Source organism: Monodon monoceros, unplaced genomic scaffold, assembly GCF_005190385.1.
Source record: "Monodon monoceros isolate NGI ecotype Baffin Bay Population unplaced genomic scaffold, NGI_Narwhal_1 Super_Scaffold_11, whole genome shotgun sequence".
Lineage (NCBI taxonomy): Eukaryota > Metazoa > Chordata > Mammalia > Artiodactyla > Monodontidae > Monodon > Monodon monoceros.
The window spans coordinates 17817426-17889514 of NW_021703767.1; the positions used below are offsets into that span (position 1 = coordinate 17817426).

General features: G+C 39.2%; 1 protein-coding gene across 1 annotated transcript; it reads left to right on the forward strand.

Moving 5' to 3' along the window:
- The first annotated feature begins 5578 nt into the window (after positions 1-5578).
- ADAMTS5 (ADAM metallopeptidase with thrombospondin type 1 motif 5) lies at positions 5579-50055 on the forward strand. The gene is made up of 8 exons (XM_029215304.1): positions 5579-7635; positions 18889-19021; positions 30474-30641; positions 39034-39317; positions 40774-40957; positions 41313-41488; positions 43429-43604; positions 49081-50055. Exons 1-8 carry the CDS (start codon positions 6529-6531, stop codon positions 49646-49648), a joined length of 2796 nt encoding a protein of 931 aa, XP_029071137.1. The 5' UTR covers positions 5579-6528; the 3' UTR covers positions 49649-50055.
- The last annotated feature ends 22034 nt before the right edge of the window (positions 50056-72089 follow it).

A 72089-nucleotide genomic window follows, 5' to 3' on the forward strand; every position in this document is an offset into this window, starting at 1 on the left:
TCATGAATGGGCTCCTTCCTGGAACTGAGAATAAAATTTTTATTCAGTAAGTCAATAAGTAAGAGCGGCATTGTTACTTCCTGTTTCCGCCATGATTTGGGGCTTGGGAAGAGGGGTATAGGAAGAGGGACACCTGTGAAGTAAAATAAGGAAACACTGCAAGCTCTTTACCTGCACCCCCATCCTCATGTAGGATCATAACCAGGATAACTGCTCCTTCCACCTGCTAGTACCTGTCTAAGAAAAGTATGTGTTGGACAGGTATGTATTAGTCCATGGATAATCATGAAAAAGGATACTCTGTATTTCTTTCTTAAACCGTCTAAGCAACCAGCAGCATGGGTGGAAGGTAAGCTTATTGATTAGGCAGCCACTGTCTTCCTTACTAGCCAGGGGTGAGTGAGGCAGGAACCAATTGATGTTTATCAGCTTTGTTTGGACTAACTTCCGCTTCTTACTTTACTGGCCAGAATAAGGCAAATACTTTTAATAAGGAGAGATTCACTGGTTTCCAAGGAGACTGTGATATTGCAGAGGTTGAACAAAGTGTTGCTACCATGTAAACTTTACTTAAAAAAAAAAAAAAAACCCTAGTTGTAGGGCTATGGAACAACAATTCTTACCTGCTACAATTACGATGGCAACAACTACTCATTACGCAATTTGAAATCTTTGCTTAAATTTGTCATCATGAAGGAAAAAATAAAAAACTCAAATGTTTTAAATTACTCTAGGCTGGAAATTCCTGATTTTCCATGTGTTTCCAGTAATGTTTGATTTTGAGATGATTTTTGGAAAATAAAGAAAAAAAAAAAGAACTTGAGTAACTCCTAAAAGAAAGTAATATGTGCATATTTGTGTGAGAAAAGCTAAAACAACGTTTCACAGCTGGTCAGCATAAAAACACTTGTTGGTTTTACTTTACAGATAGCACCTGTATGTCTTAAATAATACCATGTACATTACTCACTTGAAGACTTTTATACTGTATAAAATTTCTGCATATAAAAAATGAAAATCTAGCTTTGTCCAAAATTTATTCTTTATAAAATTAAATAACACTGATTCTGAAGCATATGTTATCTGTCACAAGAGATAGACCATTCTGTAATATGTCCTAAGCAGAGACCAGAGAAAATAGTTTTGAGTTTTATCAGAAGTGTGGTATATTTCCCTAAAAAAATAAAATCTCTACAATGAAGGTCTCAAGAAAGTTTTCTCTGCAAGGGGAAAGGAAGAGCTGGCATAATACCCTCTCTTATTTTCTCAAGACATTCTATCCCCTTGTCACATCAGTACAGCCTAGATGGGAAACCGAGTTAAGGCGAAGCGTGTGCACAGGTGCACACATGCTGCTGTGTGTTGTGTGTCTAATATGTGCGAGATTGTGCATGTACATTGATGTGTACACCATTGTAGATTATAGGAGGAGATGGAGAGGGAGGTAAAGGGTTAGGAAAAAAGAGAAGGATAGGGCTTCCCTGGTGGTGCAGTGGTGGAGAGTCCCCCTGCCGATGCTAGGGGACACGGGTTCGTGCTCCGGTCCTGGAAGATCCCACATGCAGCAGAGCGACTGGGCCCATGAGCCATGGCCGCTGAGCCTGCGCATCTGGAGCCTGTGCCCTGCAACAGGAGAGGCCACAACAGTGAGAGGCCCGCATACTGCAAGAGAATCATAGTTTAGGTAGTAGTTTTACCCTCTAAAAATTTAGGATTCATATCAAAGATAGCATACACTCCTTTCCCTATTCCCCAAGTGTAACCTTTGGTTTTCATTTTGTTTTTGTGTTAAGAATATTTAACATGAAATCCACCCTCACTAAATTTTTAAGCATACAGTACAGTATTGTTAACTATAGGCATGATGTTTTACAGCAGATCTCTAGATTTCATTCATCTCGCATAACTGAAACTTTATACTCTTGAAGAGCAACGCTCCATTTCCCCCTCCCCCTAGACCCTGGCAGCCAGCATTCTACACTCTGCTTTTATGAGTTTGACTATTTTACGTGGACAGCATGGATGAACCTGAAGGACATTATGCGAAGTGAAATCGACCGGTCACAGAAGAACAAATCCTGCATGATTACACACTTATATGAGGTATCTAAAATAACCTTTGGTTTTGAAGCAAGTCTTCTGAGAACTGGAATTTGCAAAGTTGAGTGGCACTTGAGGAAAAGGCTGACCTAGAATCTTTAGAGCATTCATATAGGGCCTCAAGCAGCAGTGGAGCTGCTTCACTCCCAGCATCCAGCATCCTGCCACTCAGGGACCTGATACTCAGGGACTTCAAAATACAGCAAGACCTAGGGTAGGGGTCCTGATGTGGGAAAGGAAAACTATTACAGAGTTGACAGGCTGTCATTCTCCTACTTGGGAGGTAAAGAGCAGGTGTTTGACTAGAGGGAAATATTTTATTGTCAGTTATTTCCTCATTTTTAGCATTAAAATCATAGATGGGGGGAGGGGAGGAAATGACACATTAGCAAATGGAAATTTGAGAAAATACTACTTACAAGAATATACACATCCTATGAAATGAAGCTGTACTGGAAATACACAGCTCAAAGCACCTGCAGAAGTTGTTCTCTTGCTTTTTTCCCCTCTCTATTTGCATTTTCCAGTTTGCATTCCAAGTGTCTCTTGGTACAGTTGGCTCCATCTCTGAACTGTCAGCATCTTTGAACATTAATCATGACTTATTCATTTTCATATGTCTCCAGAGAACCTCCAGAGCACTTTGCAGTGGGACCTCGACAGATATTTGTTACACTGGGTGGATTTTAAGAGAGGTTGTGGATTGCCCATCAAATCAGGGGGGAGGAATTTAGGTTGCAGGAGAGCTGGCCACTAGTGGATTTTTGACTCCCAGGCAACTCACTTTGTTCTCAACTCTTAGATAATAATCTCTAAAATAATTTCCAGTTTGTAACATTCTGGAGTAGAAAGTCTCTCTTCCTTTGGGGAAATGTAAAATTACACATCAGGTGTGGTCATATACTCTAGAAATGCAGTGGAAACTTCTCATTAAATATGCACAAGTAACACTTCACTTGGAATAATGAAATAACGAAGTGGCAAATTGTCCCCCTAAACATGATTCCTCATACATGTTCTTTTTCTTCTTTAAAAAGAAAATAAAAACACGGGCTACTTTTAGCCAGTGCAAAGTATATTATTGGACTGACAGACATTAATTTTTCTGGAACATTTGTGGAATATTCATCTTAATCCACAAGGGTAATATTTTTAAAGTGTTACCAAATGAACTTCCTAAAGTGCCCAAGTTACTTTCACAGAAAAAGAAAAAGGTTATATCCAATTAGAAATGTTCTGAATATGTAAGAACTTACTCATTAAATTTATAAGCTGTATTAGTTCCTGTCCTTGTGAATATGTGGTAATATTTATATTTAGTACTTGATATTCACGTTTGGAGCTTTATCTGTATCTATCTTGTTCTTCAACATACTTCTAAAATTTTGAATAATCTACCTGAGTACAAATATCATTATGTAATTAAAATTGAAGGCATAAAATTCAGAGGCATGATTCATGTGAGAAATGCAGTGTTTCTGAGAGAGGAGAAAGATGTTCATTCACTAAGAAGAAAATTCATTTGGAATTTCTTTAAATGCTAACTATGAAATCTGTGAATTCAAATAATTATAATTAATTTACACCACTGCCATTTGCTTCTCTATCAAAAGGATCCTTTGAGATTAACAATGATGAAAGGGTTAAAATTAATGAATCCAAGTTGTTTTAGAGATGGTATTTAGTGACGAATATTGGGCTACCTTTTACTGAAATTGGTAATAATAACAATAACAAATCCTATCTAAAGGCACAGGCAATGACCCCTGAAGAGAGAATGGCCAGTACAAACTTGAAGGCTACTGGGGGAACAGGAAGACTTCAGGAACTAGGTTCTCCTTTATTTCCTGATTCTGAATGTCTCTGGTTCCTCAAAATATTCAACTGGTAGTATTGGTCTTAGACAGCTGACCACTGACAGACTGAGGGGTCGTGGAATTAAAAGGCAATGGCCTTCAGCAATAGAACTTCCTCCCAGATCTTGAGGTATTTCAGAATCCACTAGAAGTTATTGGGTGGTCCGGAAACCCCAATGATCAGTTCATTTATAAGTTGAGAACTAACTCAAAACACGCTTCACCCCTCCCTCCAGGTGACTCCAGAGGGTGCTCCAGGCACAGGGCAATGGGCATCACTGCTGGGCAGCTCTGGGATTCCCGGGTTCATCGCTGCTACTCGGAGGACCTCAAGTCAGTTCAGTACCCTCCCGATTCCCTGAAATAGTCATCAGATCTCTTAACAAAGATACAAAAACCACCAGCAGCTTGGAGTGCACAGAGGTGCCCCTGCTATCCTTGGCATGCATCTCTGTGAATTAAACAAAGGTAGAAAGACAGAAATGTGCTAACTATATAGCAGATTCATTTTTCACTGATGTAGTCATTAATTCGTCTTGGAATAATGGGGAAGGAAGGTACTCTTGTCCCTACGGTAGACCTTCTAACCATTATCAGTAGTGGTTAGAAAGTCGGATTTTCCTTCTTTTCTACTAGAGTTGATAATTTGAGGAAAGAAAGAGGAGAGAGAAACCAAGTAGCAGTAACAATACCACTCAGATACTAATAAACACCAACCTGCGCCCTTCCTCCCCCCAAAAGTCTTCTTTTTCACCTAAAAGGAATTTCTGAGAATGATAGTAGGTCAGGGCCAAGGGTGGTGGTGGTTGTTTTAGGAGAAATAAATACATATATGGGTATTTATCATTTAAATATCATTTTAGACGAAGGAATAAGAGAAAAGTGTGGCACTTTTTTTTTTTTTTTTCCTAATCTTATGGGGAGAAAAAAAAAATGAGCGCAATTCCCTTCAAGAGTTAACTCTCCCCCCCTCCCGCCCTTGCCTTCTTAAAGCAAAGCAAAGGAAGTTCCAGTCATCCGGGATTAAGTGACAGATCGTGGGCGAGGATGAAAGGCGCGCTTGAAGAAGGGGGGAGCCCGCGGCTCGCACACAAAGGCGCGGAGTTCCCAGGCCTCCCGCGGCCCTGTCCCGGGGACACGCAGCCCTCGGGGCGCAGAGACGCGCCAGGAAGCGCCCGCGGCTCTCCGCCTGCGCGGCCACTCTGCTGGTGGCTGGGAAAAGTTAGTCACCCGAAGACCGAACCTAGCGTGCATCCAAGAACGAGAGCGAAGAGTCCGAGGGATGCGGAGGGAGGAAGCCGGTACCGGGAGAGCAGGGCGAGGGGGCGCACGGGAAGCTGAAAGCCCTTGGCTGATGGATGCTGTTGCAAGGTCTACGAGTCCAGAGCGCACCGGCGTGCACAGGGCAAAAACGTGCTGCAGGAACTTCCTACCGAGGGAAAGAAAAGCAGGAGAAAAGGGGGCAGAGAGAGACTTGAAACGTCTCAGTAACTTTAAAAACATACCAAAACACCCCGTCAGGAGATGAGGTAAGCCGAGGTTAGCCAACCCCGATTGGTTGTGAAATATCAGACAAACCCCAGCCGCTGTGGCTTTAAATGAGGCCAAAGAAATCTTCTGTTTTTCTTACTCAAATACTTTTCTCCCCCTCGCCCTTGCTCCCTCCCCCACCCTCCTTCCACCTCACCAGGTCCCTTCCTCCTCCGCTGTCGCCCTTTCCTCGATCACCCCCCAGGCCCGCCCTCCCCCATCTGATTAGGCGCGGACCAGGAAGGGTGGGAGTGGTGGGGGAAGCTCTCCCTTTAAGAGGCAGCTTGCAGTGACGAATTGCTGAAATTGCCATTGCAGGATGGCATGCCGCTATAAATTCATTGTTCCACCTCCTCGCATCTTCACAGCGCTCGCGCTGCTCTCCGCGCTCGCAGCGGCCGACTGGGGATGACGGCGGGCAGGAAGACACTGCATCAGAAGGGACACGGACGCGCAGCTTCGCTGGCTCGCCGCAGGCCGCCCCTTGCATTTCTGTTTTAATTTTTATGGCTTTTTTTCTTCTCTTTCTTCCCTTCCTCCCGGTTCCAGTAGAGTCAAGGAAACCCACAAAATAAGAAAGGAAGCGGGCTCCGGAGCTTGGAACCCCTGCTGCCGGCGGGTCCCGAGCAGCAAGGGGGCTGGAGGCAGCACGCACCAGTTGCCCGCCTGGTGCGCGGCACCTTCCTTACTTTTCTCGGTGCTCCAATCCTGGCTGGAGTTGGATTGGGGTTTTTCCCCTTTTCTCCACAACCCGGCTTCTTTTTCTTTTCTTTCCTTTTTTTTTTTCATTTATTCTTTTTTTTATCCTCTTTCGGGAGCACGAATCCAAACATTTTCCAAACCAACAAAGAAAAGTTCGCACGCTGGCATCGCGGCCGGGACAGGCTGGCGCTGCTGCCGGGTCCCCCTCCCTCCGACACTTGACTCAACCTTGCAAGCAAGTGTATGTGTGTCCCCACCTCCCGCCCCGGTAACTTCCAGAGCGAATAACAAACCCCCATAAAGTCCCCGTCGCGCAGCCCCTCCCCGCGGGCAGCGCACTATGCTGCTCGGGTGGGCGTCCCTGCTGCTGTGCGCGCTCCGCCTGCCCCCGGTCGCGGCCGGCCCCGCCGCGGCACCTGCCCAGGATAAAGCCGGGCAGCCTCGGGCTGCTGCGGCGGCCGCCCAGCCCAGCCGGCGGCAGGGGGAGGAGGCGCAGGAGCCGGCCGAGCCTCCCGGCCACCCTCACCCCCTGGCGCCGCAGCGCAGGAGCCGCGGGCTTGTGCAGAACATCGACCAGCTCTACTCGGGCGGCGGCAAGGTGGGCTACCTGATCTACGCGGGCGGCCGGAGGTTCCTCCTGGACCTAGAGCGGGATGGTTCGGTGGGCGCCGCTGGCTTTGTGCCCGCAGGAGGCGGGCAGAACGCGACCCGGCGCCACCGGGGCCACTGCTTCTACCGGGGCACGGTGGACGGCAGCCCCCGCTCTCTGGCTGTCTTTGACCTCTGCGGTGGTCTCGACGGCTTCTTCGCGGTCAAGCACGCGCGCTACACCCTGAAGCCGCTGCTGCGCGCGCCCTGGGCGGAGGCGGAGGCCAGGCGCGTGTACGGGGACGGGTCCGCGCGGATCCTGCACGTCTACACCCGCGAGGGCTTCAGCTTTGAGGCCCTGCCGCCTCGCACCAGCTGCGAGACCCCCACGTCCCCGCCAGGGCCCCGTGAGCGCCCCCCGGCGCACAGCAGCCCGGACCGACGCTGGGCGCTGGCCCTGCAGCTCCCGGACCAGTCAACTCCCTCGTCCGATGGGGGTCAGAGACCACAGACGTGGTGGCGGCGGCGGCGGCGCCGCTCCGTCTCCCGGGCCCGCCAGGTGGAGCTGCTCCTGGTGGCCGACGCGTCCATGGCGCGGATGTATGGCCAGGGCCTGCAGCATTACCTCCTGACCCTGGCCTCCATCGCCAACAAGCTGTACAGTCACGCCAGCATCGAGAACCACATCCGCCTGGTCGTGGTGAAGGTGGTGGTGCTGGGCGACAAAGACAAGAGCCTGGAAGTGAGCAAAAACGCGGCCGCCACGCTCAAGAACTTTTGCAAATGGCAGCACCAGCACAACCAGCTGGGGGCTGACCACGAGGAACACTACGACGCTGCCATCCTGTTTACTCGGGAGGTAGGTCCCGCCTGGGGGAGTGGTTCAAGCCCCGGAGTACGGAGGTAGGTCAACAGGACAGCCTTGTTGACAGCCTTGTTTCTCCCACAAACCGCCTGCCCCCATGGGTTTGCTTCCCTGCTTCTTGCAGGAAACCCAGCCAGCCTCCAGATCTGCTCCCGTATTCAGGATAGAGCCGGAGCAATTCAAGCCTTAAATGACCAAGACCTGCTCACACAATCAGTCCAACAGGCAGGATGTCTCCAGTCTGAGATACGCAGTCATAGATGCGTAAATATGGTAAAATGGAGCTAGAATGCTTGGGGAAATGTGCGTCGTTAAATGAGAAAAGGGGGAAAGCAAGTTTGTCTTTGGAATCAGGGATCATCTACTTTCCAATGAACCCAAAGATATAACTTTGTCTAACCTAATGGCAAGGGCTGATGATTCATTCACTGTAGTCACTTTTACCCACAATCTTCCTTTGTAAATGTCCATACCTTCTTACTTGAACCCCTTTCAAGACATAAGTCAAGGGAAGGCTTTCCAAAGGAAGGACTTGTTTTCCAGTCTGGCTTCCTAATGGAGTTCTTACATACCCAGCTTGGTGGAATCTTGCTTCCTTGGATGGAAGGGATTGGGGATGGCCAGGAGGATATAGAAACCCAATCTTGTGAGGTTCCTTAGCAACTCCTTTGCCTAGTCCTCCAATGCATGGCAAGAACTGCTCCGTCCTCCACAGCTGCCAGTCAAGGGTCACATCCAGCTTGCATGTTGGGTTTTGGATGAATGTTTCTGAAGCCCCAGTGCGGAAAGATCTGGGCAAAGAGTCAAGACATGAAGGAATGTTTTCCCAGGATTTCCCTCTTTTAAGGAAGGGGGTTACAGGAAGGGAAAAAATACTGATCTTTATAGGCCCAGAGGTTCTGGGAGGAACACAATATCTATGTAGACCGCCACAAAAGTGTGACATTCAGATACAGAGTCTGGACTGGTTTTGAGCTTGTTTTGCTCAGAGCTTTGAGCCTCAGTTTTCACAGCTGTACTGATTGGCGGTTTTGAGTCATGCTTTCACATGCCTGGTAAGAATGGACTTTGAAAGCTCATTCTTTAAGTGTTTGAGATCCATCCAGGATAGAGAGAAGGATTAGAAGCTTTGAAATATTATGCAAAATCATGGTGCAAAGGGAGCAACCAGAACTAGGACAGGAAGTTCAATGATGGCTTGCAGGAGGTTTCAGAATCACATAGCTCCACCACCTAATTCTCCTATTTTTACTAAGGCACCTCTGGTATGAAGGAAAAGTGTTGATAAATTTGGAGTGGAGAAACACTTGTGGTTCACAGGGTGGACACAGATGTAAACCACATGTAAATAAAGATGCCGGAGGGCAACAGTTTAGGGAGAAGTGGGCAACGCACAGTGCTTTGCACAATGGAAAACCTTTCTCTTCATGAAGTGATCTCCTGGAAACCATCCTTTAATTTTTCTGCACAACATTAATCTTTAAAACGGAAGAACATTCATTTGTGTAGCCTTCCATATGAAGTGAAGTTCTCCTGTAAAACTATCCCTTTTTTATTTGGTTTCCAAGTCTTTTTTTTTTCTTTCTTTCTTTTTTTGGTTCACAACTTTCCATGTCTGGATTTCTTGCTTTGCTACATCACTAGGGGCTGCCAAGAAGGAGGCTTCAGAGAGTTTATGGAAGGAAGTTCTCTAAAGACTGAAGAAAAAATACTTTTGTAGGCATACTACTGCAAAGTGTTCACTTTGAACATTTTCATGGTTCACTTTCATTTTGGAATAAAAATGCACATTCCATAAACATTAATAGAAGACCCCAATACTCCCTATTTCCTGCCCCATAATTTTCCTAATTGCTTCTTAGAAAAAAAAGGAAAACTAGTCAGTGATTCAAAATGATCTGTCTGTTGCTTTTTCTGGATTTGTTTTTTGTTTGGGTAGTTAACGATTCCTATTTTCCAAGCTTTGAAATGTATCAGTTCCTTTAAATAGATAAAGCAAGGGGGAAATAAGTTAACATCTATCTTAATTTTAATAAGTATTATAAGAACATTCATTTTTCAAACTAGTCTACACATGGAAAATATTTTACATGGGCCCTCCCTGGCCTCCTTGCCAAGCAGAAGCATACTTTTAGTAAAGTAAATCTCATTTAGTTTGTGGTTGGCCCTCTGGTATATACATCTAACTTGATGAGAACCAAATATTTGAAGAGCATATTATTATGAATGTATGCACCTAATTTTAAAAGCGCAATTAATTAGGGGGCTGAGGAAAATATTACAAGACTCGTGTAGCATTAATTTGAGAGTACTTTAAAATATAATGTTAATCTCCGCCTAATACTTCAGAATGTGGAAACCAAGAGAGCTAGAGGAGAAATGATCTGAGATCTTCAGTTTCATGGAAATCAGATATCTGGGACTTAAAGAAAAACTTTCATGGCTATTTTTTTTTCAATGAGAAATACCCGGAGTTGGCACCAGGATCTACTTTTACATCTCTGTTTTGAATGTAAGAGGTACGTTGCTTAGCAGCCAGACGCCAAGCCATGAAATCCATGTTTTGATGGGCTCTGAGCACTGTTCAAATTCTGTATCCAGATGTCTTCTCCTAAATTGCTTGTTTTTCAGGCATGAAGCAAATGTGTGAGGATATGTTTTCCACCCATGTTGACTAGCCGAGGGCACCTTGAGCGTTATGTCTAGGAATCAGCAGAATAGTGCTAGTAATTCATTTATCAAACTAACAGGCTTCACTGTCAGGACTGTACCCCAGCACAAGGCGCTGTCCTAATTAGGGAAATATAGCACCGGTCACTTTTTTGCAAGAGGAGCCATTTTCATTCCAGAGTGGCACTTACGCTGGAATTCATACCACTTCTACCATCAAACAGTAGAAATCTGATCTCCCCAGGATTTATGTTTGCTTTCCAGAATCCTTTTCTGGTTCCTGGCTTCCTCTTTTCTTTTAAGATAGTTTCCTTAAAGGCACACTCCTAAATCCATTTTGGAGATGATGCACTCTCCTTTAGAAACAAAACACCTACCTGCTTGAGAAAAAAAGTGGGAAATTGTTTAACATTCCCTGTCTATGACCATACCACCTTGAACATGCCCGACCTCGTCTGTTTAACATTCCCTCACCCCTGCACAACAAAGCTTAATGAAAGCTTTACTTTTTCATGGCTTGAAAGCATTGGATTGAAACTGAACCAGCTACGAGACTATATAATAGAAAAGGTTCATTCATTTTCATTAATCATCAGTGTGCCAGTTAACAGGCAATTGTGTGTCAGCTAACACCTCACTTCTGTATTCTGCCTTTTTTATTTTATTTTATATTGGAGCATAGTTGATTAACAATGTTGTGTTAGTTTCAGGTGTATAGCAAAGTGATTCAGTTATACGTATACATGTATCTATTGTTTTTCAAATTCTTTTCCCACTTAGGCCATTACAGAGTACTGAACAGAGTTCCCTGTGCTGTACAGCAGGTCCCTATTGGTTATGTATTTTAAATATAGCAGTGTGTACATGTCAATCCCAAACTCCTAACCTGCATTCTGCCTTATAATGCTGTGGTGGGGACTCCACCCAGAATTAACAGCTGGCTCCTTGCAAGGTTATGACAATAGGGGGCCCTAGAGGAAGACTGGAAGCTTGGAAGAAGGAAACGGATGTGCTGCTTTTTCTTATTTGCTTGTAGACTGGATCGACTCTTTCAATCACATATTTGAGTTCAAATCCCATTTAAATTCAAAAGCAAGCCCTTATCAAGGAATCATAGCTGATAGGTCAATTCTAACCAATAGAAGGCTAAATGTCTAAGAAATGCGAAGACTGGGAGCAGATTCAGCAGCTCAAGTTGACATTTTAAAAATAAATTGTGGGGCTTCCCTGGTGGCACAGTGGTTGAGGATCCACCTGCCGATGCAGGGGACACAGAATCGTGCCCTGGTCCGGGAAGATCCCACATGCCGCGGAGAGGCTGAGCCCGTGAGCCATGGCCGCTGGGCCTGCGCGTCTGGAGCCTGTGCTCCGCAACGGGAGAGGCCACAGCAGTGAGAGGCCCGTGTACCGCAAAAAAAAAAATAATAATAATCATAATAAATTGTGAATTGAAAATTGCTGAGAGTAGGTCTTAAAAATTTGCATCACCAGAAAAAAAATTGTAACTATGTGTGTGATGGATGTTAACTAGACTTACTGTGGTGATCAGGTTGTGATATACACATATATTGAATCATTATGTTTTACACCTGAAACTAATACAATGTTGTAAGTAAATTATATCTAAATTAATTGTGAAGAATATTACGTAAAATCTGAAGTCTATTATATGAGAGACAGTAAACCACAGCACATAGGACATATTGTCTTCCTCACTTTCAGCACCTGCCTCTGGGCATCTCCTAAGTGTGAGACACTCATTTAGGGAGCTGAAAGCAGCAAGATGGAAAATACCTGGTCCCTGCCCAGCCCAGCTTATCACAAGGGGAGAGGAAGCAGATATATGCATAAATCAGCTAATGTTAGGAAAACTCTAATAAATGCTGTAACTAAGCTATAAACAAAGGCTTAGAAAGGAAAAAGGAAGGAAGAATCAATTCTGCCTCTATATCTTTATACAGGCTTCATTGTAAATGTAGAATTGAATTGATCCTCGAAGGATGGACAGATTTGATTTGGATTCAACCACCTTTTATTGAGCATTTCATAAGATGCTATCCATAGTCATAAACCATTTTATAATTAATCCTTTCAACAGTCTACAACCATAGTGACATTATCATAAGTTGACAGATAAGGACATTCATACAAAGAGAAACAGAGATAAACTTCTCAGAGTAACAGCTGACAGGTGGCTGAGAGGGAAGTTCGTCCTGTCTAGTAGTCTCTAAAATAAAAAGATTACAGCAAATTTTTTCAAACATTCAATATGTTTCTAATAGGCAAAGAGGGATGAAGAGGTTTGAAAAGTAGCCCCTTTCCGAAGAACCTATTCTAGGAAACAGACAAGGAAATGAATAATTGTTATACAGTGTGATGACTTTTGTAATAAATGTGGTCATTAAATGTCATGGAAGTACATTAGAAGGTAGCCTAACCCATCTGAGTTCAATTTGGAAGAAAGAGGAGAATTAACCAGATCTATAAGGAGGAAATAGGCATTGCAGACACACCAAACTAATAGTGCAGTGGCCCAGAGGCAGCATGGTAATTCTGGGAAATATAGGGGTTTAGGTATGATAGGACAGATGGTATGAGAGTGGAAAGGTGATAGATTAGTCTAGAGAAGATGATAACAACCAGCTTATAGAAGAAATTCTATTCCATGTGTATTAGTCTTCTTGGGCTACCATCGCAAAACTCCATAGACAACAGAAACTTACTTTCTCAATTCTGGAGGCTGGGAAGTTCAAGATCTAGGTTTCAGTCTATTTGCTTTCTGGTGAGAACTCTCTTCCTGGCTTGTAGACTGTTACCATCTCACTTTGTGCTTACATGGTGTGTTTGAGGGGGCAGGGGTAAGAGAGAGTTTTCTGGCATCTCTTCTTAAAAGGACACTGATCCTATTAGATCAGGGCCCCAACCTTATGATTTAATTTTACCTTAATTACCTCCTGATAGACCCAATCTCCAAATATAGTCACGTTGGGGATTAAGGCTTCAATACATGAATTTAGACAGTGGCAGGGAACACGATTCAGTCGGTAGCATAAAGAGTTTAAATTGTAAATTAAATTCAGTGGGAGTCTACGGAAAGAGCATCAGAAGGAAAGCAGCAGTGATCAGAGGGGTGTTCTTGAATGAGCCTTCTGGCCTAAGTAGTTGGGCTAGAGCCTGCGGGAGCCTTTACAGACTATTTCGGTAATCTTCAAGGAGAGACTCAAGATGGTCTAAACTAAAGCAGTGGCATTAGAAATAGAGAGGCAGGAGTCGAGTCAATAAGTGTTAAAAAGAAGTGGATTTGAGTAAATTAATCCCTTCTAGCAGGAGGAATATTGGGGCTAAAGTTTGGGCCAAAAAGTTGGGGAGATATGCAGGAAATAGTGGACAAAATGGATCATAAAGGTGCAGTTAAAGCTGGCAAGGAAGCCTGGGTTGCATTGTGCAAGGTTTTAAATGCCGGGCTGAGGTTGGCATGCCTTTTAAGTTTTGCAGGAATGGAGGAATCCTATAAGATCTGGGTTCTAAAATGTAATTGACTGCAGCATATAAGTAGGGAAGTCACAGGAGACGAAAGGACCATTTAGAAGCCTTAGGTGATAGTCCAGGCAGGAAGGAACAATGGAAGGAACAAGAAAGAGAGGACATCTACATGAGGCATTTGGTAGATGGAGTCAGTGACTTACAGTGACTGATCTGATGCGGCAGATGAGAGACAGGCAAGTTAATGATGTCACCAGGTTTCTTACCCATCACTTCCAGTTTCTTGCTTTCTGGAATTCCTTTCTCAGTGCATTTTGTATTTTTCTGTGCCTCTAGATTATTGAGTTCCACCAGATATACCACAGAGAGAAAGACTGTGTTATTTGTTACAACCAAGGAATTTGCTTGACCAAGTAGAGATTATGAATGTGAAAGATAAGAGTAATGTCGGGGGAAACACAGGTGATGATTTAACTGCACCTTGGTGAAGTAAGTTCAGGAATTGGAGTGTTTAGATATAGGTTTGAATTGCAGCTCCACCAGTCTCAAGCTTCTGATTTTGGACACTAATGACCCCTGAGCTTTAATTTCTCCATCTATTAATTGAAGTGTTTTCCCTTAATCTCAACATGTGTGTAGCTGGAACAAACCCATAAACCACCTGGTCCAAGTTCCTAATGCTATTGATGAAGGAAAGTAGCCTCAAAGCATATAAATAATTCACGCAATGAATCTAATTAATAGAGTTGAATTTAAAGCATCACTATCTCTTATCAGCTTCCATCTCCATTCTCCAGAACGACGACTCTTCTGAGCATCTATTCCCCTCAATCTCCAATGTGCTCCATCTTTCCTTTCTCTTCTTCTTATCTCATATTTACCAGGATAAGTTCCCTATCTTGGAACTCCGGGCCCAGGCTACCTTTCCAGCTTCCCCTGTTCATCCTCCACCAGGTCTATCCTGTACTCCAGCCACAAGAAACATGTTGTCATTTCCAAAACAGACCCTGCCTTTTCCCACCCCTGATATATTCACGAGTCTTTCCTTTTTTGAATACCCTTCCTCTAACACTGTCAGACTCCTTTTCATCCCTCAAGATCCATTGAGCTCCTTTGAAACACCTTTATTGATTCCCCCAAGGAGAGCTTGGCAATTCCTCTTCTGAACTCCCTCAGCAACCTGTTCAATCTGCTTCCTTCTTGACATGTCTTGTTTTGCTCACTAGATCATGACATTTCTTAAGGGTCAGGATCAGATCTTATTGTATTTATTCACCACACTGTCAGCACTTCACACAGTGTCTGGCAGGTTGTGTACACACAATAATTGTTTTAGGAATAAGTGTACCTGGATCCCTTGGTCCCTAATCCAGCAGAGCTCCATGTTTTTTGTGTTACCTAGTTGTATCCAGAAGCATGGACAGAGACTGCAGAACATGGGTCATTGTCATGGTTGGCCTAACAGACCCTATTAATGTAGTTTCTGCTGAGGTCCAAATCAAGATCTCTGCTATTGGGGGCTGCTGTTTAGGTAGCCCTAAATCCCTCTTCACTAGGAATCTGGTAGACGGATAGGTAGATACCTGAGGCTAGTTAAACCCTCTTCTCTGCCCTTCCCTAGAGCTCTGAGCTTGTCCTTACCAGGGGGTAATATCTGCAGAAATAGAAGATGCTGCTATTTAACTCCAGATTCCCCCATACAAGGTACCCTGCCTTCATTTTGGCTGCCGTTACCACAGCTGTGATGATATCTGCTCTTATCAGCCTTCACGTTTCCTTCCTTCCCTCAGCGCATTTATGCTACCTGAGAGACCAATCTCCCATCAAGACTAGAAATCCTGCGTCTCCTGTTATGCCTTCCACTTTGCACACTCACATCGGCTTAGTTCATTTTCCCCACCCAGTACCGACCACTGGGATTTTCCAAGTTGTATTAGCTTCTGGGCACCTGCTTCTCAAGGTAGCAGACTTTGCTGGCTCCCTCCCCAACCCCACTCCATCCACAAGAATAGGTCTGATGTACTGTGAGTCCTCCTAAACTTCACGATAAGTCACAGATACGGCCATATTCATGATCCTCTAAATGACCACCCTTAGTCACCATGTCAGTGACCACCCTGTCAAGTCTTCGTTGGGCTTGCTGACTATCTCGGCTCTATTTTAGGTACAATGTCCCAGTCCTGGCTTCTGGCCAGGACCACACCACAAACCCACCAGTTAAATCTCTGCATGCTCTTGCAACCCTTACATTTTATTAAATCTTCCATTGCATTGTTGTCTACACGATATCAATATCATGATAAGATATCAATCCTGCATAAAAAGAGCCATCTTTAACATAGCAGAGATATAACTTCTCTTCAGATTTACACTGACTAAGCAGAAGAATTCTTGAGAGCACTTTTATTTTGTTTGCCTCTTATGTGGCTACTGTATATGATTTACATTTCTTTAGTATCCCCTGCTTCCAGATTTGGAAGATAGATGGATGGGTGGACAGACGGAGAGACAGACAGACAGACAGATAGATAAATGCTATTGTCCCAATGGTGTCTTTACTCTTTCTCTGAATTAAAAAAAAATTTTTTCTATAAATTTCAAATAAGGTTTGCACCTGTAAATGTTGTTATAAATCACCATCAGAAAATAGACATGAATGTGATGTGCTGTATTCTTAATAATTTGATGCACAAGTTGAGTTTTAATGCAATGGAGTGAACATTGCCTCCCAAAGAAATACAGGCATTCGTTGTATAACTTGAGGAAGAAACCATAACTGAGCTGCAACGGTTTGAAATTGCATGAGTGAAGTGGAAAGATTGCCAGTTTACATAATTACAGTTACAGAAATATAGTCTGTGGCTATGCAGTCAAGGGTTTAATCAGTGTGATTAAAAAAATAACTGCTTCTGTTCATTATTTTGTCACATGTACAAATTTCCGTGGCAAAGGGCCAAATGCATTTAATGCAATTCAAGGATGACAAGGAGGTTTGATGGGCTCTAATGAGCAATTGATTAGCAGTAAACAGAGAGAGAATAAGAATCCACATTAAACTCTATTCAGAACAAGAGGGCCATTTCCATTAGCTGTGGCTGTTCATCTGAGCTTATTAATGAAGTAAGGAGTAAGAAGGGGAAACAATTCTTTGGTTTTGTTATTTGAACCCCAAATTGTGAAGATAAACATAAAACACGGTTTAAAAAAATATGCATGTGCAGAAATAACCCACAGTGTCCAGTAGTTCACTTAAACCATGACCTGGGCCTTTGGTCTTAAAGCTACTAAAATGACTGGGGGGAAAATGGATTAAAACATGTATTGTACTATATAATTATCTCAAAGACTGATTGTTATGCAAAAGTGTGTTCCAATTTCAATTTTAAAAACTACTAATTTGTTCTCAACAGCTGTAATTTGAGATCCCATGGATGACATATGAGGATGCCCAGGAGACATTGGGAGGCTATTGTTGGTTTGGGGACTGGATTCACCGAGGCTACTTGGCTGAGATTTCTATTGTCTGCAGCTATAATAATATGGCGGCCACAGTGCAATTCATCACAGCTGGGATCTCATAATATACGGAACACAATAAGGACCTGAAAATGTACTAGGGAGATCGTAGGATATACCTTTTAAATATTATTCACCTTAACTGGACTTTTATGCAGCTTTTTATGCAGAGAAAAGTTAGAAGAGTGTTGACATTGACTAGGCGGCGTTAGTTATGTAGTAGTAATATCTCGTGCTGGCTTCCTGCAGTCTGTTGAGGTCTTGCTAGCATACAGCATATTAAAGGTATGTGACAATGTTCAGTAAGGCAAAAATCTGTATAGGATAACCATCTCTTCTCTTTGTCCTGGGAGAATAAAAATATTAGCTCCATGTCATCAAAAAAAAAAAGTAAAAAATAAAATTATGTGAGGTCTACATTGCATCTGACTATATGTCAGAATTCACCTCAATTAAGCAAATGTTTGTTGAGTTCCTATTATAAGTCAGGCATTGTGGTAGTTGGAGACACAAAGATAATAACTGCAACAGAGAGAACACTTATTTCAACTAGTAAATAGTCATTTTTCACAGTAATTAATATTTTTTAAAAATTCTCCTGCAGTTATTCACTTATGGCTTTTGCTTTGGATAGAAATATATATACTGTCAATTAATTTTCATTGAAAACAGGAGTCAAATACAAGAAAGTCTAATGTCCATTAATACTCAAATAGCACTTAATGGAAAGCTTATCATTACAAATCTATCATGTCAAAAAATTTGGCTTATATTTTCTCTATATGCTTCGTAATTTAAAATTGTCTTGTTGATGTCTCTTTCATCTAATTTGATCATATTAACCATTAGTGAGGTGTGATCATGTTCCCCTTTGAGAATCTCTTAAAAGCTATGCAATTTCTCTCCAGGAGAACATGTATGCTCATTTATATAAATACAGTATATTACATATATTTTCTGAGAATTGATCAGGTTGAAAAACACTACATTAAATACTGTGGGAAAGAGTGTATACATTTCTGAAGACACAACCTATGAAATTACAACTCAATTTGGTAATTAAGAGATGATCTTTTGAGGAATTACCCTTACAGATTAAAATTTAGTTTCTTACCCAAATTACTGGGAAATTTATATTCTGCCATAAATAGGTGATTGCAATTTGCCCCTGTGATGGAAAACAAATTATTAGACTTGGCTTCTGATAAATTTAGCCGGAATTTAGGTCAGAATATTAAGGCTTTCCTAAGCGTGACTGTATGTGAAAGTGATCCATGGCATATGTGCCTGCATATACACAGTACAGCTTTGTTAAGGCTGCGACTGCTATTGTAATGGACAAGCCACAATCTTATGACATCTTTTAAAACGTAATTGAGTCCCTTCTGTGCTTCTGGGACCCAGAGAAGTTTAGAAGAGTCAATGCTATTAGTTTGTCTTTGGAAGGTTTCCAGAGCTGAGCAGGTGATACCATAAACATATCCCAGTGTTGACATTTGGAGTGAGCAAGTGGCTCTACAAGGTGGCTCCTTCTGGATGTAAATTGATTTTAATGATTTCTTTCTTTCTCCTGGGCAGGATTTATGTGGGCATCACTCATGTGACACCCTGGGAATGGCAGACGTTGGGACCGTATGTTCTCCTGAACGCAGCTGTGCTGTGATTGAAGATGATGGTCTCCATGCAGCCTTCACCGTGGCTCACGAAATTGGTATGCAGTGTCTTTTCTCTTCCCTGGCCAAATCAAACACTTGTAACAGCTGCTACAGGAACCAAAATACTTGGCAATTAATTCCAGATTTCTCCTGGTTCAGATGCAGCATTGGGGATTACATTTGTTTATATTTGTACTTTTAGGGTTAACTAATAAGAGGGAAGGAAAACAAAGTCAGGCATACACAGAAGATATTTCCTTTCTGTCAGTGCCATTTAAAAGTTTAAGAGAAATTCACTAGTGCTGCTGTCTTTTGAAGCATCCATAAAGGACTCAGACAAAATTTGTCACAGTTGACAATGGAATGCAGAGATGGTTGCCTTAGAAGTTACTCTATTGATTCATCCAGGGCTAATCCGTTTACACAGGAATTCATCAGGTTTTATTCCACTGTGAGTGATAACAGTCAGCTCCTGGAGAAGGTAATCAATAGATTATGGACAGCGTTCCTGTCTTGTTTTTAATAGCAAAGCAAATGAAGCAAAACCTAACAGTTACCAGGGTTGGTTTTAAAATGTCACTTACCTGGTGACATTAAGAAACTCATCTAAATCCTAAAACTAGAAATTTAGGACTGAGTTAAATATGAAAAATATCCCAGCAATTAGGAATATGTGTTTCCTAATAATTGACCTAGTTACTAGGTATATAAGAAGTTAATTTAGTACTTAGGATTAAATGTTAGAATTATACCCATCTGGGCTCAGTTCTTGCTAAAGTACTTTCTACCTGTGTCATGCTGGTCTGATTATTTAAACTCTCTAAGCTTCAGTTTTCATATCCAAAATATAGGCATAATAATGCCTATTTCATTGAATTATTTCAGGGACCAAGTTGGGTAAGTTACAGATACCAGCTGTTATTTATATCCATATACACTTCTGTTTATCTTTTTAATTAACTAGTTCATTTACTTTTTTTTTTTAATTTTTTTTTGCGGTACGCAGACCTCTCACTGCTGTGGCCTCTCCTGTTGCGGGGCACAGGCTCCGGACGCACAGGCTCAGCGGCCATGGCTCACAGGCCTAGCCGCTCCGCGGTAGTTCATTTACTTTTTAATGTGTCACCTTTTAGCATTATCTTTTTGGAGGCAAAGTACGGCTTGATAGTTATTGTACTTTTTTGCTGTATTTTATTAAGCAGATTGTTTTCTTAAGCTAAAACCATAATTTTAAAATAGAAATTAAAACTTTTTTCCCATAATTTTAGTAGGCAAAGAACATTTCACAATGTGTTGATTTTTGGCTGCTATGTTTTCTTTTGGGACTTAAAATAACTTCACATCAAAAGTGTAACTGTATAAGTCAGTATATTGGAGCAGTAAAATAGAAATCAGCACTTAAATTCCAGTTTGTATGTATTAATCATGATCTTAATTCTCTTAACTGACACTCTTCTTACCATCTAAGCAAAAAAACACAAGCATAACATCTTAATGTAAATAACTATCCAATAGCATCACTGATAACAATTCAATTTAATACTTTATTAATTGAGCATCTTTAGCTTCAAGATGGAATCCCAGCTCTGTCTCCATGGTCTCTTTTTATCTCAGGAAAGAGATTCAGACAATGAGTCTCCATTTCTTCCCTAGAAAGTGAACTAATAATGAATGAGGCATGGCTCTCTGGTGGCTGCACTAGAAGACCTGGTATGTCTGAAAGTGTTTTAAAAACACAAATGCCATTTGAGCTTTGGGGCTGGGATTATGTCTTCACCTCTCTCTTATTCATGCCTATTAAACTCACTGATAAAAAATACAGCCTAACATTGATCCTTCATTGATATTTCTTATATATCTCTGTATGTGCATGAATAAGTGGGAGAAACACAAGAGCCATCCAAGGCAATATTCTGATTTTGCAGCAAAGCTAAGAAGAATTAGTTCAAATACTCAAGAGCATTGTAGTGACGCAGAGACAATTGAAAAAGTACACCAGTAATTAATCACCATTATTCAGAGTGAGAGAAGTTCCATAAGAAAAGTTCTAAGCCCTGGGTAGGTAGAGGCTGGTTCATCTCACACTGAGTAGAGGAATGATGAGAAATAAGCAACAGTGCTGCAGTAAACATTGGGGTACATGTGTCCTTTTGAATTATGGTTTTCTCAGGGTATATGCCCAGTAGTGGGATTGCTGGGTCGTATGGTAGTTCTATTTTTAGTTTTTTAAGGAACCTCCATACTGTTCTCCATAGTGGCTGTATCAATTTACATTCCCACCAACGGTACAAAAGGGTTTCCTTTTCTCCACATTCTCTCCAGCATTTGCTGTTTGTAGATTTTCTGGTGATGACCATTCTGACCAGTGTGAGGTGATACCTCATGGTAGTTTTGATTTGCATTTCTCTAATGATTAGTGATGTTGAGCATCTTCTCATGTGCCTCTTGGCCATCTGTATGTCTTCTTTGGGGAAATGTCTACTTAGGTCTTCCACTCATTTTTTAATTGGGTTGTTTGTTTTCTTGATATTGAGCTCCATGAGCTGTTTGTATATTTTGGAGATTAATCCTTTGTCTGTTGATTCATTTGCAAATATTTTCTCCCATTCTGAGGGTTGTCTTTTTGTCTTGTTTATGGTTTCCTTTGCTGTGCAAAAGCTTTTAAGTTTAATTAAGTCCCATTTGTTTATTTTTGTTTTTATTTTCATTACTCTGGGAGGTAGGTCTAAAAGGACACATGTACCCCAATGTTCATTGCAGCATTATTTATAATAGCCAGGACATGGAAACAACCTAAGTGTCCAACGATAGATGAACGCATAAAGAATATGTGGTACATATATACAATGGAATATTACTCAGCCATAAAAAGGAACAAAATTGGGTCATTTGTAGCGATGTGGATGGACCTAGAGTCTGTCATATAGAGTGAAGTAAGCCAGAAAGAGAAAAACAAATATCGTATATTAACGCATATATGTGGAACCTAGAAAAATGATACAGATGAACTTATTTGCAGGGCAGGAATAGAGACGTAGACGTAGAGAACAGATTTGTGGACACAGGTGGGGAAGCGGAAGGTTGGATGAATTGGGAGATTAGGTTTGACATAAATACACTACCACATGTAAAATAGCTAGCTCGTGGGAACCTGCTGTATGGCACAGGGAGTTCAGCTCGGTGCCCTGTGGTGACCTAACATGTGGGGGGTGGGTGGGGCGGGGAATTTGGGAGAAGGGAGGTCCAAGAGGGAGGGGATATAGGTATACATAGAGCTGATTCGTTTCATTGTACAGCAGAAACTAACACAACATTGTAAAGCAATTTTACTCCAATAAAAAAAAAAGAAGAAAGAAAGAAGCAACAGAGTGGAATTGTGGCATCGACCACCCATGAGATCATGAGCCCTAAATCCTGACCTTGTGAAAAAGGGATTACAGATTCCATGAAGGAAGGACTGTTCCTTCAATCCTCTAGTGATCCATTTGTACACATTGACAGCCTCTGGTTTCTTTGTAAAGAAACCACTGTGGCAGTAAATGCAGCTTCTTTGAGGCTGCATTGATCCCCAAGGCAACTGGACTGGAATGAAGAACCTTCCAGCATCATCTTTCCCAGCCCTCCTGAGTTCCTAAACCAAGAGGTTATGCAGGCAGGCAGCAGTCAGAGAGGTAGGAAGCCAGTTGCTAATGAGAACATTTTATTAAAACTGTATATGTACAATAAGAACTTTTCTTAATAATACAAGAATAGTGGACATAGTTTTATAAGAGAACAACGTGGGAGAAATGTGGGTTTCTTTGCAAAGAGAAATCATACCTAACTCTTTGATGTCTGACTATGCTCTGTGTTCCCTTTAATTTCTTGTTTGGATCATTTCTATTTACTTCTTTAGAATTCTCTGTAATTCATTCTCCAATCAAACAGTGCCTACTTAATTTCCCTTTTTCCATTACATGTGCCCTAATCTGAGAAATTTAAGGTCTGGGAATAGGGGGATATGGATTTAATTTCCCTTTTATAAAGGGATCTGGCTTTCATTCACTTTGCTTCCTAATCGCTTTATTTTTCTTTAATTTCACTTTTCGCCTAAATATTGTGAACATGTGTCATAAAGTATAAGCCTTAAAAATTGTAAAGATAACCTTACAAAATATTTCCTAATCGTCTGTATACAATTACAGAGCTTTGCTTCTGCAGCCAGTGTGATCTTGGGTAGTGCAGCTTGCTATTCTGTTTCTAGCGCTTTATTTTTAGATTGTTGCTTGAAGCCATCAGCTTGAATTAACTATGCTCTGGATTCTAATTCTACTCTGTTCTTCTTATGTAATTTCCTCCCTTCCCTTTTATTAGACATTTACTACTTTCCAAATTTGGAGGTTACATATCCAGGCTACATATGGTGATAAAATGACGTTGTGAAACCTCGGTTTTGCCAGAGTGTTTTGAATTCGCTTCAGTCCATTCCAAAATGAGCAATTTGCTTCATGCATACAGTGTAAATACATTCCTGTGCTCAAAACATAAGCTGTGGAGAAAATTTCCAGGCTGTTCACATGATCTTTCTACTTTATTTCTTCTATAAGAAGTGAAATTATATATTTGATTAATACTTTTATTAACAGATTTAAATTCCACTTCACATGGAATGTCCCACTCACTGCTTCCTCTTTCTGTACATGGTGGTTTAAAATACAAAGTCATTATAGTTGAATAAAAAGTTTTTTTGTTCTTTTACTCCCTTCATCAAAAAATGCCCCTACATTGAGAATTATGTAAAACGTCAATAAACAGAGGCAAGCCTAAAGTCCTTATCTTGTACCTTTTCTATTCATGATGTTAAAGTCATAATGAAGTGACTTAAATGAACAGTTCTGAAAAGTGACTCTTCACGTGCCACGTGTAAACGGGAGCACTTCTCTTTTCCTGCTAGTTCTTTCCAAAAAAAGAGCTAGATTCTGGAGATGCATAGTCAACTGATGTCAATACAGGCTTCTGGAAAATAGAGTTTGATGCGTCTAGACTCTGCCTAGACAGTAACAAATTGCCTGCCATCTTGCTATGTTAGGGGCACGTCAACACTGAGTAAATTGTTAGGACGTTTAAGAAAGTTGTTTGAAACTGTCCCCCATCACTGGACCTTGGGTGGAGGTAAGAATTTTTACAATCCAAATGTGAACTGTAGCAAGTTTCAAGTGAATGCAAGTTTACATTCGGAGTTTATATTTTTAACTTGTCAAACTTTTATTATCAGCTTTCAATAATAAAGATTTCACCTGCTGCACACATGGCTCTCCAACATAATAATGTTACTAATGTTAGGCCAGCTTCTGAGGTGCTAGGGGGAGCAATCTGATTTTATTTAGACTAATGAAATCCATAATTTGCAAACAGGCCGAAGCTTAACCTTAGAGTAGTTAATTACAAAATGTGCTAAGTGAATCTCTCCACCATGAAAGTCTCCAAAATGCTTCCTAAGCTAAAATCAGGCAAAGTGTCAGGGCCAAATATTCAGCTGGAGGCTTAGGAAGTGGTCGAGACACAACAGTATGGCTGCATATGTTTTGCTGCAGTTGGAGTGATTCTCTGCGGTTCTCTGGTTATGTTGATCTGCATGTGACTCTGCTCCCACCGATGATTAGATTAAACGAGCCCATGTTTTGAAAAGCTGCAGAGGCCCTGGAAACACCATACACCAAAGCCAAGTGCACAGAATCAGATGTCAGGACTGACTGTGAGATGTGAGGTAAAAGGAAGCTAGGTTTAAATTTGGTATTTACCCTCAAACCCATAGCTTTAATCAACATGAACTGAGCATTTTTTTCTGTCCAGTTTGGAGCAATGCCACACTGTGTCTTTCTTGGCCCCCAGATGAAAGGTGGGAATAGGTCTTTGCTCCATGTCCGGAGGCAGCATTGAAAGATTTAGCGTTTAGTATCAGTTGGTTTGTTTTTAAATCAAATCCCAATTCGTATTTCTCTAGGGGAGGCCTGTAGATTGTCTGTCATGTGTGTGGAAAGCCAACAAGTTGAAGGTGGCATAAAATAAATATATCACACACTTAATGAGTGATTTTTCCTCTTATGAATAGAAAATTTTGCCTTCTGTCACAAATCAAGAGTGTCTAGTAATATCAAAATTTATCAAAGACTAGAATACCCATAAGTAAAGTTGTAACAAAACCAAGATATTAGTGAGAACAATGAAGTTAACTAACTATCACTGGGTATTTATGTTTGTCAAGCATGTATTCTAAGCACTTTGCATCTTTTATATCCTTTACGCCTCACAAAATCCCATGAGGTACGTACTATTAATGAGTCACCCAAGAGGGGACGCTGATACACAGAGAAGTTTCAAAACCTGTCTAAGGTCAACAACTAGTATACTGCTTGGGGAAAATTTGAACCCAGTTCATCTGGCTATAGAGCCCAAGATTTGGACACTATCCTATAATGGTTTACTAGTGTTCCTTTTGAAGGAGATAATCCTGAATTTGATTCAAAAGGTTATTGACACAGCTATTTATAAGGTGAAAAAATTTGTTTTCTTCCTTCTAAATTACATCATTGATATAACGTTTAGCGTTTATGTTTAATGTTTTGAAATGGAAGTTTTAAGATTTTTATCACTGCTACGTAAGGATTTGCGTTTGAATAGACACATAGGATCCAATTATTGGAGCTCCTGGTTTCCTTCACCAAGGAGTCTAGATTCTGATCCCATGTGAGCTTTTGACTCTCTTTTCAACCTCTGGCAAGACCTTCCTGCATCTCAATAATCTTAACTGGAAAATTAAGTAAAAATAAAAACATCACGTCATTAAGAGACAGATGCTTCATCTGAGCAGTGCTTTCTTAAGTAAACACATGACAGAGCTTCTTGTGACATTTTTTAAAGATGTGGTGCTGTGTCTCCTTGTCTATTGGTCAGTTTGGGGTCGGGAGACGAGAGCTTGAAATTCTGTTTAATTTACAGACCAAAGTTTAGAAAAACAACCCAATTTCCCTCCTGAGGTTAATGTTATAAGTCATCCCTAGTTGTACGGCAATAACTGATTTGGATAAGAAGCTGAACCAACATTTTCCTTTAAAGTAATGTGTCTTTACCCGGGTGTCCATTATCTCAGATTTTAGAATACCAGATTCACTTGTGAATTTAAGGAGACAAGATGCTTTTTAAATCTACATTGTGAATGTCCAAGATGAAATTTATTTAATGAAATGTCACCCATTTACCAATTTTAAAAGACAATTACTGTCCTAGAAAAATTATCAGGAGACTAATTGTTTGCTATTTCTGAGCTAACACTAAACTCAGACTCCTACCCTACAGACTTTGCTTTAATGTAATTTACCATGAAACTCATTTCCTTAGCATAATTCAAATAAACTCCTTCCTGAGGTTATTTTGTGTGATGGGCACTCAGCAGGACTGTTGTATTTATGACATGATTTAATATCTATTAATATATGTGTATATGTATAGCTGATTCACTTTGTTATAAAGCAGAAACTAACACACCATTGTAAAGCAATTATGCTCCAATAAAGATGTTAAAAAAATTAAAAAAAAAATAATAGGTCAGTATTTTATACAGAAGCCCATTTAATTTACACCTTGAGTTTTACTAATGATTTCAAACAGCAACACACAATTCTGGAGGCTGCATCACTTGGGAAAATACTGAATTGGACCCCTGCATTACTCTCTAAATTTTACTGTGACTTCTGTAATACTTAAAAAAAAAAATTTAGTGCGTGAATATACAAATGCCATTAACAAACTCACCCACTACATAACTGTGTTTGGTCCTTAACTCTGTCGGGATTTTAGGCGAGAAGTGGCTTCCAATAACAGGAGTCAAGAATTAAAGATTCACTAAGAAAGATATTATTGTAGATAAGATTGCCTAACTTCATTAAGGCCAACAAACCGCTCTTCAATCTTTTGCACGTCTACTGATTACAAATGGTTCCAAATACAAATGCTAATGCTTCCTTGCAGTGAGTCTTTGGGATCTCTGCTTTAAACCCAGACCTTGAATTGTGGTCCTTAATCCATATCAGTCCTGTCCTCTCACTAGGATTTTTCACATCCTATTTTACTAAGGTAGCTTGGTTGAACTTCCTCAGATCTCTTCCTTTACCTTTTCCAAATTGACTTGAATCTTCCTCTTTTCCTATACTTGGACTAGAGAAAGAAGTATCTCCTCTGCCTTTCAAGAGAAAGAATCGCCTTTCTCTGTGGCTTTCTGGAACCCCTTGCCCTGACTCCTCCAAGACCTCACCCCTCAACTAACTCTGGTCTGCATTGCTCTAAAAACTCATCATAAAATACATTTTGATTAAAAAACAATACGTTATTTTAGGAGTTGTCAATATTTTCTCCAACATTGTTTTATTCTCTGTGGCACACGTGTTTAAATCTCAGCTGCACTAATCCTGCCCAAGGCTGCTTGTGGGAGAAATATTTAATCTCTAATCTTTAAACATTTCTGTGGATGATTTAGGAACAGTCTCTCACTGGAAAAGTCACTCCTAGGCAATCAGTGACATCGTGATAAATTCTGATTAAGCTCTTCACAGCATTTCCTTAAAACGTGTTGTTGTCAGCCATGACATTACATTTGAAATTTCCTAGATTCCAGAATTTTCTCTGTTAATAAGCTTTGAATATCATAGTGTGTGATCTCTAATGTAAGTGTCCCTTGAAAATAGCATATGCTTTTCTATGTAACTTGTCATTTCAGGGTTCAAAGATATTGGCAGATTTCAGACTGACATTAGGTGTCCTAGCTTAATGATTGGGGGAATCACATTTGAAAATGCCATTTCTTTGGCCGCTCACAGCCTTTAGTATGCCTGTCACGTCTCTCCAGAAGAGCTTCCAGACATCACTCACATTGTTCTTCCATTTCAATTCCTCTTCAGCTCCTGAAGGGAAATCACATGGGTCTCTCTTGCTGTGCCCTTGTTCCAGCTCCTGTGGCACTGGCTGCCTGTTTCTTTGGGTGCCTAAACGTTCTTCACATTGCCCATGACTCTCTTTGTCCTTGGGAGAGCATACCTCTCCCAGCCAGCTGACAAGCTTTCTTCATGGAAAACAGAACTTTCATCCTCCCTCCAAGGAGTCTGTCTCTCTCAACTGACCCTCAGGCAGTCCCTTTCTGACTGACTCTTGGAGATCTTACAAAATTCACATCTCGTCTCAGCTCTTGCTAAAGTGGAACTGAGATGTGTTCATGCCCAGAATGGCAATCTTTTCTGATGGCCGTCTAAGCATTTCTTATATGTATCTTCAGCAACAAGTAAATTACATTGATAAATTAGCAATTTAGGGGCCAGAGAGCATGCCAAAAGATTCATTAAAAGAGACCAAAATATCTTAAAATAAATTGCTTTGCTTACATGATTGATATTTAACATTATAGGCTTCACCATTCTGTATAAAAGAAAAAATGGAGGTACTCTCCCAGGTCCCTCAAAGCGAATTTGGTGTTTACCACCTGGCTTGTATTTAAATTGGAAATCTAAAATTTAGCCTCCAAATGAAGGGAATATCTCTTGATGCAGTAATACAAAGGCATATAAAAAGTGCTATTTATTTAGATACATTTGGAGGAAAAGACTATTACTCCGTTAAATAAGTATAAATATCTTATGAAATCGAGTGCAAAGATCACATTTTTTAAAGTAGAAAACCTGGATTCATATTATAGAGGTCCCCTTAGGCCACTTTCCCTTTCTCTTCTATGCCAGGGGGGAAAAAACTCAAGTATGAAGCTTCCACACTAATGCCACAGTGTTAGCTGATAAACATTCTACATTCTCAACAGTGTTTGATGTACTAAGTAACTTCTAGCAGTTTTGAATAGGACATGAATGAAAGGTTCTATTCTTCTGTGAGTGCGGTGAAAAACTCAACATACCACCCCAAAATTGGACGAGCTGCTTCCAGTCTTCTTTTGCATGTTACTTGGAAGATATTTTACATACTATGATGCGCATTTATGCTCCTGACCAAATAGAAAGTGAGTGGTGGTGAGAGGGTTTCCCACAGAGAACTGACTAGCCTAGTAAATGCTACTGAAGTACATAACTGCATAAATAGCATCAAAATGTGGAGCCTTAGAAGGTCACCGAGCCCTGGCCACTTAACTTCAACCACAACATCAACCAGCTGCTCAGTGGACCATTTTGTTATGAGGTGTTAGTGATTTAACAAGTTGGCCAACAGTAGTTTGGCATAAAAAATTTCATCTCTGTTGGGTTTTACTGTTGCTCACTGGACTTTTTCTTGGCAGAATGGACAAAGTTCCTGCCATTGGCATTCAGGAACCCAAGGAGAATGCAGTAATCACTTTTCTGTGGTATTTTCCACATTCTTTTTTGGTGGTTTGTGTATGATTCTATAAAGCTTTCAGAAAACACTACTAGGATGACTTGTCTACCTTTTTAGAGTCTCTCCAAGCTGTTGTCCTGGATTTTTTTCAACAATATTTTAAATTTATTGGAGAATGCATTATACCTTTAGACTATGTGAAAATTAATGTTATGTAATCAAACAAATTTAGTCAGATTATAAGAATGGGGTATGTACTCTGTGAAATAATACCTAGCTTGATAGAATGGGAACGGCAGTGTGGGATTGCACAGAGCGTGTTTGGTAGACTTAAGCACAAGCACCACCTGAGTAGTTGTGGACAATCACTTACCTTCTCAGTATTTTCTTTCTCTCCAAGCGCTAACACTCTGTAATGGGCATCTTGGTGCTTTAGACATTTCTTAAGTGTAAGTGAGTATATCTTCAAAATATACCATTTACTTGTGGGACTAGTATACCTTCACAACTCACTAAATAACTAAAAGAAATGGGAGTGAAGCAAGCTTACATATGCATGGAAACAGAAATTTACTTGAAATCTTTTCTTTTTCTCCTCTAGTCATCTCTTTTATGGCTACCTATCTACTTGGCCAAGAAAATAGAAGTCACTGACATTCAATTACCATCTATTAAGTGTTTGTAACTTGCAGAACATTGAGTTAAATACAGATTTTTTTCAACAGTGGATGGCGGGGGTAGGCTGGGGGATGCTCTCTGATCTCCTGCGGCTTATACTTCGTCAGAGAAGATGGAAAATTAGACAGGCATTCAAAATAATATGTAGTGAGGGCTATGACATAATCCCACAGTTGCCTTGCAAATTCTAGATTCTAAATAAGGCCTATTTCTACATATCCTTGAGCATGTGTGATCCAGATGGATTATAGGAACATCTACTCTAGTGTAATTTTTCAGTTTTCCTCTAAATATTCACCAGAAGTGACCACTCTGACTACATGCAGCTTTAATTTACCTGGGGGTCCAGTCTCTGTGTGAAAAGGCAGTTAAAATAAACTCATATACAATTGGGAGGAAAAAAGTCAAGTGCTAGTATAATTGCCACAGAAAAGTAGAAATACAAAAATCACTCATTATTTGCACTTCATTTGTTCTGTCCCTTAGGACATCTACTTGGCCTCTCCCATGACGATTCCAAATTCTGTGAAGAAAATTTCGGTTCCACAGAAGATAAGCGCTTAATGTCTTCCATCCTAACCAGCATTGATGCATCCAAGCCCTGGTCCAAATGCACCTCAGCCACCATCACTGAATTCCTGGATGATGGCCATGGTAATGTATAGTTCCATAGGCTCAGAAACAAAACTTGGAATTATTGCAAGTTGTACTTCATTATGTCCTCGTGATGTTCACCTTACCCTCTAAGACAGTGGTTGCTTAGAAAGTGTCAGAAAAAGGAACAAGGGGACTGTCTGTTGGTGTGTAATGCCAACGTCCTCGGTGGCATTATAGCAATGGTACTTTTGCTTTTGAATTACAAAGTTCAAAGAGAAGCAATGTGGGAGACCACACAGAATGCCTAGCCAGTGCCCTGAAAGCCTGGCTTTTATTCCCTCTTTCACCACTAGCTTACTGTGAGAACATTGGCAGATAATCTTGCTTCCCTGCTATTAATATGACTCTCAGAATTATTTGTTACATCCTTATTATAGGGGTGTGGTTAAAACGTAGGTGACAGTTCTGTCAGATTCTCTTTATGGCGACATAAAACCAAGAATGGAAGCTCTTTAGATTTGCATTCACTAAAAAGTTTGGTTTCATCCTGACAGCCTGTTTTCCTGAAAGTGGAGTGAAAACTGCAGAACAGGAATAGAAAAATCAATCTGAATGGTGAGAAAACAGTTTAAGAATTTCAAAAGAAAATCCTTGGCTTTATCCCCTAAGTACAGTTCAAGAGCACAGCACATTTTATTAAGTTCTGAAAATCTAGGATTAGTGCTGTAAATTATATAAAAATACTAAGGAAGTCACAGTTTTAGAAATAATAAATTCTGACCCTTAAGTAATCTTTGAAACAAGCTGTTGCTAATTTCCTAGCATTCCTTGTTACCTTAAAATATTAGAAACACAGGAGAAGAGATGAGGTAGAGTTGGAAGAGATCTTCAGAGACCACAGAGTTCAAGTTTCTCATATTACAGAAATGGACATCTTCTCATTCCTTTTTTTTTTTTTTCTCTTAAAACATGTCTCTTTCTAAAACTGGTGGTTGAAGTGAATGTGACAGAAATTCTTGATCATGATAATTGTTCACAAATTTATCTCATGATGTATGGTTCAAAGTTAGATAAACAGAATCTGCAATAGCTGTTTTTCCTTGTTCCACAAAGTTTATGGCTTGAAATTTTTGTAACTTCATAGTGAGTTGGTCATCTTGAGCTTTGGCTACATAATTACACAACAATTAATAAATTCAGTTCTTTTCAGACAAAAAGAAATTCCACTACACAGTTCTTTGCTATCTTGTAGCCAAAATGTTCATAAACTCATTTTTGCTATGTTAATGGTGAACTGGTAATGCTTTAGTTACTTTCAACTACTTACATTGACTATTCCTGAAAACAATCCACACCCATCTTGCTTTAAAATTTCCCTTAATACAAAATAAATGTTCTTTGTTAGTTGAAATGATGGCCTAATATCTTGATGATTCAGAAACAATATCAAGAACCAATGTATTAGGTTTTTCCTAGACTAATATAAAGCGGTAATTTTTTGTTTAGTTAGCCCAGTTTAAAATGCTGATTAAATGCTGATAGAGTCCTGGAGTGAATGCTTACCTAATTACCTGCCTACCTACATTGATCAAGTCCATATCTAATAACGTTCCTCTTGGGTGGAATCTTAGTTTCCACTCTTAATATTACTTTTACTGTTTTTCTTCAAGTTTCCTAAAAATGGAATAACATTAATATTTCATTTCAAAATCACACATTACTCATTCCAAAAGGTTGAGCTAAACTTTGAATCACTAAATGAACAGATTTAGTTGCTAAGGCAGCAAATACTTATGGCTAAAATTGAACCAACTTTTTCTTTCCCTGTGTAAGTATTAGGTCAGCTAATTACAATGCTGTGCAGAATTTTGTTCCTATTGCCATATTTCTGGAATGATTCATTTATTTCATGTTTGTGGAATTCATGATTTTACTTTCCATGCAGTAAAGACGCTCCCAGTATTGTTTTCATTTTTTAAACATTATTTCTGTATTTAAAAGAATCTACACTCAGATTTTTTTAAATTTTACAACAAATTTTATACATCTTCCTGTGTCAACTCCAAAGGATCTCATGGTAGATAACAGCCAAAACCATACTTTTGCTAGAAATAGGTCTTATTCATTTGCACTGAGGAAATCACATCTGAATTCCCCATTTATATGTTAAATAAATAAATAAATTCAGTTACCAACATTTGTCGGACAGGAAATTCTCATAATATATTCATTCATTCATTCCTTTCATCATGCCTAGACTCTCTCACTTTTGAATGTGTTGGTTAGGCAGTCTTGTGTTTTAACTGCCCCATCCCACCAAAAACTTCAATTTTATCAGTAGCCTATAGTGAGTAAAGAAATTTCAGAATGATGAGGATCTAAGAAAGGCACTGTAGCTGTGACACAGTGGCAAAGTTCAATTACATTCATTTCAAAACAGACGCAGAACTGAAGTTACAATACTCTCTGTAGCACTGTCATTTACACTTGAATTTAAATAATTTAATAACGTTTAGATTGCAACCAAAAGCTGACTTAAGTCAGTTAAAGCCAAAGTATGACAATAGGAACTAATCAACAGGATTTTCAGATGGTGGCAGTTCTGACATTTCAACTCCAGATCTTAGGAGAGAACCAAGGGGACAGTCAAAGCCCAAGATGATGGAAAAACAAACAAAAAAGCAAACAGAATACATCTTTGTTCGAAGACTAAGCTGATATCATATCATCAAACCTTTTCAATTTACTCGTAGGGAGCTACACACATTTGCAAGCAGAGCCCATTCATTCATATGTAGTAGAAATAGTTCTACTATTTTTCTATTCTAATTTTCTAGGCCACTAACTATTTGAGCAAAAAAAAAAAAAAAAATAGTCATTTGGGTGCATAGGGGATGCCAGACAGGTAAGCTGAGAGAAAGAAGTAAAATCATTTGACAATAAGAGAGAAACCAGAAGAGCTGTAAAAAGTAGCCCTGAAACAGTAAAAGCACAGTGGTCTGGCATCACATTCCAGAAGGTCAGAAACCCTCTTACCCCATTATTGTATCCTGCTGAAATCCCTCAAGATTTCAGCAGGATACAATAATTGATACTCAGAAAAGAAGTGATTTTCTGTTATTTAGGAAGGTTAAATTAGGACACTCATATAAAAGGCAGCAAAGCTATTGATGTTTTTAGGTAGATAGTCTCACAAAATTGATACAATTTTTAGGTGGTGCCTAAAGACTACATTACCTAGAGAATCCATTTATGTAATAGCTTATCTGTCTTGTTCCCACCTCCAGCAATGCTGGAGAAATGATGTCTTAGAGTACAATTAAATTTGAAGCATTTCATTTGTTTTTAAAATTATTAGCCATAAGTAGCCAGACATGTGTAGCACTCTACCACTGCCAAATTTAAATTTCCTAATATTGAGTGTTTCCCGATTTAGTTCCAACAAGAAATATGCAGCAATTAGGTTATGGTTGAAAAGTCAGTGTGCACATTCTAAAATAACTGGGCCTGCAGATTTGTGATTCAGAAAGGAAGAAGCCATGTCTTATGGAGACTACCTCCTCCAACTCAGCCTGGCCAAGATACTTGCAGACTTCCTGCAGTGTTTATACAAGTTAGCTCTAGGCAAGCTGGCTAGGAGTATGATTCTCAAAAATAAAGGTAAGCACTGGCAGAGAAACTGTTCAGCAAAAACAGTTATTCAATTCCTTTTCTCAAATGTTTAATAACCATGAAGCCAAAAACAATAGCCCTGTCTGCTGGATCCCTCAGTTCACAGTGCCAGGTGATAAGAAGGACCACTGCCTAAGCAGACACAGCTCAAGAACACCCAAGACACAGGCTGCTAAGGAAAATCTAAAGACAGCTTTGAAAAATTCATATTTAAAGAGCTAAGTTTACAGCCACTTACTGAACACAGAACTTTGGAGAGAAAGTGGTATTAGAAAACCAATTCTCTGAATCCTTTGTTAAGTGTAGACAGTGAAGCTAGTAATAAGATCTTAACATTCCGTTTTTAAGGCCCTACTCATAAAATTCAAGGCCCATGATGGTATTCTCTTTATTTTCACAATAAATATGTTCTTTAACATGGTCTGTGAGTAAAATATGTTCTTTAAGTCCACAGTGACCCATATGTTTAAAAAGCTATGCTTCATCCTTTAACACAGAGAATTTTTAATCGAATTTCCTTGGCATCACATCTGCTAAACAGTGTACCACAAACAGATCCCTTGAATTACTTTGGTCAGCAACCACTGTCTGTGCCTCTGTCATTGCCCAAGTTAGTTTATTCGTCACTGAACCCATAATGCATCAGTGACTCTTTTAAATATGCAAATAAAGACCTTAGAAAAGAGTTGCAAGACCAGGGAGATGATGATAAAAGAAGAAACTTTGCAATGTTGTGAGCCTTCTTTGAATGAGTTTCATTAGGTATATTCATTGATTTTTCCTAGGCCAAGGATATTTGGACCAATTGGTTTTCTGTTTTTTTGCCACACCATGCAGCTTGCGGGATCTTAGTTCCCTAACCAGGGATCGAACCCAGCCCCCGGCAGTGGAATCGCAGAATCCTAACAACTGGACCACCAGGGGATTCCCTGTTTGGGCCAATTCTTATTTTCAGTGTGTGTGTATTACAAAGGAAGAGAAGACAGAAATAACTACAGTGCTAGAAACGGGGCGGGGCGGGGGAATGAGAAGAATAAAGAACAACCAACCTTCATCTGATGTTTCATTTATCATTAATATGAAAGACAAACAGTGCTAGAAGTCAGATATAAAAAAACAAAGATTTTTCTGCTCCATTTCCTGGAGGCATGGCATACCTTCCACCACCCCAAGTGTACTTTGTGGCCATGGAGAGACTACCACTTTCTTTCCTTTATTTATCCATCTCAGATCACTGGCTCTTACTTTTTAAATTTTCTACTTTACTTATACCCTAACAGTTAACTTAGCATTTAACTTAACATGGATGGTGAAACCAAATATGTGATGTGCACACATTTTCATTGTCTTTCTTTTAGAAACAATCCATCTATATACGCAGAATGTTAAAACAAAAGGAAGGAAGGAAGGAAAGGAGGGAGGGAGAGAAAAAGGAGGAGAGAAAAGGAAAAAGAACTTGGCAATTTTGTGGAACAGAATAAACAGACAAAATGTCAGCAGCAAAGCCCAGACAGGATTTCAGGCTAAGATAAATTTTAAAATATGTGAAGATATGGTTGAGAATAAAAGTAAAACAGATTAAGAAAAGTCAACAATAGATTGGACACTTTTAGAGGTCAATATAAAAGATTCTAAAAGACTGATCAATTTCCTCTCTCAGCCCTCCCCCAAACTGTACATATTTTTTAGATGAAAAGTGTATATCCGACCCACTATTACTTAAATCTTAAATATTTCATATCGTGAGATTCGAAATCAGGCTTTATATTGATTTTTTTATGGTTGTCCCTTGGCCCAAGTCTTCCCTTTGGTAGCACTGTCTGTACCTATTTTATTGCCAAAGGACATAATTCAACATATAGATGGAATGGATAGACTGTAGATTTCACTGTTAACAGAAACTAATGCAGCAACAAATCCTAATGTTGAGAGCATTAAAGTAATAAATGAATAGCAAATCTGAATAAATCATTTTATTTTAAGCAAGAAAAGTTAATCTCCAAATGACCTCTAAGGGAAAACCATAGAGCTAAGATATCTCTTTTTTAATAGCCAAGTAAATATGTTATACATTTTTAAAACTTATACTTTGGTATTGAGCTTCATAAAGAGAGGCCGCATCTTGGAGCCTCCTTTGTCATAAGCCGATTCCAAATTGCATTGTACGTTTCTTTTCACACATCATACATCATCAGGGAGGTAGAGGAGGTATCAGTGACCGCATATCCATGGAGAGGTGCTGAGTTATTTCAGCTTGGGAGAAACGAGGTCGACCCATGCCACGTGCACCCACACATGTTAAAGACTTCCCAGCTAATATTTAGTTACCCAGTCTTACAGTCTGTGCTTTTCAGTAAAATTTAAAAAAAAAGAAAAGTTTCTTCAAACAGCACTTTTGGAGAACTGGAAAGCATTCTTGCTGCCTCAGAGATCTGTTGACAGTCTTCTACCATCAGCAATCTGCTATGCATTCCCTGGTTTACACAGGCTCTTTTTTATGTAGCAAGGAAGATAATGCTTTTCCCGGAGTTCCAAAGGGCCTCATCTCACTTTATCTTCTAAACAAAGCTTAGTGAGGTTTTACTATCATTCCTTCCTATTGACTTGCTGTTGATGTTTTTCTTTTAACTTAATGTTTTTCTCCCCAAGTTCTCTTTGGCTGGATACTGATTTTTAATGCTTTTTCTGGCTTGCCTTAAGAAGCTTTACCTCTTCAAACGTTCTGGCTCAGAAGTTAAGTAGGAACTTTGCTCTTTATTCATTTTCATATAATGCCTCCAACACAGATTGACAAATTTCAAGGTATTCGCTTTGAAGAAACTTGAGTGTAGTTGTAAAAACATTTGCAGTATACTTAAAATGTGCTGAATATTCCATTCCTCAGTGGAAAGTAGGATTTAAACATGGTTTTCTTTTGTTGAATAAAAAGAATGACTTGAATACGTCTGAAATGTTGTTAAATATGTTGGGCATAGTACCAATATGATTGTTTTCTATTTTTCTGGTCCCCCCTTATAGCTCTGTGACCTAATTTTACCCTTCCAGTGTCACAGTGAGGAGAGAAACATTTCACAGATCTTAAAAATAAATTAGGGAGCAGTTAACTAATTTGGCCAAGAACACTCAGCCATTTAGTGTTTTGCCAGAATTAAACTTTAGACCAACTGTTTCTTCCATTAGCTACCATTTAAAGGATCCCTACACATGCCTGCCCTTTAGCAATAAAATAAGCAATCTATCCACATGCTCAGCAGAGGCAGGATGGGTCTCTGAGCATAAAACCCTAACAGCTATGGGACCTTGGGTAACTGATCCATCTTTATATTCCTCAGTTTCCTTATCTGCAAAATAAAACAATGAAAGAATCTGCTTCATAGTGTTCTCGTAAAGATTGAATAAGCTAATACATTTAAAGAACCCGTGTCCCCTGCATCGGCAGGCAGACTCTAAACCACTGCGCCACCAGGGAAGCCCCAATTATTTTTAGTATTGTTAATAATCAGTGTGTAAATCTTAAAATCAAGTAGACAGAAAAACACCAGAACTGATGGGCAATATGTAAGCTCCTGTATGAAGAGAAGAAGTTGAAGGTGTTAACTCACTGGGAAGAGATTTCTTAGGGAAGCTTTTTGGGGAAGGTGAGGCACATTTCAGCTTCTGAATTTGCACTGTCTATGTCAGCTTCTACTGACCTCCCCCGCCCCATCCCTTTATAATCCCCACATCACTACGTACTGAGAGCACCAACTTGTTTGTGACAGACACACTCCAAAGACCCAACAAATACCAACTGCATTCAATAACTGATACAAAGGGGAGAAAAAGGATGCAAAGAGTAAAAAAATGGGCCTAGTCCCAAGTTATCAAAGATGTTTTCTTCTCTCCTCCCACTGCTCCTGATATGTGATGCTTGAAAGCTCTTTATTAAAATTCTTTCAGTCTAAGAGAAATACTTTATTTCTTTCAGTTTATTGGGAGACCTTTAGGGGCAGATCTGGGTCATTTTTCTGTATCTCTAATATCTAGAATGTTTGCTAGAACATTGTAGGTGCTAAGCACATGCTGGTTGAGTGCAGGAATGAATGAGGCATCCACTTGTTTATTACTTATGGAATTAATGGAAAGGTGACATGGATGGGGGATGGGTCCCCCCCGATGCAGGGGACACGGGTTCGTGCCCCAGTCCGGGAGGATCCCACATGCCGCGGAGTGGCTGGGCCCGTGAGCCATGGCCGCTGAGCCTGCGCGTCCGGAGCCTGTGCTCCACAGCAGGAGAGGCCACAACAGTGAGAGGCCCACGTACCGCAAAAAAAAAAGAATGGGGTAGTTGGAAGTGGAGAAAGGGATATAGAAAGGGTGCAAGGACAAACTCTGTTTCTCAAAGTTGTAAACACCAATTTATTATTATTGTTGTTGTTATTGTTATTATACCCACTATCTTATTTCCTCTAGGTCCAACCCAGTTTCTATTAGTCCCTCAGCACAATGACTATTTTCACAGCTAATTATTATGAAATAATTTTATTTAATCAAACCACTGCACATCATTATGTATACCCCAGAGCACATCATCCATGGGAAATCCTAGTGGGTGCTGGTGAGCTCACAGAGGCACTCAGCCTCGTCCACAGGGAGTCCCCTCCCCCGGGCATCACACTGCAGATCTGTAGATGCATCGTGTTTCAGCACCAGCTGGAGTCTTGCATTTTCAGATCCATAATTTTCAAGGTTTGAAACAGAAACACAGAACAGTGGTCAATCTTGGTTATTCTTTTAGGTAACTGTTTGCTAGACCTGCCACGCAAGCAGATCCTGGGCCCCGAGGAACTCCCGGGACAGACCTACGATGCCAGCCAGCAGTGCAACCTGACCTTCGGGCCCGAGTACTCGGTGTGTCCCGGGATGGACGTGTGCGCCCGCCTCTGGTGCGCCGTGGTGCGCCAGGGCCAGATGGTGTGTCTGACCAAGAAGCTGCCAGCCGTGGAAGGGACACCATGTGGAAAAGGGAGGATCTGCCTGCAGGGCAAGTGTGTGGACAAGACCAAGAAAAAATATTATTCAGTAAGTGATTTTCTTGTCACGCAGGGCCTGGAGACCTAAGGTCTGATGTACCTTCCTGTGACACCTGTGGGGACTGGCCACAGAAGGCTCTATTTCCTAGTTAAAATATTTTTCCTTGAGGGATCTATTTACAGCTCCCTCTTTTACCTGCAAGAGCCATCCCCAGCTGTCAATTACTGGAGAAAATGCAGATCTCAGGTTATATCCTGTAGCAAATAAGTAGACAGCCCAGATTCTGTCTAATTGAGACCCCACGTAGGGCCCCAAATTACCACTTGGGAGTTTACTTTCAAACTGCTCGTAAAGTTATTGGAATACATTTATTTAAATTCGGTAAGGAAATAACAGCAAAGCTGACACATGGTCCTCATGCATACTTGGTGAACTCCAAAATGGTCACGCTTTCCCCCTCATGGCAAGTTAATCTAACTTCAGGAACTATAATAGCCACACCTGCTCCAGGGAGACACCTCCTCCCTCCCTGTGCACCCGGTCCAGCTTCATGTCAGCAACTGACACCTTCACTGTCAAGGTCCAAGCAAAGCATTTGTTCCCTCTCACTCATAACATTTTCAAAGTCCCTAGAAGAGTGTTGCCATAGGCGTGTTGCCTGTGCCTTTCAAGACTAACACACAAGCAAGCATCCTCAGATACCCTGACACAGATACCCTGACACATACAACCAGAGGAAGTTCTTCAGGAATTCCCTCGGCAAAGGCGTTTCTAGTATCTTCCTTTTGGAGTCTCTCAGCTTCCTGCTGCCTGCCGTGTTTCTATAGCAATAAACCTGGGATGTCATAACAGGACTCTTCATTCCCTGTGATGTGGGTGCATGTGATTGGGTGCTCTTCAGTATCTGTCCCATTTCCTCTTTACAGGGTGTAATGAAGCCAAGCCCAGGTCAGATACATTTATGCATGTGACAGAGGGTCTGTCACAGGTGGGACGTGTGATGTCAACAAAGGGACTGCAGAACTTCAGTGCTAAAGAGGGAGAAAAGATGGAAGCATAATCAACCTGGAATCATACAGAATCTTTAGCATCACACAGTTCTTTAAAGATGCAAGATCAGGGTGAACACAAAGTAAACCGTGGTTCGGTGGTTATTAACAGAAATGTGCAGTATCAGAAGATCCAAAGAAGCCACGAGCAACCCTTGCAGTGTGCTCAGTACTTAGGGTGAAGTGTTCAGACCCTCTAGTGCTGAGGGGTGGGGGACAGAAAAGGTGGATTGCCAAGATTTGGAATCACATTGTAATTCCAGAGTGTTCAATACCTGTGACCATGTTAAATTCAGTGAAAATTTAACTGTGATGAAGTGTCCACCGAGCGACTGAATTCAAGTGATTTCCAAATGTACATTCCACTGAGTCATTGAATGCATGTGATTTCCAAATGTACATTTTGAATGTTTTCCTCCCTTCTCAGTTAAAATATCTTCTATTTTCTGTTTTAGACATCGAGCCATGGCAGCTGGGGATCCTGGGGTTCCTGGGGCCAGTGTTCTCGCTCATGTGGGGGAGGAGTACAGTTTGCCTATCGCCACTGCAATAACCCCGCGCCCAGAAACAATGGCCGTTACTGCACAGGGAAGAGGGCCATCTACCGCTCCTGCAGTGTCTTACCCTGCCCAGCCAATGGTACGCTGCTCCCAAGTGTCAGCAACCATCACGTGTCGGGTGTAATTTGTACTCTAGCACTAATAAATAGAGGAGGCTGGAGAAATAGCCTATTACTCTTGTATTGCACAGTTCCACCAGTATGCAAATCAATAACAAATACATGAGTGATTTTTAAATTATTATTATAAACAAGTGAGTGTTCAGGGAGTAGGAAGAAAATAATTGCTGTTTTCAACTCTGTGTTGAAGATAAAAATCCTTCAACACTGGTGTAGAGAGACTCTGGAAAAAAAATATATCATCTATCATCTCCTTAAGTGTATTTAAATGAGCAAGAACAGAGAGAGTAATAATGTGACATGTTTGATTTTTAGGTAAATCTTTTCGTCATGAGCAGTGTGAGGCCAAAAATGGATATCAGTCTGATGCAAAAGGAGTCAAAACATTTGTGGAATGGGTTCCCAAATATGCAGGCATCCTGCCAGGAGATGTGTGCAAACTGACCTGCAGAGCTAAGGGCACTGGCTACTACGTAGTGTTTTCTCCAAAGGTAACTGCATGCAGACGGTCCAGAAACAGTAGGCGTCCATGGTGGAAATTATTTGGTAGAATGGAGCCTGCACATACCAAATGTAAACAGTCATTATTTGGGGGGTGGCTAGGTTTTGGAAGGTTTCATTTTCACCTCTGTAATTTCTATATTTTCAAACTTGCTACAATGAATCAAAAGGATTTTGTAAACAGAACAAGTAAATGTTTTAAAAGCTATTTTTGAAAAAGTGTAACTCTCTGTCAAGAAGGTGAATTGCAAACTTAACTTCAAAATAGTATTCCCTAGGTACATTTGTAAAGGGGACTATAAAACAAGAAAGTTTTCTATTTTTCTGTCATCTTTTACTGAAGAATTTCTTTGGTGATTCATGAAGATAGATTCAAGATCATCATCCCTGACCTAGACTTTAAAATGTCTTGCACATTTAAAATGAATCAATGTCCTTTTAGTTATACACATTTATAATATATGCATGTGAAATTATCCCTTGTTTTTCACAGAAGAGCATTTTCTAACTTACTGAAGTTTCATTTCTCACAAGCAACATTATGCGGCAGTTAAAACAGTTTATCTAATTTGCAAATAGGTACTATATTTAAAACCATCTCTGTAACTGGTCTTCAGATATTTATGACATATTATTGAAAAATAAGTTAATGTCCAAGTTATGTAACATTTAAAATGTTTTATCTTTTTATTGAAAAATAATACATTTTCATTTAAAAATATTATAGAGAGATAAAAGCAAAAATATTACCTGGAAATATAATCATTTAGAGAGCTGTTAACCTGTTGAAGAATACCCTACCTCACTTTATACACATATACACCCTCATATACACACACTTATATGAAAGAGTTTTGTATATACACAAATACAAAATACGTATGTCTACACATATGACTATATATGTTACTTATACATACTTATATGCACAAACCACTGAGTCCATATACATAGTATTTTGTAACTAGTTTATTAAATATATGCTAATTCTTTTTTTTCAAAAATATTCAGTCTCTTCCAGTAAGTACTTTTCTCTGACCTTCCCAGACTTCTTTTTTACACAAAATTGTCTCTACTTCAGTGTCTCACAGTTCAACACAATAGGGAATGCTTTCCAACCGTTACAAGGTTGTGACTGTCCAGTGTAGATTTTCAATTTTGTTACAGTAATAACAATTACGCACAAGACAGAAATAGAGTCACAGATATAGAAAACAAACTACCAAGAGGGGAGGGAAGAAGGGATAAATTGGGATTGGGATTGACACATACACACTACTATATATAAAACAGATAACTAACAAGAATTTACAGTATAGCACAGGGAACTATACTCAATATTCTGTAATGACCTATATAGGAAAAGAATCTAAAAAAGAGTGGATATAATGCATATGTATAACTGATTCACTTAACTGCACAGCAGAAACTAGCACAACATTGTAAATCAACTATAAAATTAATTAACAAAATCAATTGTGTAAACAAAAAGGATGTCTGCATTCGTGAGCCTGCTCTTATTCTGCTCTCCACACAAGTGACAGACAGTCCCACACTAAGTGAAAGATTGTTTCTAGCAATAAAAAAGCAAGACTATACCATGGGAACGTGTTACCCACACAGAAATGGAGACTAGGATCTCGAGTCTCCTAACACATTCGGAATTAAGCTCAAGAGATAAAGAAGAGAGAAAGGGCATAACCCCAATCTATCCCAGTTCTTCTTTCTGCCAATATGTCAAGAATTTTTCAGTTGGATACTCCTGGAAACTATGGGTTTTTTTTTTTTTTTGATTCGTTGTTTAGTTTCCAAAGTACTAGCCATTCCAATCAAACTTAAAACTCCCAAATTAGAACTTGCAATTTTATCAAAGAACCCACCTACGCAGGCCCAAGTATTTCCCACTGCTAACGTGTTTCTCATTATTCAGGTGACCGATGGAACGGAATGCAGGCCATACAGCAATTCCGTCTGCGTCCGGGGAAAGTGCGTGAGGACGGGCTGTGACGGCATCATTGGCTCGAAGCTGCAGTATGACAAGTGCGGAGTGTGTGGAGGAGACAACTCCAGCTGCACAAAGGTGATTGGAACCTTCAATAAAAAAAGGTAACGTGAGAGAACGATTGCCCTTATCTGATCTGAACGAAGCTTTAGACTCTTGCAAAATTGATAAAGGAGAACTCGTGTTACATCATAAGCTATCTGTGGGAGGACATCTAGCCAGGACCTAGTTACACATGATGAATATGAGAAGTGAAGGGAAGGAGAGGACATGAAATGAGCTCTGCATGCCGACTGGAAACCCATGGCACCTCTGCGAGCAGATTAACTGCAGTAGCCATGGGTCCAGGTTTTACAGAGTGTGAAAAAGGCAAAGAAAAAGTCTGTGACATTCCACTTTAGCCATATCTTGCAGATCTGTTATTTCTGAAACACCATTTAGGAAGAGATGGCTGGTTTCCAACGTAACTACTGTTTTGTTTTGTTTTTTTACAAATACATTCTCATTAGGCTGTAGTTTTATTGAGAAAACATTTCTCAATGCAAAATGTAAGTTATCTGCAGTAGTGTAGATGGCAAGCCTGTTTTTGAGACAGCTATCCTGGTTTATGTCTACTCTGTAAAGAATAATGTCAGTTTTCTGCTTCCTCTTATGGTCCTGATTACACTCTTGCTTTACCACTTTCTGGCGTGAAATATTATACTATCAGCTAGGATGGCTGAGTCAGCTAAAGAGTCTGCTGGAATGCAGGATTGTTTTTCCTCTTCACCAGACCACTCTTATGCTGAGTGGTCTTGGTCAGGTTCACCTGTATTCCTGATATATGTGCTGTGTTGTCTTTAACTGGAGAGGAATATACAAACCAAGTCAACAATAAGAATTCCTTAAAACAGTCGCATGCCATGGTAATGTAAAAAACTAGAAATGACCTTTGATATGATAAAAAAAAAGTATGGCTGGAGAATTTATTCTGTATTAAAATATGCATTACTAATCCTATTTGCTAGCGATATAATAATTATTCATCTAATTGTGTTGGGCCATCTAGGTCAAAACCCCTGCAAGTCCAATTATATCCTGCGTTTTAATATATTTCAAAGGTTCAAGGCTCCTTAGAAATGATCCAGTCTAACGTTTTGCTTTACAAATGAGGGAATTGGGACTCTGAAAGTTTAAGACTTACCCAGTTTTACTTGGCTGATAAATGCCAAAGTAGAGGCTATAGCTTAGGTCATAAAAATAGCATGCACAGGCCATTTGTAAAAAGGAAAAAAAGAAAACAAAAAAGACAGAAGGGTAAAAATTCAGGAACCAAATGAGAAATAAAATTATTTTTTTAAAAATAATACCTTACCTTATGTACTGTATGCTGTGTATCCTTCCTACATCAACTTATAAACCTCTTTTTATAATGCTAAATTTAGCATTAAGCTTTTTTATTTACAACAAATATCCGCATATTTGATGTCACCTGAAAAGGGGAAGGAAGACATTCATGATAGCAACAAGCAGGATCCCACATAACTGCTTGCAAATTGATTTGACCAAGATTATAGTATGTGGTACAAATGACCTGTTTGAGTATCCTATATAAAGTATCTTGGCCTAGTGTGATCGATAAAAGAGAACATTGATCTTGGAGCTGGAATATTTGCAATCACGCTCTGGCTCAGTAATTCACCAGCTATGTGATCTTTGAAGAGTCACTCAACTTCTTTACAATTAGCATCCTTGAGAGTAGAATGGAAATAATAGTAATTGTCTTGCAAATGAATGTTGCTGTGAGGACCAAATGAGATAATGCATATTAAACTACTGCACTAAGTTCAAACCTCTTCACAAATATGATCCTAATTTTAATTCACTCCTCCCTCAATTTTCTTCGTGTCAGTAAAGGGAAACTCAATCCTTCTACTGCCTAGTACCAAAACTTTGGCGTCATCTTTCACACCTCATTTTCTCTCACACCCCACATCCATCCATCTGCACATCCTCTCAGTCCTACTTCCAACATATGTCCAGAATCTGGTTGCCCCTTACCGCACAAGCAGAAACACTGCCATATGGTAGTCATTGTCTCTTGCCTGGACCAATCCAGCAGTCTTCCCATGGGTCTCCTGGCCCCTGGCCCCTCACAGACTCTTTTTCACAAAGCAGAGAGAGCCATCACTTTATCACCTAAGTCAGATGGTGGCATTCCTGGGCTCAACCCTCCATTGGCTACCTTCTCACTTAGAGTCAGTGTCCAAGATCTCTTCATAACCTGTGAGATGCTAAAACATTTGGTCCCTGCCCTGCTCTGAGTCCCTTCTACACTGGCCACTTCCCTTGCTCTGCGCTAACATACTGGGCTTCCCAACACTCCTCAAACACGGCAAGTGGCAGCATGTGCACTATTTCCTCTGCCTGGAACAATTTTTAACACTTAATAAGCAGTGCTTCCTCTAGAATTCCTTTAGATGTCTGTTAAATGTCACCACTACCCACCCCCCAAAAAGGTGGTGGCTTCCATAAGTGAATAGGAGCATCTCTCCCCCATCCTCGTCGTTCCTCTATCTTCTTACTCTGTTTCTTCACAGCTCTTAATCAACAGATATTGTCACATATTTTGTTTGGGGGTCTAAGCCCCACCCCACTAGAATGTCCCTTCCATGGCAGCATGCTTAGTATGTAAGAATGCATGTATTCCTTCATGGCAGGTACTGTTCTTGTACTGGGGAGATAGCCCTGAAGAAAAGAATATTCCCCTGCCTTGCCAGCCACACTTCATACTTCATAGTTATATGAAAACATCTGCATTCATTCATGGTAGCCAAGGAAGCTGGTTAATGTCTAAAGTGTAAATGATACCAAGAAGGGTACAAAGAAAATGAATAAAGAGTACAAAGGGAAACCTATTTTACTAAAATATCAAGAAATCAGAGCATGACTATTTACAATAGCCAGGACATGGAAGCAACCTAAGTGTCCATCAACACATGAATGGATAAAGAAGATGTGACTCGTATGTACAACAGAATATTACTCAGCCATAAAAAGAAACAATAACTTGAGTTATTTGTAGTGAGGTGGATGGACCTAGAATCTGTCATACAGAGTGAAGTAAGTCAGAAAGAGAAAAACAAATACCTTATGCTAACACATATATGTGGAATCTAAGAAAAAAAAAATGGTTCTGATGAACCTAGGGGCAAAACAGGAATGAAGACGCAGATGCAGACGTAAAGAATGGACTTGAGGACATGGGGAGGGGGAAGGGTAAGCTGGGACGAAGTTTAGAGAGTGGACATATACACACTACCAAATGTAAAATAAATAGCTAGTGGGAAGCAGCCACATAGCACAGGGAGAGAAGCTCGGTGCTTTGTGACCACCTAGAGGGGTGGGATAGGGAGGGTGGGAGGGAGATGCAAGAGGGAGGAGATATGGGAATATATGAATATGTATAGCCTATTCACTTTGTCATACAGCAGAAAATAACAGAACATTGTAAAGCAATTTTACTCCAATAAAGATGTTTAAAAAAAAAAGAAAAGCAATCAGGGCATGAATCCTCATACTTCCCAGTGGCTCGGGAAGCTCAGTTTGAGGCCTGCGCAGTGCTGAGAGTTCCCAGCGATTCTCGTGAACATGAGTCAGACTCTAAGAACAGGATTAAAAAAAAGGCTCTCCCGTCTAATTCCCTTACCCTATATTCTTCGCTTTCTTGACACTCTGTTTGGTATCATTTAAACTCTGAACGTCACCAGAACTTATTTTAACTGTTATGACGTACAGTTGTTGGAGGGAAGGGATTCATGCAATGGGGACGTGGTAAAAGGAGCATAAAGTGTGAGTCGAGAGGCCTAGAACTGCCACTCATTAGCTCTGGAGTGAACTTGTGCAAATACTTGAATACATCTCCACATTATAGACTTTTTAGGTAAGATGGAATGTTTTCTCCTGGCTTTGTTTGAAGCCATTGTAGAAATATCTCATCTCTTAATATTAGATACTTCAAAAAAAAAATCCTGTGACAGAATCTAGTCCAAATGTATTAGAAAAATTAAGATAATGAATCAAATTAGGGAATTCCCTGGCAGTCCAGTGGTTAGGACTCCGGGCTTTCACTGCTGAGGGCCCATGTTCAATCCCTGGTCGGCAAACTAAGATCCTGCAAGCTAAGTGGTGCGAGCAAAAAAAAAAAAAGCTAATGAATCAAACTGAATAGATAAGCAACATCATCAGCATTGCATCTTCTCTCTTCAACACAGTAGGAAGCTCTGACACCTGTCTGGCCATCATGGTAGGTCAGATGCCCAATAGAAAGGGGCCTTCCCTGGGGATAAGCCTCCTCTCCAATTCAGAGGAAATGTTTGAGTGGGTAACACATTTGGATTTTACATATATGAATCCGTTATCCCGTATCCTCTAAACTTTAGTAAGAATTCAGAAGTGAATAATTAAATTTCACACACATCCGTTAAACTGCACAAGTAAAGTATTTGTTTCCATTTAAATAACTAGGAAAGTAAAACATATGAGGACCTTAATGTGAAATTACTTAGGCAAAGATTTGGGCAAAAGATGACTCCTCCCCACTGGTCTAGTCCCTTGGTGCTTAATTAACCTTTCTGTCCTTGCGTTTTCTGCAACCTTATGGGTATCAGAGATATTTATGCCTTTGCCCATTTTCCTGAGCAGATGATGGGTTATTAGAGATCTATCTCATATGTCACTCACCATAAAGCATCGCTCAATTGACCATAACACTTTGCAGACCCTAAGCTTTCAGGGAAATTTGCTAAGGCACTAAGGATTCTTTTGTCCTTTGATGATTCTGGTAAGCTACGGTTACGCAGTTAAAGAATTTTATGTTCTATTTTCTGTCTTGCCCCAGGAAATCCAGAGTTTTAGTAGAAATGGAGTCAGAGCCTCTAACCTGTCTATAGCCCAACAAATAATTAAATCCGTGGTTTCCCAACTAGTCTGCACCTTGGAACAGTGTGGGGAACTCTAAAAGTATTGCTGCCTATGACCCATCCTGAAAGATGGGGATTTAACTGTTCTGGCATCTGGGGATTTAAATTTGTAGGCTTTGGAATTTTTAAAAGATCCTCACATGATCTTAATATGCAAACAAGCTTGAGGAACGTTCATTGAAAGACTTCTATGAGATTAATTGAGGGTAGATTTTTGCTGGTTTGTGTTTATGGGCATTTTGTGCCAGAAAAAACCTAAAGTAGCTTTGTAAAGATGATAAGATTTGATAATGATGTGTGATTTTTGTGTAAATCTTTAACTAAAGGAAGTATAAATTTTTAAAACCAAGGCAGGTTGCTAACATCATCCTAATTTTGAACATCATAATACAAATGTATACAATGTGATAGTCTGACTGCAATTTTATTTTGTTCTAAGAAAATTAATTTTTGAAGGCAATTTAAAATGAAGCTTTTTAATACATTAAAACTTTATATTAAGGTAAGGTGAGACTTTTAGAGAATTTCTATTTGTTTATCCATTTGTTAAGCATTTACTTACTTTTCTTTCCTCCCCTTTCTTTTTCTCTCTCTCCCCTGTGGACATTCCTGCTTCCAGCAAGGGTTACACTGATGTTGTGAGGATCCCGGAAGGCGCGACTCACATAAAAGTCCGACAGTTCAAAGCCAAAGACCAGACTAGATTCACTGCCTACTTAGCCCTGAAGAAGAAAAACGGTGAGTACCTTATCAATGGAAAGTACATGATCTCCACTTCGGAAACCATCATTGACATCAATGGAACAGTCATGAACTATAGTGGTTGGAGCCACAGGGATGACTTCTTACATGGGATGGGCTACTCAGCCACGAAGGAAATTCTAATCGTACAGATTCTTGCAACAGACCCAACTAAAGCCTTAGATGTCCGTTACAGTTTTTTTGTTCCCAAGAAGTCCACTCCAAAAGTAAACTCTGTCACTAGCGACAGCAGCAATAAAGTGGGATCGCCTACTCCACAGCTGCAGTGGGTGACGGGCCCGTGGCTCGCCTGTTCTAGAACCTGTGACACGGGCTGGCACACCAGGACGGTGCAGTGTCAGGATGGAAACCGGAAGTTAGCAAAGGGATGTCTTCTCTCTCAGAGGCCTTCTGCATTTAAGCAATGTTTGCTAAAGAAATGTTAGCCTGTGGTTATGATCTTCTGCAGAGACAACTGGATGATTCATCACTGACACAGTTGTGGTGAACACAAGGTCAACCGAAAGCACGGAAAGTCACACTTCAGGGTCATTGTCAACAGGAGTCCGATTATGGGCAGAATCTGCTCTCAGCGACCAAATAAAGATGCGCATTGCTTCATGGGACAGTGGTGACCTTGGAATATAGAAAAACTTGGGAGTTATTGAACATCCCCTGGGCCTACAAGAATACAAAAACACTGATGAATGTAGAATCAGGGGACATTTGAAGATGGCAGAGCAGTCTCCCCCTTGTCACCTACCTCTTACAGAATGTCTACAAAGGCATCGTAATCATTTTCGTGCATATTATTTACACAGTAGCTTATTTTTACTGTTTGTAAATACATTCTTCCTTGGTATGTCACTTTATATCACTTGGTTCTATTAAAATATATATATATATATATATATATATATATATATATATATATATATATATATATATTTCTATAAAAAAGTGTTTGACCAAAGTAGGTCTGCAGCTGTTTCCACTCCTTCCAGTTTCTAGAAAGAGCTGTGGATGTTTTACTGGAAATTAAGAACTTGCTGCTGTTTTAAGAAAGATTTAGTATATGTTCAGACTACAGGAGATAAAATTTTTGTCAAAAACCGTTTTGACAGCAAGAATCTTCTGAGAAATTCTGAAAAGAAAAAAGAAGCTCAATATATCTAGTCACTTAAATACATACAGGGGTCCATTTATTTAAGCCTTTGACTGCCTGTATTTTTTCAGGCAGCCAGCCAAACTAATGCATAATTAGGAAGTAGAAGAAATGTTTGTGTGTGTGTGTATGTTATCGAGTCTAAAAATTAGTTTCCTCCTGTTAGAATTTAAAAAGAAAACAAATACATGCTTCACCATATTTTCAAGTTATATTTTCACAACTGCTTTCCCTTTCTATGGTTCCCATCTGATATCTCACAATGTGTAATATACATTCAGAACACACAGCAAAGAGTTTTCTATCACCTTCAACACTGGTATACCTCTTACCAGCGAGCCTTTAAAATGCATTTTGTTTTTGCTTGTTTGTTTTGTTCAAGGGTTCTGTAGGACCTACAATGTTTTGTACTTCTTGTTGACTTGGTAGTTAGCCATATCTAGAAGTGGTTATCATTAATGTGGCTCGTGAAAAAAAATAGTTAATATTAATAATACTGTTTCCACACCACAGGCAATAATTCCTTGCATTGTTTTTTTTTCTTAATCCAAGTAGACTTATACTGTACTTAAGACTTTTCCCAATTAGAAAGCATTTGGTTGTACCAGTAAGTGTTTGAGTGATGAAATGTGATGGTCTTTGCAAAGTCTGCTCTTATTTCCATAGCCTGTCTAGGTAGGTGGTGAGTTAGAATAGTTAGACATGGAAAACTTTTACAGTCATCTGCATAAAAATCTCATAGACAGTAAACTGCATCCCTCTACCCCATAGCTCAGAAAACCTAAGATATTTCATTTCATTTGGTTTTTCTTTTTCTTTGTGAAATATCACAAAGCTACTTGTTTTTATAAAATTTTATAATAATCATACCAAATGTGCCTATTTTTAAAGATTTGCATATAAGGATATTAGGGAACTATTGCTTGAGTTTCCTTACGCTCATGAGAGTTTATTTTTATTATAAGATATTTTTAATATAAGAGAATTATGTATTTGATCTTGCTATATAGCACATTCATTTCAGGGGAATGGATGTCTCACTGTTTTAAGTATTTTCATAAGAAATCATTAAGAAATCAAAACTGTTAATCATCCTTTGGGTTTTCATAGACTGACTTTGCTTTAGATGTGGTCCTTTTTTCTTAATAAATTACCAGTTAGAAAAAGGAGGCCTATACAAGACTGGTAACCTCCATTTGATAAAGGTACCAGATATCAAGGACAGGGAGCAAAGCTGTTCATAGCAGTCAGAAAAAAAAATAAAAAATAAAAATCACACCGACCATTGACTATGCAGAGAGAATTAAGAGAAGGACCAACTTTACTTTTTCCAGTATTCAGAATAACTTGAATCAAGTACTTAAACTATGACAATTTTTTTTTAATCTTTTGTGGTTATATTGACAGCAACATTAAAAAATAATTGAAGAGCAAACATGATTGTGTCCTACTCTGCTTCTCCATACTGTATTCATAGATTTTTAAATATGATTTACCAATGATTCATTTTTTCCCCAAATATTAAAGTTTTACACTTCTCATGGGAGCAACCCTAGAGAGCTTAGAGCAAATAAACCACTATTCCATGCTTTTAAGGAGTTTCCTTTAGGGTTTTTTGTTTGGTTTGGTTTGGTTTGGTATGGGTATCAATAGACTGACTAAGGAATGTATGTCTAAACTCCTGAGAAAATTTATAGACTGGAAACTGAAATTCAGAGAAATGGAGTGTTTGGTAGACATAGAGAATGATGAGCAAAGGGAAAATCCTCTATAATGAAGATAATTCAGTTCAGTTTCACATTGGGTTATGCCTTTTACCTTTCCATAGTTACATCTTGAATAGAGCGTAGGATTCGGGATGCTAGGGGCTACTTCCTAAAAAGAAAAAAAAAAAAAAAGAGCTTGTCTAAAAATGCTCAGGTTGGTAAGAATCTAATCTCACTCACAAAACTAAATACTCCAGGTTGTTTCATTAAATACTAAGGGAGCCCAGAAGAAAATAGCATTTATTTCTTCGGGAACAGAAAAAAGTCAAACGAAGCCCTCCCTTATTGTTTAGAGCTTTAAGGACATTGTTTTAATTTAGTCAGCAAATTCAACTTCCTCTGCCTTCCTGTGGAAACAGTTTTAGCACATTAAGAATGAAGGGATTAATCACAAACAAAAAAAGTTGCAGCACTGAAAAGAAAGTAATTTATTGTTTTTGCAACTGGTATGTGAATTTGTGTGATAAAATTATTTATTCTTATTTAACAAAAATATGTGCAAATTCTTCTATATTTAAGATGTTTTGCTGTTGTCCTACTTTTTAATTTATGCTTCATGTTTGTGTATAAAGTACACTTTGTGAGTTTACATAATATACGGCACTGGTTGCTTTTGTATTTTTTTTTTTACAGAAAGCTTTCTGTGTGAAACAGGTGTATATGTATATATTCCTCATGTATTCTTATTCTGATACTATCCCTTTTCTTTCTAAGTAAGTTTTAAATTTAATCTTCCATGGCTAGTAGTGTTCATCACTTGTAGTTATTTTAATAGGTCTTTTGGATTCCATTTAATACTAATTTTTCCAAGCTTCAGATAAGAAAAGCATTTATTCAAGCAACTAAGGTCTAAGTTTTAAACTAGGATATATAGGTAGCCTAGAAGCTTCCCATAGAAGCTAAGACACAATTCAAAATCAGGTCCATGAGCTTCACTGATGAACTTTGGACAAGGAGCTGTTGATACATCACAGCCTCCAAGTGATATCAATGATAATAAAACCAAATAATGTCTTTTGCTGCTCTAGAAACCCTCCTTAAAATGAGTATCATTCAGTCTCTAGTATCTTTAAGATTCTATAGATGAGAGTAAACAAAGTGGATTTAAATGATTCAAATGTTTGTAGTCATAACTGTTTCACCAAGTTTGGGATCTCCATTGATACAATATGACTTTTTACTACTACAAGTTAATCTCTTGGAGGGATAATAGGACTTGGGACAAGCAGGGACACCTCTGAGCACACCAGCTTGCTCCTGACTATGATTTCACAGTCTGGTCATAGCAATAAGGCAAAGCACCTTTGGATACACAATTGACTAGATCAATCTCTGGTTCTGATGTTTCTCCCCTTTACTCCTTCCTCATTGGACAAGGTCATTGTAATGGTTTAGGTGAGGGCAGCAGCCAGAGTCAAAGAAGTTCAGGACTTGTGCTATAACTTAGAGTTCACTGTTTGTGAAATAAGATTGAATTTAATAATGGCTGGATTTTGCTAATAGCTTATAGCTAAGTATGAAATCTCATTGGTATGATTGGTGACTATTAGTAATCTATTAGTAGTTAAACCTGAAGCCATAAAAACACCTTATTTTTTTTTTAACATTTCAAAGGTACAAAGTAAATGAATGACCTTGAAGACAGAAATGGCCATCCAAAGCTATAATAGAACCAAGTACAGGGTCAAGGTGATCTATCATATAGACACACAGAAAAGGAATTTACATGTTTTCTCTATTATTTTTCTCATTTGTCAACAACATGTAGTTTTAGGTTGTCAAACAGGTAGATCAACTTAGCTCAACAACCCACTGAAAAATACAATCTTTCTAATAGCACCCTGTTATCATGAACTACAGAAATGACTGCTCAAGTTATAACACATGAAACACATCAGTCTATACCACATAATTTTGTGTTCTATTCAATTAATGTATGAGAACATACTGAAACACCAACCCACGCATTAGTGAGCCAGAAAATGAGAATATACATAGTGTTTAGATCAGAAAAGCTTTCAACCTGGCAATTATTTTTCCGGTGCCATTATATCATAATTTTTAATGCAGATTTTGTAGAAAAGATAAAGGAATCTGTTGTTAGAAAACGCTGGTTTTAAAATGGAGTAGGACTGAAACATACACATTCATTAACCCTGTTAGTTGCACCCTCTTAATATTCTAGCACTAAGAGTAAGTTTGCTGTCTGTGGTCCTTATCTCATAGCTCCACTGACTGATCCATGTGTACTGCCATAGGTCAAATGAAAAAAAAATAAACAATGGCCCATTATCCTATAAGGCACTGCCACATCAGAGTGACCCAAGTCTAACACTGTGAGGAAAACTGTGATTTATAAATAAAACAGGGCATTTTTTCTTTTACTTTTCCTTTGGCACATCCAATGAACAATTGTAATCTTTATCAAGGTGCTAACACTTTCAGTGACCAACTGCCAAATGTGGTATTTCTGAGTTACTATTTTATTCTACATGATTTTTCAATTTGCAAGAAAGAACTCTAAACAGTTTGTCAAGCTTGGGCACAACTTGATACTCAAAGTTTGGGAAATTGTATTTAATGGTCATTCAGATTGGCAGTGTTTAGTGACATAAGCTATATGTACATTGAGGATGCTTAATGTGACGTCCAAACTTGAAGAGCATCAGGTTGGTGTAGCCCACTTTTAGATGTCATGTTCCATCACATACTAAGCCATCAGCATTCCTTTCAAAGAAACTTGTCTGTTTCTTATACACAAAGGAACTTCTGTGTATATTTAGCTGGACTTTAAGCTTTGCAATATTTTATGTTCACACATACACTTGGCTACTATATCTCCATCTTTTCTGTAACAATTCACAACGTATGAAAAACACTCACCCCATGCTGAGTATATCTAGGATAGAATATAATACTGTGTGTGACTTTGTGAAACTAGACTTTGGATTAAGAAAGTCTCTGGATGGTATTTTTGCATCACACACTCCAGCATGACATAAATGTAGGAGTCAACAAATACTGCTTACATTTTAGTGTGACACATTGATCAGAGCAAATCATGCCCTTGCTTTGTAAATAGAATGCAGATAACTAAACAGATTGCGGGAATATGTTCGATTTGATGTAGGCACTGGCACGAATATTTGGTTTCTATATTAGAGTCTGTGAATCAAGTCAGGTAATAAAAATAGGTAGAACTGAGATTCTTAAATCTTGAAAGATGCTTTCAAGGTAGAGTAAAATATTGAAGATTTACATGCTGTATACAAGCAGTAAAATGTAAGCTGCTTTTTACACTCAATTTTCCAGAAGTGTTGGCATTTTTCAGTAAATATAATGCTGTTGGAAAACCAAAAACAATCTTGGAAAACTAAGACGGGTCTTATTTCAAATGTCTCTTCAGCTTTGGCAAATTTCAAATCTGAAACGACTATTGAAAGCATTACTGTGTCTTGTAGCCTGCATTCCACAACAACTCTGTTATTCACGTAAACCACTTGAACTGAGACTTTTGGGACCTATACTGTAATATTTTTCATTAAGGAACAATATCTTATTTTGTAAAGCATTTCCCCTATGTGTGACTTTATACTGTAAAATTAAACATTGGCTTTGTGGTTTCACTGGGCATAATAAATGTAAATTGTAAACTAGGTTAAAGTATGTACTGCATATAATATGTTTTAGAGGTGGAAACTACTGTCCATTTATTTTTAATTTTCTCATAACAGCAATAGGACCAAGCCAGGTCTTAATGAAGCCCTAGGTTCTCTATAATTTCTCCCATTCCTCATTCACATTGGTACAGACAATTAATACTTTCTCTCTCTTAAAATACAATGAACTATATTGCTTCAAGTTCTTCTTACCAACTACCACCTGCTAAGTCTGTCTAGTGTCAAACTTCTGGTGTTAACTTAGAAGCAGCAAGCAATATAATCTACCTGCTTCATCCTTTCTTTTTTAAAAATGAACATATTCTAGATATAAAACTAAAGAACCAAAATAATAATGCATGCATGGAAATTAAAAAAGAATTGATATCCACTAGCAAAAGCCTATTTATTAATATTTGGTATCAAATTTATAGTATTAGGATTCCGAAGGACATGAATTCCTTCTAAACCTGAAATCATTACTATTAGTGTATATTGCAAACATTGAATTTCTCTCTCTTATCAAATAGTATTTCAGAATTGTACATTAAATTTTATTCTTGGTAGGATGTATACTTTTGAAAGAAATAATTTAAAATGCTTAAACATTTAAAAGCATGGTATATAATAATTAGGTTAAGATTGGTTGAACATCTCTTTGGGTCAGGCCCTGGGTGAACACGTCACAAACTTTCTCCCAGGTGTTTCTCTCCATGACCCCTATGGCATTGGTCTTAAGATCCCAATATTGCAGACGGCTCTCACATCATCGCAACTGTCAATGGTCATCTAGGTGTCACCAAGTGCCAGGCACTGTTATAATCACTTTAGATATTTATTATCAATTATTGGCTTTTCAAAGCACTAGGAGTCTTAAATCCATATGGACCAAGAGTCTGAGGGAGGGATTGCAGGGTGGATGGAAGAATGTATGAGATTGGGGAAATGAGGGGAAGTATTTAGATGTCCTAATGTGTGGGCCCTTGAGTAAAAGCAAGAGTGGTCCTAAAATTCCTATTAAAATGGCATGGAAACTGGAGAATCGGGCAAGCAGTGAGAGTAGAGACAAGAGCTTAGAGTGTACAAAGAACTATTGTTTAAGGAGAGAGAATTTGATGTAGAAAACTAGTAAAATGGCTGGAATGGGGAAAAAAAAAAACTTTGGTATTTAATCTTACAAACTCCTTCACAGCTAATAATGAGCTGGTTCAGGCAAGGTCGAAGGTGTAAAAATGGTCCTGGGGGTAGTTTTTAGATTAGGAGTAAAATGAACAAAGAAGATGGTTCAAAATGGAGCAACAGACGTTTGAAAAGCCCAAACCATCTTTAATTCCTAGATTCTGTGGGGTTTTTCTTGATATATTATTGTTGTATCTGTTCAATTAAACTTCTGTTTTCCCACGGAATGAAAGATATATATGTTTTAATGTAGACACAAGCAAAGGAGCATAGCTCTGTTTTTCCCAATTTTCCTCCATATCCATCTCATAGGTAAAGAGATTCGAATTCCAGGATGATTCACCAACTGGGGCAGTTCCCAGGGATGGAGAAAGATAGTAAGCAGTCCCAGAACCTCACTCTGACTTGAATTTCATTAACTTTGCCATAATATTGATTTCTGTTTTTATTTCTATATGCCCATAGCACTTTGCCTCCCTATTTCTGCTTTCATTGGAGTTTGCCTTGAAGTTTCAGACCTTTTGTTGTTGTTATTTATTATTAAAAGCATCTAGATCTTGGAAAGCAGGAAAGTATATTCTTAATCATTTGTAGTAGACTCATCCCCAAAACAGTAACTGAACTAGTTTCAGGTGTAAAGAATTTTTCATCTATAAAAGTGCTGGGGACCACTAACCTATTCATCTTCCAAATAAGTCTGGTACCTACTAGACGTTGTAAAGAATTTATCCAGAGTGTTCCTTTAGTCTTGAGCCTTTTTACTATCTCTTTCCTATTCAAAGATGTTTCTTCTTGTTCCTTGGATTTTTTTTTTTTTTTTTTTTTTTTGGTACACCTATGTTCATAGCAGCATTATTCATAAGAGCCAAAAGGTGGAAGCAACCCAAAAGTCTATTGACAGGTAAATGGATAAACAAAATATGATACATACATACAATGGAGTATTATTCAGCCTTTTAAAAAAAGGGAAATTCTGACACATGCTACAACGTAGATGAACGTTGAGGACATTATGTTAAGCAAAATAAGCCAATCACAGAAGGACAAATACTGTATCATTCCACTTATGTGAGATAGTAATTGAATTAATGATGGTTACCAGGGGCTGGTGGGAGGGAGGAATGGGGAGTTGTTGAATGGGTACAGTTTCAGTTTTGCAATGAAGATAATGGTGGTGATGATTACGCAACAATGAAACTACTTAATGCTACTGAACTGCACACTTAAAAATCGTTAAGATGGAGCCTCCCTGGTGGCGCAGTGGTTGAGAGTCCGCCTGCCGATGCAGGGGACACGGGTTGGTGCCCCGGTCTGGGAAGATCCCACATGCTGCGGAGCGGCGAGGCCCGTGAGCCATGGCCGCTGAGCCTGCGCGTCCGGAGCCTGTGCTCCACAACGGGAGGGGCCGCAACAGTGAGAGGCCCGCGTACCGCAAAAAAAAAAAAAAAAAAAAAAAAGTTAAGATGGTAATTTTATGTTTATTTTTACCAAAGTTTTAAAAAAAAAACCTCACAGCCTAGTCTGGGGTGGGCACACATGAAGGAGCCCACATTTTCATCAAAAGTGGGTTATCAGAGTAATGGCCTGCAAGAGCCCTGAAAGGACGAGGGAGGCCCTGAGGAACTTACATGTATTTTGCACCTATATTTGGGGGGAGGGGACAGACTGGAAATGGGACAAGGGGCTTCATCCATTCCTTGGTTTTCTTCCCAATTCAGATAGAAAATGTCTCAAAGACTCACTGGGGTACCTGTGGGAACACTGGTAGTGTATTTGATGAGAACCTAGAAAGGGGAGATTTTTTTTTAATTTAACTGTTATAAGCCAGCAAGTAGGTAGGACGTTGACACATGAAGGGGCAGGGCAGGGAGGACATCTAGGAGCAGTGGCTGGTACAGCACCTCGGGATTTGCAAGAACACACAGCTTCCATGAGGTTTGGGAATCCCACCAATCACAATCCATTCTACTTTGATTAAAAAACGATCATGCAGCTTGATGTAGCCTCTCCATCAGATTTGACTTGGACTTACTGTGGCTCTTTCCAAAAATCAACTTTGCCCTCAGATTAGAACTTTTACAATACTGAGAATATTCCAAAGAATAACGGCACCACCCCTGGAAGCTTTAAAACAGAGAGCCACTGAAGTGTAATCCCATAGGGGAGCAAGGGGAGATCCCTGGTCCACCAAGACGTGCAAGCCTGGAATGTCAGGGGTATCCCGGAAAGAAACACGCATAAAATGGAGCTTCACGGGAGGGGCGCAACCCTTTGTGCCCGTCCTGGGCTCCTTGGATCTTAGTCGTGTTGTTTTAGGCAGTTTGAATATGGGAGCTCACTTAGAGCTGGATGTTATCAGACAGAAGATACAAAAGACACAAGAGCCTATTAGGTGGAACCCTGAAGAAGTGGCCAGAGCTGTGACCACTGTGTGTATGTCAGACAGAATATTAGTGCACAGGAACAAGCAATAGATATCCCTTCCCTCTAGATGATGCTAATAGCCGCTTCTGAGCTCCTCCACTGCGACCACCTAAGTCCAAACCACCAGCATTTTCCACCCTGAATGATAACAAATGCTTCCTGATGGTGTTTCCTGCTTCCTTCAGCAGCCAGACTGATCATGCAAAACCGTAAGTCAGATCATTTAACTCCTTGGATGAATATTCTCCAATACCTTCCTACCTTACTCAAAGTAAAAACCAGTGTCCTTTTCATGGCTTTTAAAGCCCCCCAAAATCTGGTTCCTGCCTCCCCTCTGACTTCCTTTCCTATTTTCCTCACCCTGGTCCAGCTGCTTTACCTCCCATCTGATTCGCTCAGTACTGAGCAGAACTCTTTGCATAGAACATGTTTGCCCTTATATACACTTACTTCTAATCTTCCCTCAAGTCACTACTTAAATGTTGTCTCTCAGAGAAGCCATCCCTGACTACCCTAAATCAAAGAGAACCATCCCTCCTTCATTTTTCCTCATGGCACTTATAATCATTTGAAATTTTATTATATACTCATTTGTATATGTCTGATTATCTATCTCTCTATCCATACAAATGCACATACTTTAAGGGCATAGTCTTTGTTTTTTCCACTACCATATCACCAGCTTCTCAGAAGGTACCTGGCATATAATAAGTACTCAATAAGAACTTGTCGAATGAAGGAAGGAAGGAAGGAATGGATAGCAATCCAGGCAGATAATCATCATTAAGGGGATTCAGAAAATGGTCAAAGTTATCTTAGCAAGTGGGGAAAAAACATGGTAATGAAAATATTTTAAACAGGTAACACTGACATTTTAGACAAAAGGCAAGCCAGGGTTAGGCCAGGGAAGTAGGGGAGCCAGGGTAGATGGGTGGTAGCAAGAACTCAGCTCCTTGGTTCCAAGACAGATCTTTAGTTCCTAGGATGGAATATTGAAAAGACAGAATTCTAAAGATTTCCCTCCATAATTCCCATCCCTTGATTATTCAGTCAAACACTAATCCAGGTACTGCTCTAAAACTATTTTGCAGATGGAATTAATGTTACTAACCCCCCTAACTTAAAATAGGAAGATTATCCTGGGTTAACTGGGGGTCTTCAAGTAACCACATAAACTCTTAAAAGGAGAAAAGAAAGGCAGAAGAGGAAGCCAGCGAAATTCCAAGCACAAGAAGGATTCCATGCACCATGGCTGACTCTGAAGATGGAGAAAGGGAGCCAGAAGCCAAGGAATGTAGACAGTGTCTAGAAGCTGAGACTGACCCCTGGCTGACAGCCAGCAAGGAAACAGGGACCTCAGCTCTACAACGGCAAGACACTGGATTCTGTACAATATGAAGGAGGCTGGAATTAGAGTCATCCTCAGAGCCTCCAGAAAGGGATGCAGCTCTGTTGACACCTTGATTCCAATCTGGTTATACCCAAAGCAGAGACCCAACAGAGCCATGCTGAGCCTAGACATCTAGAGAACTGTAAGATAATAAATTAGTGTTATTTTAAGCTGCCAAATGTCTGGCAATTTGATATGGCACTTACAGAAAATGAAAACAAGGAAAGATCCCAATCTAGAGTGGAGTATTAGAAAGTCTACCAGTTTAGACCCTTAATCAGAATGAACAAGGTTAAGAACCAGTTCTTGGGACTACATTATGAGAAAGGGGAACACAAGAAAAACACAGAATCCAACCTGCTAGAACAGGCACAAAGGCTTGAGGTCAGACACTCATCTAAACTAACTTTGATATGGAGTCGCTTGGGCTGCTGGACAGTGATCCATATATACACCCTGACTCAAGGACAAGATTAGCTAAAAGCTTGTTGGGAAATAAGAACTTGTAGCCACAGTGAAAAGAACAAGCAAAAACAGGTTAAAAACAGGGGCAAAAGGGATGGGAGTTCATGGAATAAAGAAATCTATTGCCTGGAAAAATGTTTTCCAAAATGCAGCTAAGAAATCTTTTGTTGGCAATAAATAAATAAAGGTTTTGATCAAATAAGTTAAAATTTTAATAAGGATGTTCTGATTTTGTATTGCTATTAACAGACCATGCCCAAATTTTGTGGTTTAAGACAACAGTTTTTTGAACCTCATGATCTTGTGACTCAGGGCTCAGTTGGGAGATACACCTCAACTGGGGTCATGTGATGAGATTCATCTGGTAGCTGGACTGGACTGGAGGGTCCAAGATAGGTTCACTCACATGCCTGGTATCTTGGCAAGGACAATGAGAAGGTCAGGCTCAGCTGGGACCCTCCTTTTTTTGTAGTCTCAGGCCTTTCCCCATGGTCTTTTCAGCAGGTTGTGGTCAGTCTTCTAATGAGGTGGCTCAGGGGTCCAAGAGTAGGTGTTTACAGAGAAGCAGGTGGAATCTACAAGGTTTCTTAAGGCAGAGACTTTGAAGTCCCAGAACATTCTTTTTTAACACAACTAATTAAAAATTTCACAATGCGTGATTCAACAACATTCATGGATCCTTCCTTGATTCATCCAAAGTTGAAAGATTATACGATATGCTGTTCTTTGTACTTATCAACATTTTAAAGTTAATTCTTCTGTGCAAACATGTCATTTATACACACAAATATATGGAAGTTTTCATTTCAGAAACAGCAATGTTTAGAATTACAAAGGCATAATAGTTAACAATTAAGTGGAAATCATTACCCTTTATATTCATTTGAGTACAAAATCAGTGACTTACAGACAATAAGTCACACAGTCTTGTAATTAACTTGGTGTACCAGCCCTAACTCTGGGGAATCTTTCTGGTTGGTTGGGGAAGATGAATTGATTTTTATTGTTTTGTTTTGTTTTGTTCTGCTTTGTTTTTGTTATTGCTGTTTTCCCACTCTGCTTGCTTTTCCCTGAAAAAACATTTCAATGTGTCTAAAAAGTTGTCATTCTGTGGACCACGAGTGTCTGACTTAAGGAGGTCTCAAATTTAATATTTCAAAGAAAGTTTTGAATATCAGCTGTACATGTGGAATTGAATAAATAAATCTTTAGTTTCTAAAATATATTAAGCCAGATGTATACAATAGAATAATAAATTGTTCAGTCATCTGCAGGTCATTTCATAAGGAAATAAAGTCCTTCTAATTAGGAGGATGAACACTTAGGAAATGTGCTGTTTAGGAAGTGTGTATAACACCTTAATTTGGCTCTATTTAATGCAGCCACCATCAAGTTCTAGCTCCTTTAAAGTGATAGACCTCACTCCTAATCCTATCAGTTCCTCTGCCATTGGTCCTACAGAAGGCTAGTCAGAGACTATGGATGAATCAATATGAACCAATCAACACAGACTTTAAAAGGCATCTACTGCTGAAAAGGGGTCAGGAGTTTATAGAAATCACAGCTTGTATGTTGCATCTTTCTCCTAATGAAAGAACAAAACTGTTTCAATATTGGTGGAATATTTCTGGAGCCCACTATTTTTATTCTTATAATGCAGAAGAGATAGAGTCCTAAACCTTCTTTGGATTTTGACATAGACAAGACTCCAGTATGTGAGCCCGGAGACAGAGTTTGACATGAAATCTATGACTACCATTGCAGATGCAATTTTTTTTTTTTTTTTTTTTTTACTTTGGGGTTACAGGAAGACAGAGATCTCTCCAAAATAGGCCCTTTCTAGTTGTTCTATTTTCCTGAAAATAATTCTTCTCTCAGAGTAATTTTCTTTTGATCTTCCATTTATCTTTTTTTTCTAACCTATATTGTATAAGAAGTTTAAATTTCTTGAGACAAATACCACTTTAAGACCCTGATTAAAATTATGGTTTGTGCACACAAAATATTATGTACAATTTCTAGAGAATTCATGGACCTTTGAAGCTAAACAAGAAATCCAATGCAACAGAAAGAAAAATAAATATGTCATAAATAGAAATGTTCTAATAAACAACTTCTTGCGAGTGAAAATTTTGCTGTTAAGATTAAAATATATTTGGTATACACTGATAAGTTTTAAAAAATATTTACTGATCACTTAAATAATATAGCTTGTAATGATATCAGGGTGCAATAGTAAATAATTCACAATTCCTCAAGGACCTAAAGCCAAGGTGCATATAGGTGACAAAGAAATTGTATTGCAGTGTCACAGTTTCTCTGATACAGTTAAATACAGTGTCAATCGTGTAATATAGTTGCGGAAGAGCAATTAAGACTGTTGAAGTGTGTTAATACAGTTACATACAATGATTGTCCTCCTATTCTGCATGTTGCAGACACTGTTAATGTTAACGTATGCCACCCTCCCTCCTTGCTCTATGTTAACAATTGTAGGGCAGACAAGACTAGGTCATTGAGAAGCTGAACCAAAGCCAGCAATCAACCATCTTTGGAATACTTGTTTTGTGAGAACAGTTTTTTGAAGGTTTAAGTCCTTACTGAATTTTCTGTTTGTTGAGACAAAAGCATTTCTCATTGACTTAAGTTCCCATTTCAATCCTGGGAATACCAATTTAAAAATAATATAAACAGACTGAAGCTCCTTTAGGAGTAAGAAGTTGGAAAACTGAAGGAACTTAAAACTATGTCCTAGGGCTTCCCTGGTGGCACAGTGGTTGAGAATCTGCCTGCCAATGCAGGGGACACGGGTTCGAGCCCTGGTCTGGGAAGATCCCACATGCCGCGGAGCAACTGGGCCCGTGAGCCACAACGACTGAGCCTGCGCATCTGGAGCCTGTGCTCCACAACAAGAGAAGCCGCCATAGTGAGAGGCCCGCGCACCGCGATGAAGAGTGGCCCCCGCTCGCCGCAACTAGAGAAAGCCCTCTCACAGAAACGAAGACCCAACACAGCCAAAAATAAATAAATTTATTTTAAAAAAAAAACAAAAAACTATGTCCTATTTTGTATAGTTAGAAAAAAAGTTGGAAAGGGACTTTAGAACAAAATAGTATATGTTTTCAAATAGTTGATGGGCTATCATGGGGAAGAAAAATTACAATTATTTTACATAACAAGAAGAATAGAATTAAAACCAATGAATTGGCCAAAGTAAAGACCAATGTAGGCAAAAGTTTCTACCAATCTCACACTCTAATTTTTCTTCCAAACACAGGTGCTCTGGAAGTACCATAACTGTAGAGGTTTATTTTTACCATTACCCTCCCCCAATGACTTTTTCCAGAACTGTCGGTGTATGCTTTGGGGATAAATAAATATGTATATGTATTATACATATATATATATATATATATATGTAACTTGTAAGTATGTTCAATAAATATTATCTTATATTTCCCTTTCATCCTATAGACTACTGTATACTTCATGACACAATGTTGGCCAGTTATAAAAGCCTAGTTTTACTTTTCCCTAGTACAGTAGTTCTTATTAAGGGGAAATCCACCCCTTCCTCCAGGGGGATATTTGACAATGCTTGGGGATATTGTTGATTGTCACAGTGCAGGGGCCAAGATGCTACTGGCATCTAATGGGTAGAATCAAGAGATGCTTCAAAGTACAGACCAACCCCCCCATAACAAGGAATTATCCCATCCAAAATGTCGATGGTGTTGAGGTTGAGAGATACCGCCATAGTAGATGACTCCCACCCTGCTTTGCCTGTGGGATATTCTCAAGAAACTACTTCTTACTTTCTAACTAGATGTGAGTCAGCATGTCTGTGACTCTTTTCTCCCTAGTGCTATGAAAGCTGGAGCAGCAGCAGCTGGGAGCCAGTGCTTCATTTTGGAACAGTGGCATTTTGTGTGTGTTTCTTCATAAAAGAACCAAATAACCTTAGGTAGGTTATGAGCTCTGGGCATTTGCGGGACAATTGGTGGATTATGCAGGTAAGCATGGCATAGACTGATGTCAGGCAATTACTATAAATCACCCTTGGTCTGACTTCCAGCCACATGCAACCGATTGTAAGAAATGTGAGGAAACTAGCCCTGGTCCATCCATTTCAGAAAATGAGTATTGTGCCCAAAGCCAGGTTTGCACATTTTCTGAATGAGCTAAGTGGAATGTTTCCCATATAGCCAAGTGAAAAGAATTGAGAAGAATGAAAGTTTTGTTCCTTCAAGGGCATTTTTAAACAATGTTTTATTTTAGGTGCAAATAACATATATATTTAAACAATAACTGCTATAAATGAGCATGTTTTAGTTTCTAGGGAATTTTAGAAATACAAAAACTCTAGGAAATGCAAAAACATGGTAGTACAACAGACAATCCGAATTCAGTTTTCCATGAGTCACTAGCTATAGATATTGGTTTTTTGTTTAAGAATAAGAGTTAGATAAAGGCTTATATATGAAGATTCATGCCAAAATACACATTCTCAAACATGGGCATTCAAAATAGCCCAAATGATATTCTAATTGACCATAGAGGGAAAAAAAACGTGTTTTTTTTTTTTAAATCATACTAAGTGAACTAAGTTGGACAGAGAAAGACAAATATCATATGATACCACTTATCTGTGGAATCTAAAAAAAGATGCAAATCAACTTATTTAAAAAACAGAAACAGACTCACAGACTTCAAAAACAAACTTATGGTTACCAAAGGGGATAGGTGAGGGGGGAAGTATCCATTAGGAGTTTGGAATTAACATATACACACTACTATATATAAAATAGATAATCAACAAGGACCTTCTGTATAGCACAGGGAACTCTACTCAATATTCTGTAATAACCTGTATGGGAATAGAATCTGAAAAAATGGATATATGTATACGTATAACTGAATCACTTTGCTGTACACCTGAAACTAACACAATATTGTAAATCAACTCTACTCCAATATAAAATAAAAATTAAATTTAAAAAAGTTCTTTTAAAAAATTTTATTTCTTTTTTTCAACCACAATTTCCTAACTTAGAAAGGAAATCACCAATATCACAATAGCTAGAAATATGGTCAAAACCAAAAATGAGCCACAATGCACAATATCTGAGAGATTAGGAAGAATGAGAGAGAGAGAGGGAAGTTCACAAACATTGTTGTTAAGAGCAGGTAAGATTAGGGGAGGACACACTATGAAATTCTTACATTTTCATGAAGTTATTATTCATTTTTAGATATATACAGTGTACTTGCCACTGGGTCCCATCCTGCCAAACCAGAAGGATTCCTGAGGTTCTTGTTTATTTCTGTTGTTCCAAGTCATTACCTTCCACCTCCTAAAAGACTCAACACCACAGCTTTCAAGTCAAGGCCAAAGACACTCCATCTTTAGAAGCAAGTGTACAATTTTAAAAATGATTGCACTTTGATGTGCTTTGTTTTTCTCACATAGAAATGATTTTCAATCATAAGAGTCAGTCTTGGCTCAAGGCAAAATGTGATACGCTATGACTGGTATGTTAACACACACAAGCCATCAAAACTGAGGACCATCTCTGAAGTAAGTTAGAAAGAGAGAAACAATATCATATATTAATGCATATATGTGGAATCTAGAAAAATGGTACAGATGAACCGGTTTGCAAGGCAGGAATAGAGACACAGATGTAGAGAACAAACGTATTGACACCAAGAGGAGAAGTGGGTGGGGGGTGGGATGAATTGGGAGATTGGGATTGACATATATACACTAATATGTATAAAATAGATAATTAATAAGAACCTGCTGTATAAAAAATAAATTAAATTAAATTTTAAAAAAATTTAAAAATTAAAAAAATAAAAATGTGTTACCTTGGTTCTGACTCCCTGTGCACGTGACAGAGATCGGAGAGTGAGTAATTCCTTTTTGTCGGTTCAAAGCTAAATTCTGGAGGCAGCATGTTTTTCCTGGATGTCTAACTAAATCTTCTTGGCTAAATTTACTAGGTCAGAGCTACAAACCTCCAAAACACTGTTGCATTTAGTAACACAGTGGGTTCTCATTTGTGGGGATTCCGCACTTTGAAGCGTATTTACAGCTCAGTTCTTCACCCTAGAGAGCCTGACTCTGGAATCCAGCAGATGATGGCTCCTCACAGCATTCCAAATCCAACCAACTTTTCCAGCCACATGTCCAACTATCATATCTGATCATACACACTTATAATTCTGGCACAAAACCTGCCTTTTTTCTTGAATTTTCTTTGTGTGCCCAAGTCTCTGTCCTTTTGCCACGTTGTTCTTTCAGCCTGGTTGCTTTTCCATCATGCCTCCCAACAAAACCCTTTGCAGTTAAAAGTCGTATTTTTCATGAAGACTGTACAGATCTACTACTACTACTACACACGCACACACACACAAACGTGCACACACACACACACTCCCAGTCAAAATCAGTTACCATGTCTTCTAAATGCCCACATTATAGGTCCCTATATTATTATACTCTTCTATTTTTGCTTCTTTCCCTACCTCACTGATTTTACAACCCCACATTGAATTATAAGTCCTTTGAAGGCAAAACCCATGTTTTCAAATCCTTATATTTGCAATCACTGCCAGCTTATTGTCTGAATGATTGCATGAGTGTATATTTGAATATTAGTTTGGATAAACACTATAGACATTCATTTATAATACTAAATCTAAATTTTTAAATGCAATGGCTTTATATAGATTGTCGATGCTTTGTTCTCATGGGTTTTTTGCATTCATTCTGATTTTTTTAATGTAATACTAGATATTCTTTTTCTTGATTATTGAATCTTTTATGACACCCCACCCCCTCCTTAAGTTTGGGGCTGCTGACAAATTCTTCACTCACCTCATCAGAGACCTGGTTCTGAGATGGAATCTCCATGACATCTAAAATAACTGCTAAAAAGTTAGTAAAATATGTTTTTTGTTTTATTTATTGTTCTCAATGCTAATGAAATCCTGATATCGAATAATAGGAATAATAATATAATGTACAGTTTAGAGGATTAAGGGAACTTTAAATCATATCATCCACCCTCTTCATCATATAGATGAAGCACCTGAGGGCTAGGGAGTTTAGGAGAAAGTGGTCCAGGCTTACACTCTCACTTCTCTTTTTGGTGGTAATGCCAGGTCTTCAGGTAGCTGTTTGGATCTGTGGATATAAGCAAAGTCCAATAGGCTTCCCTGTACACTGGACCCAGTTCAAAGTCCTTGTCCTTATTAGTAATGCTTTGTATCAGTCTGAACTCAACCAATCTTGGAATGACAATACATTCTAAAGTAAAAAAGACACAAAGAAATAATCGTCAATTAGAAGCAATTTTTGTTTATCTCGTTTGCTGTTTGGCTGTCACAAGGATATGTATTTCCTTGGAGGATTTTACAATATAAACATTACAGGAAAGTAACAGCATTTCCAAGAAGGAAGGAGAAACACAATGATTCATTGCCTTATTGAAGATTTCTCTTCTACCAGATAAGGAGACCAAGACTAAGTGAAAGGAAATTATTTGTGGAGAGACGTTCTTGCTCTAACTTGGTGGTTCTCAATCTCAGCTGCTACAGTCACCTGGAAGCACTTTTTAGAATACCAAATGCTCAGGCCTAGCTCCACACCAATTAAATCAGAAGCTCTGGGACTGAGGTCCAGGTATTGGTGTTTTTTTTTAAATCTCCTCAGGAGATTTATCATGCATCCAGGGAAGCAAAGTATTTCTGCACATCTTTGTGGCAGTGTTCTCAGTCCTAATTCTGTATCTTCTTATCATAGGCTGCATGATTTGGTTAGTTTTGTTTTTAGATACTCATGTTTGACGACTATCCATACATGATTTCGGCAATGAAGAGGACGACCAGCACCAGCCCTTTCCATAAACCATTTGAATTTCGGGAGTTTGTCTCTCTGAACCTAAAAGCCAAGAAAAGGGACAACATGCCTTGTTCATCTTGTGGCATATGGCAGGGATTTATCTGGTGGGCACCTGGTGAGTTTGCATCTTCTTCAGCACTAAGAGTAGGTTGCTATGACAATGTGAGAATCAGATGCAGTTCACAACCCTTCTCCAATCTTCAGGGTGCTCCACTTCTCATCTCTGCCTGCCTCTAGCTTCCTCTACTTCCTGGCCTCTTGTGTTCTGAGACTAGTAATCTCTGAATGAATGTCAAGAGAGAAACAGATGCATATAGAAGAAGTGAGAAAAGAACTGGGCTCTGGATTTAATTAGTTTGGATCTGAGTACACTTAACAATTCAGAAGTTAATGCACCTACTTGCTCTGGTGGCTTCTTTCTTGTCCGAGTTCAGAGATTGGAACCTAGCATACATAGCCTAAGACCAAGCTTTTCAAATCCACTACACCAGAGATGCAATTAGAGAAAATTCTGCCCTTGTTCTCTTCTTGTGTTTAATTTATAGTGCTACTGCCACTCTGGGTATCATTATGGGCATTTTCATGGGAAGTTAAGATGAGGTATATTATTAAGCATGTCTAGAGTGCTAACCCTAAAATCCTATTAACTTTGATAATCAGAAAAAAATAGAATACAACTAGAATTCTTGTGTCTGCCTTCCATTCTGTACCATTAGATTTAATGTATGATATCTACTTAGTTTCAGGCTAGAGGCTCCCAACTAGTATCCCTGCCCCCTTCTCTATGCCTTATGCCAGATCACAGGATCTGAAGCATCTCTTGCATCTTGTCACTGATGAACCTTAGGCTCTGTTCTTTCAAAAACACTGGTTCCAAATGCTCAACCTACAGATCTCAGTAAGTTTCCAACATCCCTGAGCCCTAGTTTCCCTTTTTTGCATAATGGAAAACTTGACATTCCTATATAATATATAGCACAGAGGAATAGCTTCGTAAACTTTTGGTCTTTCTTCATTTCTCCTTTCTAGCTTACCCACTTTCTCTTCATGGAGCGATATACTTAAAACTGTCCATATCTACTAAGTGCCAATTATACAAATAAAACTTAGTCCTGGCATTCCAGGCCATGTATAAGACTAATTTTCACACTTTTTTCTCCCCCTTTGCCTTTGTCCTGCACCAAAAGGCCACCTCACTCATCTAAAATGATTTGGACCTCTACCCATATCCTTGCATTCAAAGATACCATCCCCTCTGTCTGGAAAGACTCTACCCCATCCTTTTGTTATTGAAATTGTGCCCTTTCCCTAAGGGCCAAGTTAATTGCCACTTCCTCCAGGAAACTGGAAGGACCTCATTCCAAAGACATTCTTCCAAATTTAGAGACTGAAATTTATCCCTTGCCTTTTAAAATCAAAAGTCAAATAAACCAAGAACACACCAAAAACTTATTTAAATTCACAGTGGAGTCAACCAATGGAAGCAAATAAATCTGTCCCCCCAAAAGAAAACATTCTAAAATATGTTTTTAATAAAAAATCTGATTCTCCATTCATACATTTTTTTCCTTTTAATTGTAAAACGTCAGATAAGCTAAATGCCATTTGTTTCATTTTAGCTTAACTTTTTCTCACTCTAAAAGAAAGGCATGTGTTTACATTAATTCTCTATGTAGACGAAATTCTTAGATTCTTGAGGGGTCTGGTATACATCCTGTTTGCAAACTAAGATTTCTTTATGAATGAAGAATAAAATGTGCGTACACAGGCCTGAAACAGAAACCTCACTTTGGGGCACTGCTATTAGTTCCAATCTTTATAATCGGCATCTCTGAAATGCTCCACTTTACAAAGTACAAAGCCTGTTTTCATAGTTCTCTCATAAGCTGTTTTCCCAATGCACTCCAATCAGTTTGATGCCAGTGAGTTTCTGTTGTGTTTATTATATTTTGTCTTCTTTCCACCCAGGCTCCCACCCCCAAATCCCACATTGTGAGGAAGCCTTTGAGTAACAAGAAGCTTATTAGCAAATTTTCCAGCAAATAGAATTTTTTGGAACTTTTTCCACCTTTCGTTGATGGGCTTACACTGAAATAAACCAGTCATGTTTGTGTTAAACTTCTAATGAAACTTCACTTCCAGTCACATTTCATGAATGGCAAACTGAATATACCAACAAAATCAACTCGTGAGTAAAACTAAAGAGAGACAGAGGCACACTGAGTAAAACAGAAAGAATATGAGAAGGAAAAGTTGGGAAAGAATGATTGCTTAACTCTTGTGACCTCCGGTGATAAAACTTTGAAAATATTGTTTTCCCTAAATTGAATGTGAATATGTGTGTATCTGAGAGAATTAAAGACTTTAGAAATTAAAACCAAATTTACGTCCATGTAAATCATTCCATAAAATTGGTGTCCACAAATGACACCAACACATTGATAAATCTATTGTTAATGTAAGTGTTAAAAGTCACAAAACGAAAATGAGATTACAATGAACTGAATTCGAGTACTAACTAGACTTATCCAGACGAATTAAGAAGTACACAATGATAAAGCTTTACTCAAAACATCAAACAAAATGGGGTCTAGACTTCCTTTCTTCCACAAAGTCCCCAGGCCCCAATTGTGCTCACCTTTTCAGTTTTTGTTCCCACACCATGCCCTTTCATTTCTTTTTTTAAATTTAATGTCTCTGTATCTTTCTTATTACCTTTGCAAAAAGTACGAAAGTACTGTCAACTACAAATTGGCACTTGCCATCTATCTCTACAAGGATTAAATCATGTGCTTCTGCAGCTGCTGACCTTCAACACCCCCTGAAAGGAGTTCAGGTGGAGAGCAGAAATGAGGCCCTCTGCGCTCTGGGAGAAACTGGCAGAACAGGTCTTCAGATAGGTATTTTCAGGAGAAGATTTTATGAGCCCA

Excerpts from the sequence above, each read along its gene's own strand:
- ADAMTS5 (XM_029215304.1), top strand. The coding sequence starts at position 6,529 with ATGCTGCTCGGGTGGGCGTCCCTGCTGCTGTGCGCGCTCCGCCTGCCC. Across the intron at positions 40,958-41,312 it reads CTTACCCTGCCCAGCCAATG|GTAAATCTTTTCGTCATGAG; the intron begins GTACGCTGCTCC and ends TTTGATTTTTAG. Across the intron at positions 41,489-43,428 it reads ACGTAGTGTTTTCTCCAAAG|GTGACCGATGGAACGGAATG; the intron begins GTAACTGCATGC and ends CTCATTATTCAG.